This window comes from Haemaphysalis longicornis, unplaced genomic scaffold (assembly GCF_048455015.1).
Source record: "Haemaphysalis longicornis isolate Haplotype H1 unplaced genomic scaffold, Haemaphysalis longicornis Haplotype H1 scaffold_3, whole genome shotgun sequence".
In the NCBI taxonomy this organism is placed as follows: Eukaryota; Metazoa; Arthropoda; class Arachnida; order Ixodida; family Ixodidae; genus Haemaphysalis; species Haemaphysalis longicornis.
The window spans coordinates 145,175,583-145,243,069 of record NW_027526335.1 but is presented as its reverse complement, the minus strand read 5'-3'; the positions used below and the strand labels follow the sequence as shown (position 1 = coordinate 145,243,069).

The window sequence follows — 67,487 nt, the reverse complement described above, 5'->3', positions numbered from 1 at the left end:
TACTTATTGCGATAATCCACTGTTGCGCCTCACCGTGAGAACCTTTGGCTTTGAAAAGCTCCCACCACCTCTTTGGGAGTCGCCGCGCGTGCTAACCAGCGTGGGCTCGCTCGTCCGCGCGCGTGATGCAGAGGCTTTTGACACCTACGCGGTGGCGCCTAATTAACCGTTCGCCACATGACTAAGTCATGTCTTTCTGCGAGAATTCAGGCCGTCCCCTACACATATAGAGATGCTAGAGGGGCGTACCTCACAGAGACCGAACTTTGTACAATAAAAGACCCTTGTCAGAAAATTCCTGCTAGGGCGATCACGGCGAGACGTGCGTCTCAACCAATGAAGCTTTAGGTGCGGGATTTATGACCACCCTAAGTGGCAGACACAGGAAGGTTCGCGCAGGAAATTACGGGCACAGCTATGTACAGGGCAACAAAATGTACCTTGCAGCGCGAAAACAGTCAAGTCGTTGTCGCTCGAGCGGTTTATGTTCACTCGCGGCATAGGAGACAGGAGTGTTAGTCTCGGAATGCAAGGCGCTCAAGTAAATTGTACCCACTTGAGGCTAGAACCCAACAGCGATTTATGTTTTCTTTGATTTATCATGTATACAGTTTGCAGCGCAAATGTCTCTATATGGAGTTTTAGCTGCCCTTCACCGTATCAGAAATATATCAAATTCGTAAAATCGGCCACCACTTCCGAAAACTTCCACAGTATTATCCTGCTGCTACCCTTGCCAAACCGAGAGAGCGTTGATATTTTTGCAATAGCGCGAAATCTGCTCTTTTTTTTCGAGCAGATGACCCTACGTTTACGATGACCCTACTCAGTATCACAGGTTGCCCTTTCGGGTAGCCGTCCAGATGCTGGCGTCCCCTCCGGCTTAGTTGTCAGAGTGCTGCCTTGCGGAGGCTGCCGCATCCAGGCGCCTTCAACACTTCTTCGACGCCTTGATTTACAAATTTTGCGCACAGTCAGTTAGCAGGAAGCTGGGCCCTCATTCTCTGTCTGGATGTAGAAAACTTCAGCCCGGTGTCTGTGATTTCGGCACAACACACAGAAAGCTGTCTTTTGGCTTGCCGGACTGGGACACTCAGACTTTGCTCTACCGTGCACTAGGCAACGGCTTTGCTTGTTGCATGAAGAACCCTATAGCTTTGTCTCGTTATAATTATAACACGCACGAAGGCTGATCTGGTAACCGGCCTTTATTGACAGAGACGGGAACTTATATACGCGGCCTGGTCAGGGGCGTATGACAAGATACACGCAAGCGTGCATGACTGTGCATGGTTGCATCTCCCCTTTTTGAGTTCTTTTTATTCAAGGGGTTATAAATGCCTTCCCGGAAATCTTTTCGTAGGACGACGTTCTCGCTGGCTTTTTCGCAACGGTTGGGGCTGCGATTGTTGCGGAGACGCAGACGCAGGTAGGCGCGCATACTGGTGCGGAAGGCTGGTGCGCTGGCCTGAGGGGTTCCATCATCCACCCAATCAACAGGTTGGATGAGGTGGATGATGGCAGTCCTAGCTTCGTATACGACACTCTCAGCGCTGATCGAGCCTGCGAATGTTGTGGACACTCGCACAGTGCATGCGCGAGTGTCTCTATTGTGGGAAAGTGTGGGCAGGCGGTTGAATTGGCGATGCCAGGCCTGTGACTTCTTTCCGCGAAGCGGTGGCAGCCGATTCGCAGACGAACAAGGAGAGCAGTCAGCTCTGGTCAGTCTCCTCGCAGGATGCGCGTGCGTTGGCTTGCCGGATGCAACTCGGGAGTCAGGGTGCATGGCTTTCAGGTCCCTTCGAATAAGATACCGCGCGACGTCCTGGGGCCTGATTGTCTCACTCATCGAAGTGGATGGATGATACGCTTCTTTTTCCAGGAGATCAGCATCCTCATTTCCCTTGATGCCTACGTGAGCAGGTAGCCATTGCAGTTGAATGCTAAGGCCTCTTGCGCTGAGGCTGTGCAGTTTGCTGGCAAGACTTTGTACAGCGAGACAGGTGAGGTGGGCCTGGTCGAGCCTGAGGAGGGCAGCCTTGGAATCTGAGAGGATGGCTACTTTCCGGTTGATGAGGTACTGCTCACACTCCTTAATGATGTCAGCAGCCAGGCGAAGGCCCGCGATTTCTGCCATTGTGGAGCTGCTAGACACTGGTAGGCGGAATTGCTTGGCTGAAGCGAAGGCAGGCGCAATGGATGCTGCAGACGACGCCCCCTTGTCTGAAAGCACGGACCCATCGGTGAATATCAGCACGTGCCCGTCAAGGTTCTCCAAGCAGGCCAATGCTTCGTGACTTAATTCACACAGTAGAGTTATCCTTTTTGAGGTCACGTGCGGTAGAGGTGCACTTATGGTAATCTCGCTCCTCAAATTTGGGGGGAGGAGGTATGATGTTATCCGTCGGGGGCTGGCCGATCACTGGTACAAAGGTACAGACTATCATACCCATTCGAGAGTCAGGTCGTTCTCGTAGCCGTACGAGGAGGGCGCCTCCGTCTGGAGCCCTATGGAGCCGCTCGACGTGATTGGGAGGTCACTGTAGGGCGAGGGGTGCTAGGGGCTAGGCGCCGGCTTCAGCAAGAGTACCCGCGCAATGCGACGATCGAAGCAAGCCTAGAGCGGTCCGAAGTGCATTTCTATGGTTGGTCTCGAGTTTTCTCCCCCACGTTTGCTTGACAGTGACAAGGGGCATAGCGTATAGGGCTGCGAAGCACACCATAGCATCGTAAATTTGAAGTGCCCAAGTGTGTGAGCACCCACGCCCCTTGGAAGGGTTCAATTCAAATCAAATCAGTTTATTTTCCACAAGTGAATGGTTCCTCGGCTAAAAGCCACTTTTGCACCTTGACAAAGCCTGAGGAACCGGTACACCAGACAACGGTATGCAATCGGTTTGCATGTGACACGAAAACAAGACAAAATACATTCCATGATAAAAAAATCGCCACGTGTTCTATGTTTGCGAAAAATGACAATTACAACTAGTGCAATTTCTTCGTATTTTTGTTGGGTATTACATATAAAACAAATTTGCACACATAAGTACATATATTTGTAGGTACTTTTATAATATATTCATATATACTTATCCATATCGCAAGAAACCACACACATCGGATATGCACATACGGCAACAAGAAAGAGAGAAAAATAAGGAAGATATAAACAGCAAATAATGTGAGAGTACCAGATGAAAATAAAAATAAAAACCCATATAATATTTCTATCATAAGGGAACTGTGCGCAAGATAAGCATACGTTTGGCACGCGTAAGATAAGGATAGTAATTACTTCACATTATAATCACCTTTTGTTCATACTCTTGAAAAAAAAGAAAGATGTTAATCGCCACAAGTAATCATTCCTGTAACAGCAGAAAATGATTTCGCAGCTCCTTGCGAGTCATTCCGCCTGTGTTTTTGTGCTGATTCAGCAATGTTGGAATGTTATATAATAATGACTGTAGTTTAGCGTTTGTGCGAAATAAAGGCACAGCCAATAAACTTGGATTTCGTGTATTAACATTAGTGTAGTGACTTTGCAATCCAGCAAATCGTTTTTAGAAGTTTGCAATAGCAGGTGAAGCGTAATACATCTAATAGCCGGAATTTGTACATGTTATCCAATCGAACAATATTGTATTTAACAACCGCGTCTTTTGTTGTTTGCATTCGGTCGATGTTATCAATGATACGAATAATTTTCTTTTGAAGGATAGCAAGTTTATTTATGTTGGATGTGGTTGTATTCCCCTATACTAGGCAGCAGTTTTTTAAACGTAAATAAAATAAGGCATAATATATCTGTAGTTTTGCCTGCAGTGGGATTAAGGAACGACAACAAAATAAAAGTCCATTTACCTGAGCCAGCTTCTAGCATATATATTCAATGTGGGTGTCCCAGCTTAAATTTGATGAAAAGTGAACGCCTAGTATTTTATATTCATTGACTATTTCAACAATTGGGTTTCCAGATAAATGCTATTTTGTAGACTAACGTTTTTATTTCGTGCACAAAAAATGACAGCCTTGTCTTGCTAGGGTTTATTTTCATGTCGTTTTATTGGGCCTATCTTGGTAATTTTGAAAGAACTTCGTTGTAAGTAATTATTATATCATCCCATTTGGTGCCAGACAGAAGCAGAGTAATATCATCAGCATACATAACAAGGTGTGCTTTGGGATCCATATCAGCCACATCATTTATGAAAACATTCAATAAAAGTGCACCTAAAATACTTCCCTGAGGCACATCACAATTCAATGACAAGAAAGAGGATTTGTGGTCGTAAATACATACGCACTGGCTTTTGTTTCTTAGGTAACTGTCAAATAATGATAATGCTGAGACACTAATGCCTATATTCGAAAGCTTGTTAATGAGAATATTCTGATTGATGCAGTCAAAAAGCATTGCTCAGGTCAATGAATACACCTATAGTTTAAAGAATATTTTATATATTTTGTAGAACATTCTCATTTATGGCAAGTAACGCTGTTTCTGTACTTTTACCTTTCCTAAAGCGAAATTTAAAATCTGTCAAGGTATTATTTTTCTCCAAAAACGTAGTTACGCGGACGGAAATATACTTTTCGATTCCTTTGGAACAGACCAGAACTAGCGATATTGGCCGGTAGTTGCAGGCGACATTTTAACCCCACCTTTGTGGTTTACAGAAACCTTGGCTTTTTTCGTATTACTGAGGAATATTCCTGTTTGTAGAACTGAATAAAAGATGTGAGCCAGTACCCGGGAAATCGATGATAGCACATATTTAATTGGCTTTACTTGGAGGTGATCAATATCAGTAGCTGTACTATTTCGGATGTTCAGAAACGTACTATATATTTCAGTTTCATCAGTTGGAGTCAAGAAAATACTCTGAACCGGTCTGGATTGTTTATTTCTAATATGCAAGACATTTGCACTAGGCCTTACAATATTTGCAAAATAATCATTAAAGTGGTCTGCCAAGGATTTGCCCTTCAATTTGACAGAGTCGTAAGTTATTGCGCTGTGGTAAGGGCAAGTGTGATTTCGACCTAAAATTTTATTGATAACGTCCCAAGTAGAAACTGGGCGCTTTTGAATGGCGTCAGAAAACAAGTTTTGATAGTACGTTGCTTTGGCGAGCCTCATTGTTTTATTTATGTTATTTCGCAATTTTTTTTATTTGTTTTGTGTTACTTCTGATTGTGTTCGTTGAAAGGAACGATATGGACTGTTCTTATGTTTGAACATTTTGAAGTGTTCTAATGACACTCCAGGTTTTCTGACTTTTTTGAACGTCTTACAGTTTTAAGAGGGAAACATTTCTCATACAGACGCAAAAAATTTTCAAGAAACTATTGTATGCATCATCCGCGGTCGTTTTTTTGAAAACCGAAGATCAATCGTGCCTCTCAACTTCCAGTTTAAATAATGGGAAGCCTAGCTCTGTGATTAGCTGGAAAGTGAAGTCATCGCCTAACTCATTCGTTTTTTAATGTCTGTGTTGTATATACAAAAAATCGGACAATAGTCACTTATATCACAAGAGAGGTTTACGACTCTGAGAATCTTGGCTTCAACATTTGTAAGAAAAAGGTCAATTCAGATAAACTAGTGCTCGTTATTCTGGTCGGTGTCGTGATTAGATTTACGAAACCGTAGGAATGTAACTGTAAATTACGTTCACTGCTACTAGTACTTTGCTCTAAGACATTAATATTGACATCACCCGCACATACGAGTCAGAAATTGTTTTTTGCAACATACTATAGAAAACCTTCAAAGAAATATAAAAATTCAACAATATTTCCATTTGGCGGACGATACACAACAAAAAAATTTCGTTTTTGCTATGTAGAACCAGAAATTCATAATTCTCGCTATTTTTTACAAAATCTGTAACTAGGTTAAAATGTTAACTATACGCAACCAAAGCTGCCACACCACCACCTCGTTTGTTAACACGGTTAATATAAAAAAAGCTCATACCCTGGTAATGTAAGCATGTTGCAGCTGATGTGATACCACGTTTCTCAAAGCATTATATATCAAATTTAAAAGAGAAATCAGTCAAAAAATTAAAATTTCATCTTCCTTTTTGGATACTGAGTGCGCATATAAATGTATGACAGATTTGGATGATGCGCCTGCCTCTTCGATGGAACGCGGTGATGCTAGTTCCTGATAATCTGCCACTGTGTGCGTGATAAATGCTGAAGACACCACGTCGGCCATGCGCTGAGGGCATATTTTTGCAACATCGTTTTCATTTCTGATGGGCACTATAGGGGAGTCGTCAGTGCGCTTTGCGAAAATTCTACCCTTAAATGACCACGCAGACTTCCAGTTGTTCTCGTGCTTTTTTTATTGCCATAGCTAGAAGCTTCTTGAGAGCAGGGTAAAGGTGCTCTTTTACGTAGATCGGTTCGGAACTGTCGACCGCGATGTCATTGTTTGTCAGACGCATCCTTTTTGCCTTTTTGCGTACAGTGTCACGCTTAGCTCGTGACTTAAACTAGACAATGATGTTCGTTTTGTTTGCGTTTCGCGTAGGCACACGATGACATATATCGATGTCTGATTCAACAACCAGTTCACTAATAGCTTCACCAAGTTTGGATATGATGTCGACAACAGATGCGTTGCAACGGATGGCTTTCGGGACACGACTGGACTGGCCGGATAGGTGTTTGATTGATGGGCACCAGGTCAAGCAATGGTAACTAGTAAGTCCCAGATATCTTACCTGGGTCTTCCACTAGGGCTCTGAGCCGTGCACTTCCGAGGGGGTATTCGATACGGTGCTCTGGGGTTTGGGTGGAATATCATAGCTTCTGACTTGGTAGTGGAAAGCCGCAGTCCGAATGCCGTGATATACTCCGAAATCGCATCCAGCGCTCTATGTAGAGATTTCCTGATTTGGCTGCTCTGACGCTTTGGTCCCCGGGTCCACAGTGCAACATAGTCAGCATAAACGGAAATGCATACATTCTGTTCTAGGTCAGTTGCAACACGGTCAGGTAAGCCCGACAGCGCGAGGTTGAAGAGCAGCGGACTAAGCACTGAACCTTGGGGCACTCAGGCACAGATACCTCTTGGACTGTTGAGAACTTTGCCCAATCAAAATTTGAGCTGGCGACCCGATAAGAAAGCCCGGATGTAGTTCCGCAATGTCCCAATGACATGAATGTGATCCACCGCATCCTCAATGGTCGGGTGTTGGAGGCGGTCAAAAGCAGGCTCAATATCTAGTAAACCAGAAATGCCACTTCGTCCATGTGTTGGGCCTCTTCCAGTGCGGATGCAACACCTGCGATGCTGTCGGCAGTGCAGTGAAGCTGACAAAATCCGGTCTGTTGCTCGGCAATAGCTCCAAGGGCTCGGACGATCCACTCTAGGAGAGATAGAATGATCATCTCAAAGAGCTTCCCCGCAGCCGAAGTTAAGGACACAGGTCTGTATGAGCTGGCTGCAGTGGGTGGTTTTTCACGTTTCAGGAGTGGGACAACAAGGGCAAAGAGCCAGAAAATTGGCAGTACCCCCGAGTGCCAGACGATATCGAACGCGCGTAGAAGGCGTTCTTGCTCCCGGATGTCCAAGTTCCGCATCAGTTGGTAGGGGATGCCATCAGCGCCAGGACTGCTACGATGCTTAGTCCTCTTCAGGGCATTCCTAAGCTCGTCCATTGAATTTGAAAGGTCTTCGTGGTAGAGCGCTGAGATATGGAAACCATGCGGTCCTAATGACATTTCTCTCAGCGCGTGGGGTAGAGGCTGCTGCGAGGATGTAGGGGGTGGTGGAGCGAACAAGCAGTTCCACGAGTTCCTGTAGTATTACCCTCTCGAATGTCAACGGCATGCACTGGCTGTCGCGGAGTCGGCGGCTGTAGTAGTCCATGCAGCAATCTCCAGGCCTGTCTAGGTTGTCGTTGGGTTATAGTCCATGGAGCGATCTCCAGGCCTGTCTATGTTGTCGTTGAGTTTCTAACGACTGGTAGGTGGACTCCAAACTAGATCGTCGGGGTTGCTTGGAGTGACGACGGCAGGCAGCATCCGGTCTGTTGTACATTGTCTGATTTGTTTGTGCACATGGCTTGTCCCTGCGCAGGTGGACGGGCTGCCCGAAGGTTAAGAAGCTTCATATCCGGTACGGGCTGTGCAAAGTTCACCCGGTAAGGGACCGAAGCTGCGGTGGCACACTCGGCGGTTTCTCGGAGGAAATCTTCACTCTGATCCATGTTTTTGGTCAGTTTCCTGGTAACCTGACGATCATAACACTGTGAGCATTAGATACCATGGCCTCATCTGTAGTGAGCAAGATGGGGTAAGGATCGGTACGCATGTGTCAACTGCGGTAGATCATGAGTAATTGCAACACTCCTATACAAGAGAGAGGTCGAGACATGTCGGGCGGCGCATACGACGGACAAAGGTGGGTGCCCCGGTGTTCAGAAGCGGCAGCCCAGCTGTGTTGATGCCTTCCAGCAGTTCCTTGCCACGGCGTGTAGAAGATAGGCTACACCACGCATGGAGGTGTGCATTGAAGTCTCCCAAGATCACTCAGTCATGCCGCAACTTGGACCTCAAGGAAATGAGTGATGTAGCGTCCCGTGCCTTTCCTGGTCTGACATAAACACACGCAATAGAAGTGCCCCTATGCGCTTGAGGAACTGTGATTGCACCACACTCCACCCTCCAAACTGTAGGCCACTGAGATTTGCCAGAGAACATCTTTGCGATATAATTTATTGTAAGCCGACACCAAAATTGCTTGGAAAAATATAGAAAGCACAGTCACAGGATTTTTTGTTGTTCGGAAAAAAACAATCTCGCTTTCAACATTTTATTTCAAGTTTGGTCTTCTCCCAAGTTACTGCTGCAACTCAGTTCTGGTTTATTCTGAAGAAAGGAAAATACAAAATGCCCATGCGATGGAAAATTTCTGTGTTGAAGACAGCCGTAAATAATACAGTTGAAGCCCGCTTATATCGAGCACGGATATATCGAATCATTGCCTATGTCGAACCCTTGCATATAGGTGGTAAAAATTCCATGCATTTAAACTTTTTATATCCAACGCGATTTTCCTCACAATGAATATATCGAACTCTCCCGCGCGGGATTTTTCGCTCTCCTTAGGCTTGCGGCAGGATTTCCCGCAATACATCAGCGCGCAGTGGTGGCGCAGGTGTCGCTTGCGATTCCCCCCGTGCTAGGGCGCGTCAAAACCGGCCGTGGCAGAGTGGACCAGCTCCACGCATGCATGCCGTTGGAGTCGAAAGCGCCACATTAAGCGCTGCGGGCTGCGGTGTCAAGTCCGCGCCACTCAAGTCCGTGCCACTCGTCCGCGCCACCGAACTTCAAGTCTGCGCGCACTTGCTCGGTTCGCTGGGTTGACTATTATGTTCTTGTATCCATGCTTGTGTCCGCTCTGTCGAACACGCCGAGGAGTCGGTATCCTTTCCGAGCACGAGCGAAGCCTTCGCTGCCGTTCTACGGCCCTGCTACGGCGATACTACTGCTTTACCATTGAAAGCAGCGGTCTTGTGCTCGTCGACTGTTTAGATACTGTGGAGAAACCAGTCACCAGCAAAGCGTTGCGCCCCAAGAAGCAGGCTACACTCACGCACCATCGTCGTCGTGTGTGTCTTCTCTTCTGTCGTCCCGTTTCACGCGCTACTTAGGATGGATACACTCACGCAGTTCTTTCGCCCCAACAAATTATTCTTTTCTTTCATAGAAAATGTCGTATGAATAGTGAACTGCGGGGTGGTAAGAGCTATGCGTTAGCTCGTGATTCCGTCCGCAAGATTGCTCTCATATAATTTTTTTTATTCACTTCCTATATCGAAATTTTTGTTATATCGAACAATTTTACAATCCTGGCGCTGTTCGATATAAGAGGGCTTTACTGTAGATACCACCGTTGTCTTCTATTACAGCGGGCCTCACAGGGCGCATGTTTTGTTTTCGCATTAACCCTCTCGCTCCCACTGACGAGTATAGTCGTCATAAGATTTTGTACCAAAATGACTGATCACGATTATGGCCGTCATCGCTCACGACTATTCTCGTCATCGGTGATTTTGTAGCCCTGAGGGTGTTTTTTTTTTGCAAGACACTATGGCCGTGCGGTGGAGCCAACTTCGAGCAATCCTTTTTTATATTAAAAGATATAAAGGAATGTTATTTCATCGAAATATTGGCGCCTGGTAAAGCCATCTTGGGGCAATCTTTCTTACGCAGTTAATGAAATAAACGAACTTTATTTGACCGCAATAATAGTGTCATTTTATTCAGAACAGACGGCTCTACAAATTCAGAGAAAAACATTTTGTGTAAATTTGATACGTTTTTTTTTCTTTTTTCACGATACGGAAAGGGAACCTCAAACCGACACTGTTATCTTTAACGAGCACCTTCTATTTAAAAAATGTTCTAGCTTTGAATTAACCCCTTTTGCGGTGCTATGTTGAGTGATTGATTGATTGATTGATTGATTGATTGATTGATTGATTGATTTATTGATTGATTGATTGATTGATTGATTGATTGATTGATTGATTGATTGATTGATTGATTGATTGATTGATTGATTGATTGATTGATTGATTGATTGATTGATTGATTGATTGATTGATTGATTGATTGATTGATTGTGGGGCTTTACACGCCGACGCTAAGCAGGCGATGAGGCACGCCGTAGTGGAGGGCTCCGGATTAATTTTGATCACCTGGAGATCTTTACCTTGCGCCGAAATCGTGAACACGTTGGCGTTTGCGCTTTTCCTCTTCCTCAGAAAAGCGGCCGCCACGGCCGGAAATCGAACCCTTGTGCGCTATTATTTCGATGGTAAGGTAACAAAAAATAGTAATTTGATGATGCTTCGACACGCCCTTAAAAAAATTTAGTGCCCTTCCACGTTGTGAACAAGGATGACCAGCGGAGCTGCGGTGCGCAATTCTTGGCGGCTAATTGTCAAATTATTTATTTCCCCACAATCCCCGTAAAACTACTATTGACGCCACGAACTCGTGATGGGGCAAAAAAAAAAATAGGGATAAAAAATGTTAAGATCAAAAATATATGAAGAACCCTTAAAACTACGAGCAATAAAAAGGAAAATAAAGCCCCGAAAAGAAAGCCCCGAAACGCAATGCTAAGCTTTATCGTGTGGCCCTAAGTAAATATCCAAACCAAAGTTATCCAGAACCATGAAGACTGGGACGTTGTCCATTTCTGTTCGGGCACCCCCATAAGTATAGCTCTAATCGAAATAACTTTCGCGCTGCTACTGAGCAAGGCAAGGTGTTTTTAACAGCGGAGCTGTTCTAGGGTGGTTCTTTACGGCTGTCGGGTGTGTATTGCGTCACGCTCCTACCGCAGCCCGCTTTTCCAGAAAAAAAAACGTATCCCTGTGTGAACAAAATTCACAAAAATATAAAACCGGTCCTCTGGCCTTCATATATAACAGGTGACTGCTTATATTTCCCATAAAATAAAATGTCTTCTCACAATGCATTTGTGCTTTGAGGTGAACCGACTTTCAAAAGATCGGTGTAATTTTGGTTTTTGTAGGCTGGCGTTGTCACATTGCCCTTTGCGCCGTGAAGCATGGCCAGAGAGAAATAACTTTCCGAGCAAGTTGGCTGAGGAACACGAGGTGGCTGGAGGCCGAAGGCTGGAGGCGATACTGGCAGCTCGGTCAACCATTCGTAGCTGCACCACCGGTTTCGAGCTTCCCAGCGCGTCCTCCCACGGCTCGATGCTGCAGATTTGGGGGATGGGTTGAGAGGACAGGTGCACATGGCGTGAGTGAGTGTCAAGGGAGTCACAGAGGGACAGTAAGGGGAAGGGAACTGAGAGGGTTGGATTTTGTGGAAGAGGGAACGACTGACGCGGGAGTTGCTGTGTAGGGGTCCCCATAGGAGCTCCTAAGCGTTGGTAAAGGATGTGGTCAAGGGGGATAGCGGCGCAGTTCTCCGTGGCTTCTTGGTACAAGAGCAGTCGACCGCGGGCCGACCGAGCACAGTGGTAGGGCGCCTCAGGGGAGCATGATTACTGAAAACGGCGCCAAATGTGGTGTTATTCAGTTATCAGTGAAGTTGTAAACGATACAGAAATACTGTCTGCTGTCTATAAATGGCCATCTCTGCAGGGAGTTCGATTACAGAGAATGGCGGTTACTGTTGTTCTAGTGGAACTATCGGGAAATAAATTATTAACAATTAGGCGCTAAGACTATTCTAACCAGCCTCACCACAGCTCCGCTGGTAATCATTCTTTACAAAGTGGAAGGGCGCTGAATTTTTCTAAAGGCGCGTGTCGAACCATCAGCTATTTTCTTATACCATCGACATAACAGCGCCATAGGGTTTAAATCGGGTAAAATTTTCTCAACTAAGAGAAGGTGCTCGTTAAAGATAGCAGCGTCGGTATGAACCCTTTCCATATCGTGAAAAAGAAAGAAAAATGTATCAAATTAACCAAAAAATGTTTTTCTCCCAATTTCTAGAGCTATCTGTTCTGAATAAAATGACGCTATTATGGCGATCAAATAACATTCCCTTATTTTTCTAACTGTGCAAGAAAGATTGCCCTAATAATGCTTCGGACGGCACCAATATGTCGGTGAAATAACGTTCCTTTATATCATTTAGGATATAAAAAAGAAGATTGCGGGAAGGTGGCTTCACCGCAATGCCTCAATGTCTTGCAAAAAAACGCCGCCAGGGCTCCAAAATCACCGATGACGAGAATATTCATCGTGAGCGATGACGGCCATACTCATGATCGGTCATTTTGGGACCAAATCTTATGACGACGATACTCGTCAGCGGCAGCGGGAGGGTTAATGAGGAAACAAAACATGCGCCCTGTGAAGCCCGCTGTAATAGAAGACAACGATTGTATATATACTTCACGGCGTTCTTCAACACATAAATTTTCCATCCCGTGGGCATTTTGTATTTTGCTTTTTTCAGAAGAAACCAGCACTGAGTGGCAGCAGTAACTTGGGAGAAGACCAAACTTGAAAAACAAAACAACGCTGAAAGCGACATTGTTTTTTTCAAATTTGCTATGAATTTGCTTTCTATATTGTTCGAAGCAATTTTGGTGTCGGCTTACAATAAATTATGTCGCAAAGACGTTCTATGGCAAACCGCAGTGGCCTACAGTTTTATGCCACTCTTTACAGCGCGCAACAAGGCACGTTTCCGTGGGCGCGCAGCTTCGTCCTGCTCAACAGCGGCGGATTCGGCCGCCGCTGATGCCTGCGAGAGGCAAAAAAATCAGCGCGCCTCCATAACCCAGCGCTACCTTTGAAAACCGTCACGCCCAGCATGGCACGCCAGCAGAGCGGTGATTACAGATATCGGATAGGGCGGCGGGGGCAGTGCGAACACACTCTTAGACCGGCGCTCCTTGGTTCCCGTCGGCGCCCACACACGGTGCAGCGATGCAGTTCGGCCACCGCTCCCGTGTTCCGTTTACTTGTGCGCGGATTTGTACATTCCGCTGAAGAATGCGGGGACGCAATCGTCTATTGCCGTACCTAGCCATGATGTACTAACTGTGAATGACCCTCAAGCACCACTGGTGTATCAAGTACAGTTGGAATGTTGAAAAGAGCTTTCTAGGCTGCTAAGGCTTACACAGCAATATGATAAGCCGGCGCGTATGGCTGTAGAGGGTACGCAATGGCCTGCACAGCAGTCAGAACAGCCCGTATCGCTGCGTCGGCCTGTCGTTCACTTCAGTGGTTCGACGCAGGTCAGTTGATGACACGCCTTGGCCTGCATTAGTGGTGCACAACGTTGGCTGGGTGCCCTGCTTTTCGGCATTCATAGACTGCTGTTTAAGGATCATGCGTTGCTTGGCGGCATCAGCATAGCTTCTTATTTGCATGTTACTTGCTGGTGCAATCAAGGGCTGTTTTGCAGCTTCCTCTGCCCATATCTTTGCACGCACTGCCAGCCTAGACTACTCTTCTGTTGACTGCAGTAGTGCCATTGCCACTTGACGCTCCTGCTGCCAATGAGGGCACTGCGGGTTGTTAACAGCGTGTTTCACACCACAGTTATTGCAGTGGGGGGCAGCAGCTGAACAGCATGCCCGCTCGTGGCCACCACCGCCACACCGAGAGCACCTCGACGGGCCTCGGCAGCACGAAGTTACGTGGTCCAGGCGTCCACAACGGCAACATTGAACGGGGCGGGGCCGGCACGGTTTCAATTCTAGCCGGATCCTGAAGAGGTATATAGTAGGAGGCGTGGTCGGGCCCTGGAAGTGCAGCAGTATGGAGCGCTCTGCTCTCTTTTCTACTGAACCCACAGGTACGGAGGACGCCAGTCCTTCCAAGATCAGGGACACTTTTATTTCTGGCTCACCGCCGTACACGAACCCGCTGCTGACATTCGGGTCTGTAGGTGGCCGTGCTGTCACCGGTATACCACAGATATGTGCGGTAGCTAAAAGTATGGCCAAGCAATCGTCAGTGGCAGCGTCGGCCGCGACAATGTTTCGGCGGGTGTTAACACGGACCTCTACTACACCAGGTATGCTTCACAGTTCCCGAGCGATGGCCGTTCTTGAGAAGGCTGGGGAGCTCGTACCTCTGTGTATTGGTCAAAAGAGTGCAGTCCCAACTATGTTAGGAGCCCTCTGAAAAGTTGCAGGCCGGGCGCGTTGCTGACGGTTGCGTGGGTAGTTGTGTTTTTCTCTGCCATTGGTCACTGGCCCAGCAGCTTTAGATACTTCCATAGCGGCCGCAGTGCTGGGCAACGCAGAAGTGGCAGTGGGATAGACGCTACCAGACGGCGAGCTTTGAACGTTTCCGCCTGCAGCGCCACACGAAGCGGGGGCCTGGAGTAGAGCCGCAGCAGATGACTCGAATGGGATGCGCTGTTTAGGCGCGCCGCTGCTGTCAGTGGTGGCTGGGAAAGGCACGCTCTTCGTAAGCTTGCGCTGGCTCGTGCCCGCAACAGGTTAAACTGGAAGGAGAGGAGGAAACATTCCCTGTGAGGCGAGTCTCATGCGGGGTTACCACAGTTGACCCGGGCGCCGTGGCCTGGCTTGTCTGCTACTTGCGCGTGCGCTTGGAACGTGGTTTGATGCGTGGAGGGGAGGGAGGCGGTGCTCGCCTGTTAGAAATGTCCATGTCACTGACGTCGTCACCCGTCGCACTTATGTCATCCCCTGCCTTGCCGCTGGTATCCCTCGCGTGCTTCTGTAGCTGAGTCAGATTCATTTATTCTGCAGAATCCTCTTCCTGGGTATGGTGAGGGCTCGGAATGAACGCGTTAGTAGTTGAGGCAGCCAGGGACGCAGTCGCACCTCCGAGGGTATGCTGAATGGCCGGCGTCTATTGGGGCGGCGAGGCAAGTGCGTGGCAGGTAGCGGGTGTCTGAAAGCCCGCCACCTGTAGGGATCCTACACGGTGATAGGCCCGCAACAAGCCCGCTACACGTTCCCGTTCTGTGAGATTGCGGTCACACGACTGGACGAGAAGCTGGAGGCTGCGTGAGCAGGTGCAGCTCCTTGAGCGCCGATTTCCGATTCCGGCTGGTAGCTCTATGCTGGGTAGAATCCAGCGACTGGAGACCTCAAAAGGGCTGCCGCACTCGCAGTATGGTTGTGGCTGGGTGCGCGACTCAGGCAGGTTGAATAAAGCTTCGGGAAAGCAGGAAAGAGAGCTGAGCCGCGGGAGACACGTCTGAACACTTCGCCGTCACAAGCCGAAGCGGAAAACTGAAACTGGTTACAAGGAAGGGGGAGCACCGGCCCGTGCCTCGTGGTGGCGGCCGCGGGTGATTGACACGTTCCTCCCGGAGGTGCGCAAAGATGCAGGGGGGGCCGGTGCCGGTTGTTTTATATCGAGAGCATCCAAAGCATCTGCCCCTGTCAAATGAGGTTAGCCTAGCCGGGGATTTTTCAATAATGCCGTTATTGGAGGCGCGTCTAGCAGTTTGCCGCGAAACATTGGCGCTCAACGTCGTTCCTTTCAAGCAGGTGGCCCTTAGTTTGCGTAACTCACAACACAGTACCCAGCAGTTGCGAGTGGCTGATGCCGCTGACTGGTGCATGTTCGGATCCGCTCATTAGCTGCGTTTATCACCGTGGAGAGCGAAAAGGAGCGGTTCGTGAAGGACCAACCTCTACGGCTGAGGAAGGAACTGGTTGGTCCGATGGATGATCTGAGCTGTTCGAAGTACCAACTCTGCGTTGCTCTCTTTTAAAGCGAAGGATTTCAATTCTACCCCCCAAGGGTTCGGTCGGGACTATTGGTGTTAAGAGAAAACGCCCGCGAAAAATTAAAAGAAGTTACAGGCGCCGCTAGGTATCAAACCTGGAACTAATAGAGGAACGGAGGGAGGACCGGTTCTCTTATCGATTGAGCTACGAGCCCACGCGGAGATAGAAAGACAGACGGTGGAATTACCGAGCACATCTCTGGGTTTACCACCACCGTTCTTCCTGAACGCCATGTCATAGGTGCACACGATCTCTTGCGCTACTCTGCGCTCCGCCCATGGCCCGTGAAGCGGCCATGTGCGCACCTTGCCCATGCACTACTAGTTCATAAAAACTGAAGAAAATTCCCGCCAAGGCATGATATCTCACTTGTGCGTCTCTGCCGCCGATATCGTTCCCTGTATCCGCGGCCGCAGAGACGGAGAAGTGAGGTCGTCTGACATTGGGTTTGAGCTTCCTTTATTGTAGAAAAAAAAAGTTTCCACTCATGTTCTTTCCTTTACAGCTCATTCAACCATCATTCACTAATTTTACCTTAGCAAAGAATATCTCTTTGAATTGTAAAGGGTGTGGTTAAGCGTATTTCACTTGACTCTCGTGTCACGCTTTGTAGAACCACGTGCGTGAATTCAAGTGACGTCGCATGGGTAACCATTGTGGCTGCCGTTTGCAGCTTCGCTTTTCAGCCACCTAAAGAAGGTGCATTGGTGCGCATTTTTTCAGCCTTTTTAGAGTGCATAAGTGTGAAGAGACATGCACACAGAGAAAAATACTCGTGTGTGTGTGTGTGTGTGTGTGTGTGTGTGTGTGTGTGTGTGTGTGTGTGTGTGTGTGTGTGTGTGTGTGTGTGTGTGTGTGTGTGTGTGTGTGTGTGTGTGTGTGTGTGTGCGCGCGTATGTTTGTGTGTGTGTGGTGTCTGTGTATGTGTGTTTGTGTGCGTGTGGTGCGTGCGTACGTGTTTTTGTAAAAATTAAAAACCTGATTCGAACAAAATTACCAAATTTAGGTAAAGTGAAATAAATAGCTTGACTCCAAGTAGTGTTACCTGTTCAGCTATTTAGAAAAAAGAAATATGAATTAGTTTAAACGCGGCTCCAGAACGAAGTAATCAAATATTTAAGGTAAATTCAGCTTGCGACGAAGTGTGTAAAACACTTCCAGTGGTCATCCTACACATGCTCGTCAATAGACAAACGTCAACATAAATTCAGTAGACTTTCTAATACAACCGTCAACAGACAAATGTGAACATAAATAGGACAAGTGCAATAGGACAAATAGGATAAACGGACAACTGCCAATAGGATGTAAAAGTACGTAGGAAAACACAAAGTTGGTCGACTGTCAGCAGATTGTGAACAGAATGCAAAGAATCATTTTTGTAGTGGAGGGAAAGAGAAACATTTCATACCGTCCTCCATCAGCAGTTTTAGTGGTTTAAAACAGCTTCGCTGGATATCCACTTTCGAAGGGCGGGATGGCGACCATTTTTTGCACCGCAAGCTACACTACGCTACATGGGGCAGCCTTAGCGGGGTGACCAGCTTTGCCCTTGAGCGCTAGAGGTCAAACCACACTCGCTTCCACAAGCGCACGGCACGGAGCAGCGTCCTGATAACGGGGAGAGATAAGCGCTCCACGAAGGAAGGCCGCCTGTGGCGTAGAACAATGAGCGGTAGAGGAAGACTAACCTCAAGTTGGGGTACTTCGTACAGCGGTGAGCCTTAAACAACGCCGAGAGGTGTAAAAACGAAAAAAAATGCTACTGTTGCGTAGAGCTGCGCTACCTTCAAGTCTTACGCAGTAGTGTGAGCTTCCTGCATTTTTAATGTGTTTTCTGCTTGATCTATCTGGCAACCCTCGAACGCATATGTCACCTACGATTAAGAATTCATCCAGAATCTTGCTGCAAGCTTCATCTGGGCCATCTACTCGTGTAAAACCTGCATCTCAGAACTACAACGAACGCTCGACCATCCAGTTCTGGAATATCGTATCTTCTCGCGTCTCTGCATGCTTCACTCATTCTGCTATCACCCGATAGCAAGATACCCACCAAGATAGCAGTCCCATCACGCACATCTATTGCCGCACGTCTGCCATGAAAGATTCTTTTTGACTAATGCATTAACTCTGCAGAGCAGCCTCCCCGACATTGTTGTTTCGACCGCGTACCACAAGACTTTCCGCGAGAAACTAACTATTCATTTGAAAGAAGATTTTGTTAAAACATAAACTTGCTGTTTGAGTCCTGTTAGGAATACTTTTTATTTATGTATACTGTTTGCTTGCTTGTTTAGGTGGGATTTTGATCATGGCACTGCCGGTTTCTTTCTCAGCGTTGCTTTCTTTCTTTTTTCGTGCACCCCTTTCCTATTTTCTCCTTTTTTGTGAAAAATAGCGTCCCAAATATTACTTACTCACGCCTTATATACTACCTTCTGAGCTTTAAGGCTTCAATCATTAAAACGCAATGTATGGCATCCAAAAACACTTATGTTCTACTTAACCTTTCGGCGCGGCATAGTGCTTTTAAAAGTATAATTTGTTGCTCAATAATTCGAGCATGGCAACAATGAATCAAATACTGTAAAAGACTATGCAAGGTAACTGGCTCAATAACTGTCAATAATACGATATACAAATGCTAAAGCTAAAGCATTCATAACTGTGGCGGCTTTCAGAACGCGTACATCTTCAACTGCGTTGGTAAGCTTCCAAACGAACAACAGTGTACATACCCCGACAACACCAGCTGCTGGGTAAGTTAATAAAAGCCGTTATTTCTGCCCCCGTTTAATGTGTGCAAAGTTATTGACCTGAAGTCAATATTCACATGAACGGAAGTCATGCCGCACCCTCGATAATCTATTGGGCCGGATTCGAGATTTGATAATGTTAAGAATACATCTAAACGTAGTTTCAGTACAAATTGACTGCAGCAATGAATGTCTATAACGTAGCGAAAAACTTTTATTGTATGTACGCCTTTATAATAGTGCCATCATATACATACTGACCAGCTGTATTCTAAGCACCCCTCAAGAATTTAGGAGCAAAGTAAGACGCATGAGTTCGAAATTAAATATTCCATATCAGCAGATACACTGGTTTAGCATAGCCCTGCCAGGTACACTGTCTATGCCAGGTCACCAATTTCGGTGCTATGAAAGCTCAGGTCACCCGAACTCCGGTACCACACATGGATATACCGGAGAAAATAAGATTGTTGTGAATTTGTTAGCCTTATGTTTTTGTAACATGATGCTTCAGCGCACGCAGAATTTTTGTCTGTGGTTTGGGGGCGGCGGGCGGGGGATTGGAAATTTTGAAATAATATATAAAATAGAGTATATTATGTGTATATATATATATATATATATATATATATATATCAAAAAATCTCAATTCAAATAAATAGGACAAATAAATAGCAATAAATAAATTAAAAATTAAAGATATAAAGTATATAAAAGAGTATAAGTCGAGTATTTTCCCCTTTAACACAGAAAATAGGCGCAAAAGCACCCGCCATGACGTATAACATATGCCTGGAGCAGAAATGTGATAATTGCCACACCTTTACATAACAAAAAAAACAGACACGGGTAGCCTTTTTTCCATTCCCTGGAGCCTCTCAATCGAATTTGGAAGTTTAAGGGGAACGAAGGCATGATGGAATTTTAAGGCGGGAAGGAAATACACCTGAAGCCTTCCTGAAGGCCTTCTTCTCTGGAGAAGTGAAGCAAAGCATAAATAACGCGCAGTCTCCTCGTGATCCTTATCTTTTTTAAAATGCGGAAAGAAAAAAGAACTTCGCAGTAAAATTTGCTATTACTCGCTGCTTTACGAGCTTCAAAAAATTCTCTCGCACTTCCCCGAGGGGGAGAATGTGTAAGTGCGAATGCACGGTTGTTGATTGCGCGATTGCGGTGGATATCGTGATCTTGGAGTGGAGAGGAGGCGCCCAACACCCGCAGTCACTGAGCGGAGAGAGGAGGAGAGTAGCGCCCGCCGTTACGCCGAGGGCTACACGAGCGCCCTCACGCGTCGGAATGCGGAGCGCCCGCTACGCGAGCGAGAGCTCTCCCGCCCGAAGTGGAGAGGAGGCGCCCAACACCCGCAGTCGCTGAGCGGAGAGAGGAGGAGGAGAGTAGCGCGCGCCCATCTCCCCCCGTTGCTAGGGAAGACGAGGAGGAAGACGAGGAGCGCGCGCACCCGCAGCTGTTGCTATGCGGACGACGGCGGCGGACGATTCAGGCTCGCTTAAGGAGTGCATTCGCACATAAAAAAGAATGGTCCCCACTATAACAACTCTAAAATATGGTTTGCATGGCGAAGGAGCCGACGGCGGTTGTAGTGCAGTTACATGTGAAAAATATAAAGCCTAAACATGGACTACGTCTGGCAGCGAAAGTTAACTCAAATTCGATCTAGCTGCAAGCGAACGCAATCCGTTAGCACACATTGGCAAAACGCGCGCTGAATTGTCCAATTAAGCCATATTTCAGGAAGGGTTTTCAGCACGACATCCTTCTTACCCGCCGCGGTGGCTCAGTGGCTAAGGCGTTGGGCTGCTGAGAACGAGGTCGCGTGTTCGAAACCCGGCCGTGGCGACCGCCTTTCTTATGAAGGCGAAAAGCGAAAACGCCAGTGTGTACGAGATTTCGACGCATGTTAAAGATCCCCAGGTGGTCAAAATTAATCCGGCACCCTCCACTACGGCACGCCTCATCGCCTGAGTTGCGTGAGCGCGTTTAACCTCATAATCAATCAATCACCGACATAATTGTTATCTGCATTCACTAACTTTACTAACTGCACACGAAACGATACCCCGTTATTCGGGAGGATATTATAACCTCAGGCGATATATATGAAGGAAAACCGAACGTTTTTTTTTATTTCATGGGAGAGGGAGTGTTGTGTCTGCTCGTACAGGCTTAATATTGAAACAATTCTGCAAAAATTCAGAGAATTATGTACTAATATGTAGCATTCTTATGCGGCTCGTTTTGGGTGAAAGTATTTTCGGGCCAAATGTTTTGGTTTTTCAAAATTCTGCCCGAACAATAATCTCCATTTTTGCTATTATTATGAATAGAAGTGAAACTTTCGCGAAATCTGCATTATTGCGGAAATGCAGGGCGTTACACGGTTCGTCATTTTTTATACTTTTTATATTTTTTATTTTTGTACTGTTTCAAAACTTCTTTCTACCAATTATCTCATTTACACCAATGTAACGGTTATAGGTGGAACTTCTGCGAAATCTGCATTATTGTGGAAATGCAGGTTGCTATACGATTTACCAATTTCCGTATTTTCTAAATAATTTTTATTTATTATTTTGCCAAAATTTCCTGCGACCAAATATTTTTGTCTCCGGTAATACAAAAAGTACAGCGGAACTTTTCCGAAATCTGCATTATTGCGTAAATGCCGGGCGTTACAAGGTTCGCCATTTGGCGTATTTGTTTCAGATTTTTCTTTTTTTTTTAGTTTTTCGAAATTTTGTTCGACCAATTATCTCTATTTACGCTAATATATGATTACAGGGGAAAATTTCGCGAAATACGCACTATTGTGGTAATGCTATGCGTTGTTCGTTTTGCCATTTTTGCGTATTTTTAAGATATTTTTCTTATTTTTTATTTTTGTCAAAATTTCATCCGACCAATTATTTCCATTTACGTTTTTCCAACGATTACATTTGAAACTTTCCCGAAATCTCCAATATTGTGAAATGAAGGGCGTTACACGTTTTGCCAGTATCCGTAATTATTTTATATGTTTCTTATTTCTTTAAATTCAAAAATTTATTCTACGAATTGTCTCCATTTACGCTATTACAGTCAAACTCCGCTACAACTAAATTCACGGGGATCGCGAAAAATTTCGTTGTACCGAGAATTTCGTTGTCGCGGAAAAATCAGTAAATAAAGAAAACAGGGCAGGCGTCTAACTGGCGTCGTGAAATCTCCCACATACCTTTTCGCCCCAATGTTGCCAACTTGCTTGGAGCTCGCTCCGCCAAAAATAGCACCCTTTTTTAGCACGGAGTTTATATCGTAATTTGCGGTCACAACGCGTCTCGCGGCGCTTAGACCAGCGTTGTAATATGCGCGTCGTACTCGTGGACATCCGCGCAAAAGCAGGCGTCGTGAAATCACAGCGCGGAGTTTATATTTTACTTTGCGGTCACGGATATGCGGTCACAGTCTGCGAGGAGCTGCATGGCGACATCATCGTCATGGGCGCCAAGGAGCGCGAGAAAGGGCGAGAAGCGGTTTCCTCCTCCACCGCCGCCGCCGCCGCCGCTTTTGAGCGCCGTCGGCGCCGGTAATCCGGACATCGAGAAGCGGCAGCTTCTCGATGTCCGGATGTTCGGGGGAAATGTTGCTACTATATAATTTACGTTGTTAGAACTTATCAAAATTAGTTAGAGTGGTTCAGTCCGTTGCAGATCGAGTTACTTGTGTCCCGGGAAAATTTCGTTGAACCGGGAGAACAATAAAAAAAGTGGTTCGTTGTGGAGGGAGTTTTACATTGGGGCCTATGGGATGCGGGTGGGGAATCGAAAAACCTTCGTTGAAGCTGGAATTTCGTTGTAGCGGAGTTCGTTGTACCGGAGTTTGACTGTATAACGACTTCAGGTGGCACATTCGCGAAGTCCGCATTGTTGTGGAAATGCAGGGAATTACACGTTTTGGCACTTTCCGCATCTTTTATATTTTTTTGTATTTTTCAAATTTTCAAAAATTTCGTGCGACCAGTTCTCTCCCTTTTCGCCATGACAGCGATTACAGGTGGAACTTCCGCAATATCTGCATTATTGAAGAAATGCATGGGGTTATACGGTCCTGGCTGTGTGGGTACACGGCAAAGAATGCTACGCATTAAAAACAACAGTTGTTTTGGCTTTGCAATAAAGTAAAATATATTCGATCTGATCTTGTTAGATTTCAATTGACGTGAGAAGGCAAGCCCGACAATACTGAGTGCAAACATAGGGAAAGTTTCAGCGTTCTTTTTTCTTAAAGTTGATGAAGGATTAAAATCTCGTGACTTCTTTTTGTGTGCCTAGCTCAACTTCGCATCAGACTGCAATAAAAGCTCTTGTGAAGCATCGTGAATTTTTCGTTGTGTATTTTAAGGGCTTTTATATATGACTCGTGTGCCCATACATTTTTTTTGCAGCATTTCCCTTTTTGTAGCAGGAATGAAATAACTAATTTACAGTTTAAGATAGCCCTGGAAAGTAACCTTACAATAGTTATTTTGACGACACTTTCAAATTCAAACAATTTTAGTGTGTAGAAAAATTGCCCGTGTTAACACGTTTACTTAAAGTAATACAGACATTGTAATTGCAGAAAGTGGACACTTGGTACAATAAAGAGCATACCCACAAGGGTGGAAGATGTCATAATGGAACGTGCGTCTTGCCAAATATAACGTTTGGTTGTGAAAGCTCACAGCCACCCGAACAGGTAAGATAATTACGAAAAATGAACGCTTTGAAGTGTCGTGAATTTTAAAATAAGTACGATGATTGAGTACTGTCAAAGGCCAGCGCTTGTCTTTGGGTGATTTGTTTGATACGTTGGCCAGCAACATAGTTCTCAAACTGCTAACCTTCCTCGATGTGTTTACCTGAAAAGTAAAAAGAAATAGCATTTAAGGAAAAAGTAGACTGCCACCCTGTGAATTTGTAAAGCTGTCGCTGTGGTGGGATTTGCTACGTTTGACTTTAGGTATATAAGGATTCTCAAATTAGGATTACAAGAAAATTCGCGACTTTACGTCGCAGACTAAGTACACACACGAATGGTGGCTTACCCGAATCATGGCGATAACCCTCCGCGGTGGCTCAGTGGCTAAGGCGTTGCGCTGCTTAGCACGAGGTTACGGGTTAGATTCCCGGCCGCGACAGCCGCTTTTCTGATGAAGACGAAAAGCAAAAACGCCCGTGTGTACGAGATTTCCGCGCAAGTTAAAGATCCCCAGGTGGTCAAAATTAATCCGGAGCCCTTCGCTATAGCGCGCCTCATCGCCTGCGTTGCGTCGGAGCGTTAAACCCTACAACCAATCAACCGAATAATGGCGAAACCTCTACTCCGAACAGGTAGCCGCTGAAGAGAAAGCCGCATTGCGCAGTTTTAGCGTGAGAGAGACGCCGGGAGTGGCAATTTTTATACCTAACTCGGACAGTATGGCGACCGCGGCAGAGAGAAGTATAAACTGGGGCTGTAACCATACTTCTTTGTAGATTTACAAGCCTCACTCACCAACGCACAACGTGGGAAAGCCAGCTTACAAGACCAAGCTTGCACTCATTCTCTTACAGTGGGCTTCACCTCAAACTGCAGTTACATTACTGGAAAGATATTGTTGCAATTGCCATACAGGCCGTCCTTTACTAAAATATGGAAGCCTTTGGACCTTGAAATCTCTACGGGCTACTTTGGGAGCCTTATTGGAGGTACCAAGGTCCCCAGTAAAGCATCGACGCCCGTGCGAGAACGTGAGAGCTTAGTCATATACACCTTCATTACGCCATTCCACTCTCTGCAGGTGGTTGAGGAGCGAAGGTGTATTGGCGATACGACGTTACGAAATTACGACCAAACTTGCATCACATGTTTGGCTGCAGCCCCGTCACCGTCTCGACTACGTGTCTTGCGCTCAGCATCTTGGGCCTGCTCTTTGCCCCGCGCCGACGGATCGGCACGACGTTGGCGCTTGCGCTCAAAGTCACGTGCGCTTCTTCTTCGCAGGCTCCCGGTTCGATCGGGCGGTGATTAGAGAGTTTTAGCTGACCGTTTATGACCGTCCGCTCTGCTCCGATAGCAAGCGGGAGGGCCATTGCGCATGTGTGGCACGCTAGCGGGCTACCGGCGATACCGGAGCGGGGCCGGGCTCCGCTAACCGGGGCCTCTTAGCGGACCATCGCAGTAGCTTACGCTACCTGGCGGAATTCCAACATGGCTGCCCCCGCAATGCGAGTGCGCTCCGGCGAACTTCGTTTCTTCAGTTGAACCACGACCGACGAAGCCGCGAAAGCGCTTCCGAATAGGCAATGGTGCCACACACCTCAAAGATCTTTAGAACGGAAGCGAAAAACGTCGACCGAAGCGCAGGGCTGCTTCTATGAAGCGCCGAGAAAGACAGACTTGGCTTGGCTATTCCAAAGTTTATCGCCTTGTTTATTGTGATTTAGAAAAATTATACCATGTCAGCGACTACATTACACAAAAAAGGGTAAATGAGGCCAAGAAACACTGTATTTTGCTTTGTTTAGGCGACCAAATACAAATTCTTATGTTTCCATTAGGTTGAAGTTTTGGTTTACAAGCGCACGCGAAACGACCAGTCACGGGAATCATTCCCCGTCGGGGGAGATACGGTTATCGCTTAGCTAAAAGCCCTTCGGCTGCTGACGCTTCGGTTGTGCTGAGCGGGACGTCGGGAGCATAGCGGGGCGTCAAAAAAAATTACACCATCTTCCCATGGGGAACCCTGATGAGGATGCAAAACATCGTGGCGGTTCCGTGTGGTTCCATTGTGTTGCCGTTATGTTGAGTGATCTGGTTTTTACTAGTGCCAGAGGGAATTCCGCGTCCGGGTCCACACCGGTGGCAAAGGCACGCAAGTGCTGTTGTGTTACGGTGAGTAGGGGGTGGTTCTCGGGGCGCCGAAACTCGTCCATCATGTTCTTGTCGATGTTGTCTCTGTGGTAGAGTCGGTAGTCTCCGTAAGCTTTGGTGAGGTAAAGGTTTTGACATTGGTGCACCGGCTGAGAGCAATGTACACGCCCTCCTCTTCGCAGCTTTATCTTCTCGTTCTTCTTCTTCTTCGGCGGCTCCCCTACGGGAAGATGACGACGGTGGTTAAACGCGAACCTATCTCGTGATGGATTCTTTGGTTGGCCAATCCCTAGGGGCATCCTGCCACAATCAGCATCAGAGGCGCTGAGGACTGGGCTGGTTGAGCTGCAAGGCGCGTGGCGCTTCCCGCCACAGCTTTCCCACGGGAAATTCAGCATCCCCCTCTAAAGTTTTCAGTTCGTCGTTTCCGTTGACGTTCAGCTTCGCGTTCCTTCGTTGTATCAGTAGCTTTTTGACGTAGTTTGAATGAGTCAAGGACATAAGGCGCGTTCGTAGCACTTGCTCCTGTCGTGGATTTGTTGCGTAGTGGGAAGAGCACCGCGTACCTCCCGTTGCGGCCAGAGAGTCGTGGGATCGAAACCGCGCGCCGCTAACTATTTCTTTTTTTATAGTGTAGTATCGCGGAGCTGTGGGTGTAAGGAGGGGAGTTGCGCATGCGCAGTGAGCGTGTGAACGGCGCCGCCATCAACGACGGAGGACCAGGCGAGCCTAAGAAATGCTCCACATTTAAAACAGTGAGCTAAAACTCTCTATTGTTGCAGTAGTGGGCCCGCATGGGCTGCCGCTCTCCCACAACCAACTACGTCTGTGATTCTGCATCGACCATCTCTTTCCCGCGTGTGCTCGCGAGCCTCTCCGTTGTACTAACGACCGATGTGTTCCGACGGCCTTCGGTTTGTCTTCGCGAAATACATATTTTGAAGGAGAGACACAGACGTTCTCATTCCTTCGTGTATTTGCGCCCCTCGCACTCGCACCGCGATAATACAATTATTCCTGTAATGAAGGTGAAAGTAATGAATAATGGGCTGCATCGATCGCTAAGAAGAATATCATGCAACCTACGCGTGCCGCGGGTGAGAAAATATCTGGCGGAAAGTAGGTGCCTTACTAAGCAATTGTGAAAACAAACATAGGTAGGCTGAACTACACCTGCAGCGAAGAATAATAGGAACAACGCTTAGAGCGAGAAAACGACTGCTCTGAATTATAGAACAAACTCGACTGAAAGGTAGCGTAATCCAAATACAAAAATGAAACATAATTGGGCTGGTTGTGCACATATATCGCAACAGATGTGATGCACCTACCAGAAGCCATGCTGCCCATTACGGCGCGATGTACTGGTATTCACAAAGCTCATTTGAACAAAAGTGGGCTTCCAAAGCAACCGTTATCAAGAATAAAAGCCAAGTCAGCACTCAGACTTACACGCGCAGTCCATACTCGGTAAGTAGTCTGCGGCTATTTATTTTCAAGCGCACGCTGTTTCATGCTCGCTGTGGATGGTCTCCGGGTAGGGGATTTTAGCGACGGGCCTCAGCTGTATCACGCCGCCTGGCTGACTTTCGAGGCTCTGGTTACCCTACCGTTATTGACCGCCACGCTGAGGGTCTTCGTCGGCCGCCGCACAGGAAGCGCCAGGCTAATCGAAGAATTCAAACTGGCCTTAGCGGCTACAGGCGCCGGTGCGCCAAGTATGGCTTTGCCTCCGTCTTCGTTCTAGAAGTAAATACGTTGCTCCACTTCTATGTGCACGATACGCATCCGCCCCATGGAACCTCTCAAGAACACCCCATATTATCGCCAGGCGACATACTGACGTCTCTCCATAGAGGAACACGCATCGAATGGTACATGCCTGTGCGTTTATTGCGACATTTACGCGGGCACAGTTGCCATTCCGCCGCCTCTCTCCGCTACCAGCGGCATATTCATCGTTATAAACTTTATTGAGACAGAGCGAGGAATGAATAAAGGCATAAAATAAAGATAAGCCCTCTTTCAAAAGCAACTATAGAACTTTCACCGGTCCAAGCCCTGTCGATAAGCTAGCGCTGGTCCTCCAGGTACCAGTTCGCCAGGGTGCCTACAATGTGAGCGCCGCGGCGACAACAATGGTAGGTTAGTCATTAACTTGACACTCGGGTGGCGTGCGCGATGCTATTCATGAAAGCTATCGGCAATTACGGCAATAAGCTTACAAGACTAGGCTCTCTGTTGGACGCAACGCAGTGCACGTGAAGAGGCAGAAAATTTGCCGGTGTAGCCACATACCACTTTCAGTAAAACGCCTCTGAGGATCTGGAAGTTCCCTCACAGCAGATGAACTGCCATGTTATCATACATGGCCATGTCATCATCTTCGTCATCATACACGAGCTTCCAACATGCTGCGCGGTGTACATTCCTGAATTCTTGCTTAAGGGCCTGATTATTCCTTATTGCTTTCTCGCGCAGCTTTTAATATATGGCAACTACCCCTTTTTAAGGTTATTTTACCGCTTCCGCTTTTTCTTCACGGAAGAAAAACACACCATATCTCACGACAGACCCAAACCAGTCGCCTACTGAACGCTTCTGAAACTTCTCTCGGGCGTGCTTTGCATGCATATTCACGCCGACCACACAGATTAGACGGCACGCTCTCGTACGTCACTTTCGTCAATACTTTCTCCCGCCAAGGCGCGCGTCGTGGCTTCTCTTTTTAAAACAAAGCTTTGTTCGCCTTTTTTCAGTAGTTCAGCCAACTAAGCTAACACCGTGGGCCTGAAAATTATTATGCAGAAAACTAAAGTAATGATCAATAACCTCGGGACAGCACAGCGGTTTGAGATAGGTGGCGAGGCAGTGGAAGTGGTAAGGGAATATACCTACTTAGGCCAAGTTGGGACCCCAGATCCCAACCATGAGACAGAAATAATTGTAAGGACAAGAATGGGGTGGACTGCAATCGGCAGGCATTCTCAGATAATGAATGGCAGCCTAGCATTGTCCCTGAAGAAGAAAGTGTACGAAAGCTGCAACTTACCTGTACTCACGTACGGCGCAGATTCTTGGAGGCTCAGTAATAGGTTCAACTTAAAGTGAGGACGACTCAGAGGCCAGTGGAGTGGAATATGATCGGTGTAACATTAAGGGACAAGAAGAGAGCAGAGTGGGTAAGGGAAAAAACGCGGGATAAGGCCATATTATTAGAAATTAAGAAGAAGAAATGGACGTGGGCAGGGCATGTAATTAGAAGCAAGATAACCGTTGGTCATTAAGGGTAACAGAGCGGATCCCTAGAGAAGGCAAGCGTGTCAGAGGGTGGAAGAAAGACAGATGGGCAGATGAGATCAAGATTGGTTGCAGTTAGCACATGACTGGGATAATTGGAGATAAGGTGAAGAAACCTCTGCCCTGCAGTGGACGTAGATAGGCTGGTGGTAAAGTACCGAGCATACCTTTCTCTCAAGTTATCTCTAAAAACATTTTTGTTAGACGACGCTTTAGCCCTCTGTAACAGTTTTACGATAATGAACAGGTACCCCACTTTAGTTCATTTTGAAAGCCCAGATAAAAAGAGTAAATGGCTTCCACACCGGCCTCATTTGCTTTCACATTGACGTCACACGTTTTGACTAACAGTGGTGTTCGCTCTCCCTCTTCATGTATATTTTTTACAATTTGGCTTTTTTCATCACCATGGGTACCCTATTTAGGTCCACTACAAGCTGATGGCGTTACGCATATATCTTAAACTACTCATTTCATGCTTTGAATGATTCTATCCTTTATCCCTACGTTTTTGGGCCTTCATTTACTTCACAGTCTTTACCTACCACTTCCGTTTCTTGTTTCACATTGTGTTACCGTGGTGGACAACCGGTTGTACGTTATTCCGTCGCATCAAAGTTCATTTGTGCCGTAATTGTAACTGCATATAGTCAACCCAGTTTGTTGAAGATGCCGGAAGTTTTATCGATCCCTCGAAGTACTATTTTCTGGTTGTATGGCTTTTGGGACGCACATAAGTCTTCTCTGCCTTCCATTGGGCTTAGATAGTCTGATGATGATTATGATGATGATGATGATGATGCCGATGATGGTAGTGGTGGTGGTGTGTCCGCTGTCAGGCAGGGCCACGAAGAAGACAAAGACGAAAAGCTCCTCCGCGTGGCACGTGTAGGAGAGTCGGATCTCCCACTCACGTGCGGGAGATCCGGCTAGTTTGGCTGCCCTGTCACTCTGGGTAACCCTCAATGAAACCGCTGACATTTTAGCTTAAACTGCTTTGGCTTTACCGATCATCGAGGTTCTCCCCCCGTTTTCTTGCGTGTTGTTGGCACGTTATCACCAATACCTGCTCAATCAAAATGCCTCCGATCATGGTCTGAACACTTCTGAACTGGAACACCTCAGGTACCGCTGGAAGAGAAGTTTAGGCCAAACTCGCTTGTGCGAAGTATTGCTGACTTCTTTTCGTTGTGGTGTGCCGCCACTTAATCGGTATTTATATAGGGCAAATCTGATAACCTCCTCCTTGTGCCACTTTTGCCTAGAAATTGAATCCGAAGATCATTTCTTTGTTTTTTGCCGCCGATTTTCTAACAATCGGAGAAGGCTACTGGAGATTCCCCAGCTACATCTTGGACTGCCTTTGACTGTACCCGTGCTTTTGTCGCTTGGGGGGACTAGGCTGGGTCCATGCCATAAGGACGTGTGCAACGCGATCCACTCCTTCATTTTGGAGACAGCTCGTCTGCAGTGTTAAAACATTCCGATTAGGCTGACTTTTACTATAGTTTTCCAAATCTTCTCTCTGTTGTTTTCATTTTTTTGTGTTTTTCTCTCACACCCATTAACCTAGACCAAATTCTCTCTTCTGCTTCATTATTTTGCCTCGCATAATTGATTGCAACATAACTCTTCTTTGCCAATCCCCCTAAGTGGGTATGCGCCAGTTTTCGGGCCACCACCACCACCTCAAGGAACGGCTTGTGCTCATCAACACTGTTTTGGCTGAGCGGCGCTTCGCATGAGACCACGTCTTTATGTGGCTCTCTGTAGTGTCCCGTCGGCGACGGCCCCGAAGGGCGAAGCAGGAGACAAACGCCCGTTGAAAGAGTCAAGCCAAAAGAGAGCAATTTATTCAGTGACGTCATATATATAGCCTGGGGTTAGCCCCCTGGTGGTATAACTACCGAAACGCTGAAATGTGAAAACCCCGGATACTACAAACTCCTTCCCTTAAAATTTTTTTTTGTACTTCATCTTTCCCCCTTATAAAGAAAAAAAATAAAAACGAGCAAATGACGTTCCATACTCTACACAAACAACTGACAGTCCACACAGCAAAGGAAATATCATCCACATGTCCAAAACTGTCACTTCACTTAAATGTACTTCACTGTATTTGCACTGTGCTTCACCTCACACACTGCACTGTTTTCTTTCCCTTTTTTTCGTTTTTCTTCTTTTTTTTTTCTTGGCGGACTCGTCGTCATACTCGACGTCCTCGATCTTGGGCTTATCCTCTTCGTTGGCCTTCTTGGCCTCTCCCTCGGGCTTGTCGGCTTCGTCGGCCTTTTTGGAGTCTTCCTCGGGCTTGTCAGCTTCTTCCTTTTGAAGCTCCGGCACCTGAACCTCTTGAGATTCACTTGTGCTCTCTTCTAGTTCAAACGAGTTCGCTCGAAATTTCTCTCGGAGATCTGTTAGTTGAGACTTGAGCAGCCGCATTTCTTCAGCAAATTTCGCTTCTCTCCTTCTGCTTTGTGCTAGTTCAAGGCGGAGTTGTTCAACCACTTCGGCCAGTTGGTCAACTCCAGACTGGTTCTCTGTAGTAGTTTGCCAGCATCGGAGGTGATCTTCGGTGAGAGTTAATTGGAGAGCAGAAATAGCATTTATTCCAAGGAGAGATCTGCCCTTTGGCACCACATAAAATGAGAGGGGTTCCTGAATATTTTTAAACTGAACAGTCGCTGTGAAACATCCTGACACAGGTATGGTACGTCCCGAGTAATCTTTAAGAATTCGGGGTGGAGCTTCAAGTGCTATGTGCGTAGCAAAGTGACGTTGAAACATTTCTTCGGATAGAATTGAGATAGTTGATCCTGTGTCTACCAGAAGGGAGAGTAAAGTGCCATTCACCTTGACATCGGCGTAGAATCCTTGCCGTGGTGAAGTTTCGTGTTGGCCCAGCTGGTTGATGACTATTTCCTTGTCGTCTTCGGGTGGGGTCTCGATGTTTCGCAACGGTGGCCGGGTGTATCGTTTCACACGAGGTGACGACGGATGCGTGGTTGCAGAACGCGGTGTACGGCAGGCATTCTTGAAGTGGCCGATTTTACCACACTGGAAACACGCTTTGCCCTGAGCGGGGCACTGTTGAAGCGGACGCGGCGTACGGCAGGCATTCCTGAAGTGGCCGATTTTACCACACTGGAAACACGTTTTCCCCAGAGCGGGGCACTGTTGAAACGGGTGCCACAACCTACCACAGCGGCCGCACGCTGGAGAACGCAGAGCACTGGTCCGGGCTAACCTGAGCCCAGGACGTGACGGTGGTGCACTTCTGTTTGTTGAGATTGTGGGGCGAAACTCGCGACGTGGAAATCGGGTGGGGCGCCGTTGAAATCGAAGCGGTCGAGCTCGTTGAGTCCCGTCGATCGCTTGAACTATTTCTTCTCTGGCTGCTCGATATCGTTGCAGCAGATCCTGGACTTCAGTTACGTTTTGGATGACTTGGATGGCCTTGTCAAACGTGAGTGCCGGACCTTCTGTCAGCAGGCGTTACCTGGTGCGATCGGACGCAAGTCCCACGATGAGTTGATCCACGAGTGACGCGGCTTCGTCGGAGCCAAAGTTGCATTGTCGACCCACGTATTGCACACGGCGCGCGAAGTCGATCGCCGATTCCGTTTCTGCTTGACATAAACTTCGGAACTGTATGCGGTCCGCCCGCTGCGATGTCGAAACGTCAAAGTGAGCCGCGAGGCCCTGAACGAGATATTCATAGTCGTTGCCGGTGCTTGCGTCCGCCGGTCTGGCTGACTCGATTATATGCACAATTCGATTCGCTTCTGCTCCCAAAAAGGTCTTCAAGAGGGCTGCCTTGCGCCGTGGAGCGAATTTTTCACAGCCTGCTGCGAGAAGATATGTTTCGAACGGGCGATGCCACTCGCGCCATCCGATGGCCGGCCTCCCCGGGCCCGGCAAAAATGGTTGCGGCTTCGCGGCTATGTCAGCCATCTTGACCCGATAATGAACGAAGTGGTGCCGCTTTACTTTCTTTTATGAAGTTTATATAATCCTGGCGCGAAAAATACTTCGTGCCAGTTGACGATATCTTGCAGTATTACCTGAAGGTTACATGTCGCTGGACGTATTTGCTGCGTATCGCTCGATGCACGTCGATTTCGGCACTATGCTGCTGGCCGCCCTTTCCTCGCCGGTGCGGTCGTCCGCGTAGGCCTAACTCTCTATCGCTCTCGGCTGACTGTTTCAGCCCTCACTACTTGAAAATAAGACTTGCGGCCTGTTCGGCGGCTTACACGTTACTGAAGGAACGTCGAGCGCTTACATTTCTGACGGTTCTTGAGTCGACTGCGCCATTGTAGTGTCGCGTCGGCGACGGCCCCGAAGGGCGAAGCAGGAGACATACGCCCGTTGAAAGAGTCAAGCCAAAAGAGAGCAATTTATTCAGTGACGTCATATATATAGCCTGGGGTTAGCCCCCTGGTGGTATAACTACCGAAACGCTGAAATGTGAAAACCCCAGATACTACACTCTCCTTGTAGTATCAGAGCCACAAGTTTGCCCCCAACCTCGGCCGTTGTAGAGCTCGCCACGTGACAATATACTTACGCTTACCTTATAAGAAGGAATTATTCACGCTAGAAATATATGCAATTACACTTAGTCATGGGATACAGGGCGTTCCCATGTGTCAATTAGCTGCTTCAAACAACAAATATTTTTGAACAGTAAAACGTATTCTGTGTTTCGTATAACTAACGTGTTCTCTTTTCCTTCCTTCTTCTAGCCACACACGCCGATAGGGTGTGCATTTGTGTGCTACAACGAAACCACTAAACAGCGGGAGTTTGGCTATTACGCTGTAAACACTACATGTTGGGTAGGTAATTCCTGTGGCTTTTCGACAAGGGCGTTACAAGTGTTCCGCATGATAGCGGTAATTAAATATAATATTTTCACGCCAGGTGAGTAGCATAAGAGTGGTGACTGCAGAAATGAATAATCTGGCTTCGCGTACATAGCCATAAAACGGCTGGATAACCACCATTCGAAGGGCTCTGAGGTGCTGACTGTTTTAGAACGCCATGACGTTTATAAACGAGAATATATGCGGTGGAATTCTAAAGGAATTACTAAACGGACAAATAACGTAAAGCCAACAAATGTAGTGGAGGAAGTCAATATCACACCCAGTCAGGAAAAAAATGATTACCCCTTGTTAAATCCCCCGTTGGTATGCGCCATTCATCGTAATCATCATGAGTGCGCCCCTGTCAGTAAAATTATCGTCCCTGTAACGGGCAGCTATGGCTTCGGTCTCGCTTCGGTCGTTCTTCCGTTAACATTTCTGGTGCCGAAACCCGGGAGGATGACCGCACGCGACGAAGGAGACCACCGACGTTCCCCTCCGGCTTGAGGTTCACAGAACCCCGCACGTTTGACTGTTTCCGCTGATCAGCCCCGCCCTCAGCCGGAGGTCGGCATGGCTGGCCGAGACCATCCAGTGACGACCGACAATAAGTGTCGAATAGATAAGCAGCGCCGGCAGCAGCGCATACTTCGTGTCGCTACTTCGAGACTGCTCAAGGCAGCGAATGAAAGCCCCCTCTCCATTTTCGCATGATTTGCAAGCGGCCATTGACCTCCTTAAAAGTAAAGATTCCGCACTGTACCAGATTGAAGGGAGAATCGTAGAACTGCTTGACCGTGACAAACTGGATCAGGACTACTTCGACGCGTTGACATGCCGAGGAGAGATATGCCGCACCCTGATGTGGCTCCGCGATGCTTTGAAGGTCGCAAAATCGCCAGGCATGACAGCCACTGCCAACGGCACATCATGAACGCCTATTTGCCTTTGCCCATTGAGTTTTTTGTTCAACGGCATTCGGCCGGCGACCGTGACAAACCGGATCAGGACTACTTCGACGCGTTGACATGCCGAGGAGAGATATGCCGCACCCTGATGTGGCTCCGCGATGATTTGAAGGTCGCAAAATCGCCAGGCATGACAGCCACTCCCAACGGCACATCATGCACGCCTATTTGCCTTTGCCCATTGAGTTTTTTGTTCAACGGCATTCGGCCGGCAACGCATCGAAGCGACCCCTCTGAGGTGCGCTCACTTACATCGACCTCGAAGGGTACCTTGCAAACGTTTCAGGTCCCCACAGTTACGGTTGAGCAGCGAGAACTACAGAGGCTTGGGAGCATTTTCGAGAGGACTACGTGCGAGCACAGGTCCGAGGTGGAGCTGGCAGATACGCGGTCGTCCACGTCTATCACGCCAAGAAAGGGAAGGGAGAGTGCACACCGCGTTATGCACATGACGACGTGTGGAACATCGACTCGGGATAGCGTGACGCCAGCAGGCCCGTCAGAGTACAACTGCTCCAGGATGGTCATGCATGGACACGTTTCGTTTAACGCGACGCGCAACGCTAGGACGCGCTTCTTACCCACACCAGACAAAGAGAAGACGATGGAAACCAATTTTCCGCCAAACGTCTCCGAATTTTTCGCAAAGAAACAAATTGTCGCTGCAGCTCAGGCTTCAACATGCAAGGCTGAAGACGAGGCTGAACGAAAGGAGCTGAAAGTGGGTGCCTGCTACGAGAGAGCACCGAACATCCCAACGAGAGAAGGGGGTGCAGTCCCCGAGGCTACGCCTTCCGCACACAAGGACAACTCAGAAGCCGCAGTCCAAACAGACAACAAAAACTCTGAAGATTTCAAGGATGAGAGAGAGAAGGCAGAGCCACCACCGTGCGAGATCAAGTGTATCTTCCTTTCAGACAAAGTGAAGAGCAAACGCTTACTGGAAGTAATGAAAAATTCCCCGCATTTCCCCGAGGGGAAGAATGTGAAAGTGCGAATGCAGGAGTTGAATTTGCGCGGTTCGGTAATGTTCGCGAAAGAGAGATCACACACACACACACAACTACAAAGAAAGAAAGATGCATTTATTCACAGACACCTATTTGTGTTGTCGTTGTACTTGATTGCTAGAGCGGATCTCAGCTTTGAAATTTCGTGTCAGTACTCCTTTAAGCGGGTGCATTAGCCCTTCTCACGCCCGATTCCTGGCCAATCCCCCACGTGGGTATGTGCCATGCACAGACACCTATTTGTGTTGTCGTTGTACTTGATTGCTAGAGCGGATCTCAGCTTTGAAATTTCGTGTCAGTACTCCTTTAAGCGGGTGCATTAGCCCTTCTCACACCCGATTCCTGGCCAATCCCCCACGTGGGTATGTGCCATGTCAGCGGCCAGGCAGCGCGCGCCCATCTCCCCCCGTTGCCAAGGAAGACGAGGAGATTCCTGGCCAATCCCCCACGTGGGTATGTGCCATGTCAGCGGCCAGGCAGCGCGCGCCCATCTCCCCCCGTTGGCAAGGAAGACGAGGAGCGCGCGCACCCGCAGCTGTTGCTATGTGGACGGACGGCGGTCACCGGCATTCAGGTTGCCCTAATTTTCTTTATATTTATTTATTTTCTCTGCGCATATTCTTTGCGATTTACTGAGATTTGAAGGGCGAAGCAAGAAAGCAAGACAGGCACAGCTTTGACTAAACAAAAAACACTGTCGTTAGATTATTACTTCAATAGAGCACTACCAGCCAAGTTGAATGTGTTTGTGTATTGTCGGTTTTGTACATTGAGACACGATGCTTTTCTCTTTTCAGCATTACCCAAATGACACCACGGCTATTCTAACGAGTTGCAAAAGATTTCACAACGAAACACTTTGCCGAGTAGATGGGCCCGCCAACAATTCCCACGGCTGTTAAGGCGTGTGCTTGTGGTGGGAAACAGCCAATTCACAGCCCTAGTTTCTGTACTTTCAGACGATATAAACCAGCCTTACTAAAATGGGAGATACTCAATTACAAACTTCGCCTTCATATTTTGCTCGCCCCAAGCATAAAACAATAAATGCCACTGATGACTAAAGTTGCAGACATTCTCACTTTATTTTATTTAAATGACATATCTCTGAATCAAATACCCCACACATGTGCAATGCGTGCTGTGCGCGGTCATGAGCAGATAAATAATTTGTCTGAATGATATTAGGATTAAAATATTACTGCAAGTGCACTATGACTCTCATAAGCAACTTTGTAGCCTAACATTTCAAGAATAAATATATTTCGGATAGTGGCTGACTTTGAAGCAGTCATGTTCTATATTGTGACCACACTATAATTCATGTTACTTGGATAGCCTACAATGAGTGTCACGATCGCAGTAGTACAGCCTTTCTGGATCTCTTGGGGTTATTCACTGCACGTCGAACCTCGGCAAAACGGGAATGATTGTTCTTAAAGTCGAAGAAAGGTGAGACTCGGTCGCTTTCATTCGAGTATATTTTAGTGGCTAGTTTCATTTGAGTTCTTTTAATCATGAACAGTTGCCAGAGCCAATCCTCGAAAGGAACATAAAAGAATGTGGGACACCATTCACATGAAGGGGAGATGACAGACACGCGGAACAAGATACAATTTGGTGGTCGATTGCTGTGAACGACGCTGCGAAATAGTAATGACATAACCACCTCCGATGAAAGAACTTGTAGCAAATCCTTATGTGAAGACACCTAACAAAATCGCGAACATGAAATAAGGTTGTTCAATGAATCAAGGCTTGTTCGAATGCATTTTACATAATTCATTCAAGCTACTATTGATGCACGGGCAAGCTAGACTGACTGGGTCGGACAAATGCTAAAGCAAGGTGCCAAAAAGTAAAGGGTGCTTCAACAATAAATCTTGTTGAATAAAGGGTCAGTGTATACTAAAACGTTTTTCTCCGATCATGCTCAGAACATGTTTTTCTACGTATTTGCAGTCTTCCTCGACAACAAATATTTTTGTTTATTGTAAATGTTTTCCCGGGGGGCTGGAACTCATTGATGGTTTAATTTTCTTTGGGTTATTGGTGCGCCATCTAAATTTTGCATGAGTAACAAGACCAGTCTAATCTTTAAAAGCTGGTGGGTGTCATCATAGGGTATGTGACTAATGTAATCACTAGACATCACATCGAGAAAAAATATGTCCTGTGAATTACAAACGCACTAAGAATGCGCGGGTCCGACGCAAAATGCAATAGTTATCTTCAGGAAGCACTAATACAGGCAAAGTATATGTTACCACCTAGAGCTGTTTTATAAGCTTCGAATTCCGATACTTGTGTGCACGTATCAAATAATCACATTAAACAGGCCAAGCAAACAAAACACATGCTTGGTTCATTCGGTCGATTGCCTCGTTAGAATTAGAATGACACCACTTTTAGCGCTCACTTCGCTGAACTAAGCTATATAGTTATGAAAAAAGGGAAACGCCATGCAAACCACTACCTAATATCCCTCAGCAGGACCTATGATGCTATACGCCTCGAGCGCGGCCTGTAGGGGCGCCACTGAAATCCCCTAGCGGCCCGTTTCGAAAGCACGCGCGGGAGTCCCCGGCCCGCTCCCCCCTGTCGCCGTTGCTTTTGGGGCTCGTTCAAGACAGCGATTTACCGTTTGTCCACGTTCTAAATACCGAATAACGTGGAGCAGGCACTCTGTTAGCAAGCGTCGTGTGTTCACGAGAGTATAAACGTTTATGACGCGATCTTAGTGAGATGTATATGAGCGCCGGGCGTGTCACAGGCCGGCGTCCCGAAGCCAGCATTTGCATGCAGCTGATTGCAATTCCGCTGCCCTGAAATTTAGTGGCAGTGTCTCCGTAAGCAGTGTTTCCTCCGATGGTCATGTAGCGGCCATACACACTATGATGTAAATCGACTTTGTGCACTTAGAAAATCCAGCGGAGCACTCATACCTGACAGCACGCAAGTTACGCCTTCAAGTATCACATATCAGATATTGATCAGTACCACGAACAAGCCAATGCGGCATAAATTTCACAAACATTGTACCAAAGAAGTATGATGGATAATGCAAAATTAACACGACGACAAATTTCATGCTGTGTCGTCTTGTCCCGAGGTGAGCGCTCGCAAAGATTCATCTGATACATTTATCCTCCACAGAAGCGCAAAGCTGGGCTTATAGAGTAATCCGCGTCCGTGACCAAACTCTTCTTCGAAACATCGTCATATGACACAGGGAGACTGCAGAATCTAGCATAAACCAAAATCAGATACTCTTATCAGATACGACCATCTTCCAAAGATCCCGTGTGTACGAGATTTCGGCGCACGTTAAAGGGACACTGAAGTGATATGTAAACATTGCGGGATTACTAGCGCAAATTGTAGTCCGGAGTCCCCAGGCCATGTTTCGACCACTCTAGGCGCGTTTACGCGATTTTATTTAGTAGAAAAACTAATTCGAAAACGCTGTCCTCCTCTCTTTACGCTCGCCCATTTTCTGTGGCGTTTTCGTGTGACGTCAGGAGGGGATGAGCTGGCAATTGGCTGCGCCACGGCTGCGCTACTGCACGGCTCCCCGGCCGACAGAGTCAGTCGGCCCAGCGTTTCGTCCGCCGGCCGCCGGCGGGTCGTCGCAATCAAGGAGGTTAAAAAAAAATTGCTTGGTCGCAATTCGTTCGCTTAGTTGAAACGAAGCCAGGACACGTTTGTGAATGGAAGAATGTGCCTTTCTTTACTTGGTTTGTTTGTACACTGTATCTAGCTCCAAGTCAAGGTCGCTTCACACAAGCGCTGCACATGCGACGCTTCGCTGACTGGTACGCCAGTAGGAAAATATAAGGCCTCTTGAAGGCGGGAGAAGAGTCAGCGAAGTCAATATAGGTACTAAGCAAATAAAATCAACTGATATTTTTACCGTACAGCGTAAAACTAGGGCGCGGGAAGCACTTTTTTGCGCTGGGCGAACAAGCACAGCGGTCAGCAGCACGACTACGCATCTGCGAACGCTTTTCCGTCTACGAAATGCAATTGCTAGACGTGAGCTACTGTGGAAACTCGGGCGACGCTTACTGCACCATCGCAGTACAACAAATAGTCACCTAAGCGGCTTGAAATGCCAAAACTAAATAAAAGTGTAAACCGGTTGTACAATATATACCCTATATTAGCAAGGCTTTCGCGTACCGCTCCGTAGCCTAACAGTCTGGGGCGCAAGGAATTCACCGTAAATGTTTTGCGAGTCACGAGTTCGAATCCCCGCGGGTACGTGCTTTTTTTTTTTTTTTTGTAAGTTAACTTTTTTGTTTTCCGCCGATGTTTTCTATATTGAGTTCACCTTTTTTGGGGCCGCAACGTTCATGGCTACACGAACTAGTTCACAAAACGCGCGCAGGCTGGCACTGGCGCGCTAGCGAGTTCTCGTTGGCGTGCTGTTGCCATAAGCACTGACTGCTTGCAGGCAGTGGGCACAGGCCAGAATGAACAGACCCTTGGCCTGGTGCGAGCACGCTTTTTACGATACAGGCATGAGGGAGGCAAGCTCCAAATATGGGGGAAAAGCGCATGACATTTGGGCGTCTGCGGGTACGCGGAGGGCGTTCATGCACTGCGTAGGTCTCGGCTAGTGAATGCTACGACTACAAGCCGTCCTGGGAGGCTTATCTTGTGCATTTTACAGCCGAAAACATGGCAGAAGCGCGGTACGATGATTACTGAGAGATTGAGAATGCCCATCCAACAAAGCCATTGGTTATGTTTTACAGAACCGAAACCGAAACTTGTGTGATTGCTAACCTTGGGCATCGTCCAATCACGGCGCCCCTCCTCTCAACGTCACAGCCTTAGTTGGTGCGGCCGCCGCAAACCGCGCATGGTAGTTTTTCTTCTTTCGCGCTTTGTAAAATAATTACCGATTTGTCAACCGGATAAACGATGAAAAGTGTGCTAATTTGAGCCAGTCTACGCAGTGCAAGCAAAAACGGGAGCTTGACAAATTCACTTCAGTGTCCCTTTAAGGATCTCCAGGTGGTCAAAATTAATCCGGAGCCCTCCACTACGGTGTGCCTCATCGTCTCCGTTTCGTCGGCGCGTTAAACCCTGCAATCAATCAATCACCTCTTCCAACGACATTTCGTATCGCTTGTGAACTGCCTACCCTGTATACTTCAAAAAATGCGTCCGTCGAGTGATCAGCCGTTCGTTGAAGGCGAAAAACAACCGAAAAGTGAACACGGAGCTTGTGTGTGTGATTACTAAAACGTCCATTCGTTGATTTCGCTCCGCATTTGTAAACAACGATAGTTGAGCGTCCTCCTCCTATCCCCCCCCCCCCTTGTCTAGCGAAATAGTGCATTTCGGATCTAGTTGGTCTGCTGAATACTACCTTGCTCAAACAAACGTCTTTAGCATTTCAGAGGCTGCACTCGGTTTTTTTTTTTATTCTCGTACGACTATTTTATTTATTCCTGACTTGCAGACCATTCATTTTCCCGTGGTTTCATTAACATACACCTTGGTTCTTACTATAAGGCATGAGTGGGCACATATCTGACAATGCACAGCCTTTGAGTGTACTTAACATTTTCGCGTGGCTTATACTTCCATAAAAGGCACAGGTTTTTGTCAGCTATTGGGTTATCACATCCCCGAAACATATTTTTCTACGACGTACATATTCGAAGCAAAGCCGCATTTGTTGTCTGCGCTGCAAAACGAACCAACCTCTTACAGTGCCAATATCAGGTCTAAACGAGGCGACAATAAATATAATTTACTTGTGCTGACGTGTTCGAGGGTGACAGCGGTGATATGCTGCTGCCGTCGCCGACGCCCGCAAGAGCTGCCAAGAAGCGCGCAGAACCGCCTCCCCGGGCAGCTCTTGTTGGCGTTAGAGCGCTCTACCAAGACGCAGCGGTTTTTTTTTAAGTGCCTTAAACGTGCAGTTAGCTTACAGACGTCACCAACAAGTTGTTTAGTGCGCGGAAAGGCAAAGAGAAGCGAAAGAGAACCAAAACACTGCATGACCACCTATCAGCCACGCAGCGCTAATCCCGCAAACGCCGCGGAGAAGCGGCGGCAGGCCGCGCAGCGATCGCGAATCTCGAGGCGTATATGCCCTGATGTGTGATTGGCTGATGCCGACAAAAGCGAACGCAAATTACGCGCGGCTTGTAAGATTGCCGAATGAGCTATTTGAGCAAAACTGTAATGCATACACAATTTACAGCAGTAAGAATGTGGCGGTAAGCAATGAAAATTACGAACATAAATGTAGGAATAGCAGTATCAATGCGCACTGCTGTTCGTACTGGGTGCACCATGCTTTCTTCAGTTGCGTAGCTGTCCGATGCTTCGGAGTTGTCTTGTACGACACTGGTCGATTGGCGCAAGCGACGTTGTTTTACGTGACCCTGTTTGTCGAACATACGCCATGTTTCACGAAACGATTACTTCCTACAGTAACAGATACAAGCCAGGTGCGTTAAATACAATCAAAAACAAAGCAACGGCGGACAACGGTCACTGTATGAGTATAGTAGCGCCATATCGGAGGACTGACGGCAAGCAAGGCTGCATAGCGAAATGACGCAATGGAAGTTCCTTTGAATACGGGCATCTATGACTTAATTGCTGACGTCCAGAAACTTGCGATTTGGCGGGAGAATCAAAATGTCACCAGTTATTGATTAAATTCTTAGTAATTATATCATTTTTCCGACGGACAAGCGCTGGGGGAACTTTGAAACATGAAATATTTCAAATAAAACGAACTTGCACTTTTTCTCCATGGTCCCTTTGAGGTTCCCCCTCGGTAAATGCTCCATTCGAATTAGACCATATTTGTCGTGATTAGCTAATGTTTAAAACGCGGATGCACTTTATACATTGAGATCTCTTCAGCCTGCTCCAACGAGTAACTTGCTCTCAACTTTAGTTCGTCGTTGCGGAATGAGCTCGGTTAATGGTGCAGTCATTTTGGAGCAATTCAAGAAGAATGGTCCAAAAGAAAAACTGCAAGACTACCCTTCTGTTAGCTTATTGAAAAGCTAAATTAACAGGGCCCGTGAGCAGTCGTCTTGATGTGAATGATGAGTCTGGAGCTTTCGAGCAGTCGTTCGTGGAGATGGGAAACCGTTATCATCTTCCCTTCTAGACCCTTACGTTTCATTTCTGTTTATTTAGAAGGTTTTCCAATTATATTTTAGAAAATACATTTACATTTTTTGACGATTGGTTTAATAAATGCGGCCAATGCAAGCCTTACATCTCCTGTTTGCCCCACCAGCCATATTTCTACTGCTTGGCTTTCGTCTCCTCTGCGTCTTATAGTTCAGCTGTTGTGGCCTTGCAAATAATAATGATCCTTTAGGTGGCCTGCATTATTGATCCTCCAGCTTTAAAGCAGTGCTGATTTGTTCAGCGTGAGCTTGTAAAATATTATCGGTTTTACTTACAATCCGTTACACAAGCGTGAAAGAAGCGTGTGACGGATAAACCCCTACTTTACCCATGACGTAACGAATAAAGAAAGCCATGTCCAAATTCTACGCAATGCGCATCGTGCCTTGTATTGGTGGGGCAGGGAATCCCAAATATGTAGCTCGGACATTTCTCATAATCATTGCAACTAGATCGGCTGTGAATTACTTTTCACTCTACGAGAGTTTTAGAAATGCTAAATTCCGTTTCACTCGCTTTAAAAAACGTATGTTTTCGCACGATTCTCGCCACTCCTCAATTGTGGTATAGAGAGATGCGACACGATGTTCACAATAATTAAAACAGTACATTTACAAGAAAGCATAAAACTATTCCTCTTTTTCTGCGCTTAGACAGAACCAATGCAAATGGCACTTGGGCACCTATATTAGGACATGAACAATCAATCTCGTCTTCCTGTTTCTCACGGTTTTGTATACCTTGCAGTGGTTATCACACCCTTAAAAGGACCTTGAAACGGCTCTGCCGATACATGGGTGATCACATTTTCAAATATATCAATGTTCTAGTAATCACCTCCATCTGGAATTTTGTTAAAGCGATGAGAAATAGGAGAGTTATTGCGAATAAAAAGAGCGTATTTCCCCCCCCCCCCCCCCCCGGGGCGTTTACTGCTGGTTTCGCTTTCTCCTCGAATGGCGCGAACACTCCGCTCAGATAGCGCCCATTATTCCTTGCTTCTCGATCACGTCTGCAACATCCGTTTCCACGTGACTGCTAAGATATAGTACTGCGTCGCGCGCATCGCTTTTGGGGCGGGGCCGTCGGCATTTCTAAGTTCCGCTTGCGCCGTCTTAATTGCATAGCAATAGAGGTGTTTAGGTCGACATACATCCGTCCAGGGTATACAGAAAACCCCGAAGCCTCAAGAAAAAACTGTGGTTAGAGAGGTTCCTGGAATCAATCCCGAAGACTTTACAGCATAAAAACGGCAACCAAACCACTGGGTAACTCCCAACGCCCGAGCGGTACATGTTAGCAGCGGTGGCGAACAATAACATGTGCAGCCATTTCCATAAAAAAAGTTCATACTTCACAAAAAAGCTTTATAAGACCAGGAACCGAGGTTCAATTGCGGTGTGAGCAGTTCTTTTTCTTTCGCTTCACCCCCGGTCATTCCTTATCATCGCCAGAGCAAGTTGGCTTTTCTGCAGGGTGTAATGGCATAATGCAGCATAAGTGACGACACTGAATCTTTGCTTGCAAAGGCCTGTTGCAAACCGTGTTGTGTTGTACGGGTGAAACTGCGAACGTCTTATGTCTATCACATTCATAACATCGAATTCACCCGTATTGCATATGCTTCGGCCGTCCCCGTATGACGACCTCATCTTCTCTCTTCTTTCTTCATGGTGGACCTCCCTTTTGTCGGAATGAGTGCGTTTCTAGTTTCCAGGAATTGCTAGTAGCCGTGCTTCCCCGCTTGCAACTGGTAATCTATTTTTAGTGCTGTGGCGATATTTCTGCTCATTGCCCCGGTTTCAGATGGTGTTCACTGCGTCCCTGTGCTTACAGACATTTCAATAAACTCTTGTCCACGTACCTTCTACTCCACTCGGTAGCTGAACGCAATCACTTCGAGAAACTGGCACAAAACGTGTGGAGCCTTTTAGATACGCTCTGGTAATGAGATGTCTAGCACTTGTGTCATATTGGTTGTGAGTGATTCTATTGCTTTATCACGGCAAGGGCAAGATGTAACAAATGAAATACATGGTGGGTCTTTAAAAGCAGTTGAAAGGCTTCAGCGGTAAATATTGTCTTTTATCGCTTGGTCGGCGATAAAATATGTTGATTGAGATCATTTTGGATATCGGCGCGAGAAGGCAGTTACACGCCTATTTTCACGTACACGCCGGAGTCTCTATGATCACGTACGTAGACTTCAGCCCAAGAGGTTTCTAGACCAGAGGACCGGCCGTACACTGTCAATTTTTTTACATTAAAGCTGTTGTAGGTCTTTCGTCACGCAGGGAGAGGAGCAGGTTCTCAGAACCACCGACAGCAGGCGCACAGTTCTAGCAGGGGCGGAGAGGGAAAAGGGAGGCAGCCTCTCGCCGCTGACGTTTACCTGTAGATTTCTTTGGGCGAGTGCAGAATTTGCGCGCCGACGGCGCTGTCGTTCTCGGGCAAGCTTCTGTTGATGTCCTGGCTGACAGCCATGAACAAGAGCTCCGCTATTTTCGGCAGATTTCGACCTAGGTGGATCTGGGTTTAATATTTTTTGTGGCCATTCAGAAATAACATTAGGGAGGAAATGTTTCAAATATTATTCTTATGGCCCATACTGTCACTACGGCTTGGTGAGAGATCGCGGGGCAGTGAGTGCCAGCCAGCCTGCAGAGTACCTCCCTGTACTCTGCAGGAGGAATGCCTTCGGGAAAAGTGCTCGAGCGTGCTGCTGCTGCTCGGTACCTGGTTGTCTTGAAAGGACTATTTTATTCCTTGATCAGACAGGCATAATGGGCGCTGTACAAAGACAAAAAGCCTTTGGGATCGAGGAATCGCGAAGTTTCCGCGGCTCCTGTGTGACACTCTCACGGAACACTCTAGTAGCCTGTTTCTCCTGTGGTACATGGCACCAAATATTCTAGAACAGCACCCGTGTCCATCATAGAACGCCCCTGAATTTAACCTCGTCTATTTAACCGCGTCTATCGAGATAAAGCCAGAGTGGCACGCACCACTGTGCTTTCGCTCATCATATAATGACTTCTTCAGACGCAGCAGCTATGCGCCGTGACCGAGAAGAATGCAGTTTCCGCTGAGCAGAAATTGCCCCTTAGGGAGTATAGTAATCGTCAGCCGCCTCTTTTAAAACCAAGAACTTTTTTTTCTTCCAAAACTCATACCGTAATGAAGTGGTACGATTCAGTTTTCAACTGTCCTTGCTTACCATCTCACTTCTGGGGCTTCGCGGCACCTGTGAAACTGTTTTGAAGGCAAGACCCTAGCAAGAAACGTAGCTTACAATGACCAATTTATAATAGTTCGCGGTACCCGTGCCTTTGGTTCGGACCTACCTTGATTGTGACTGGCCGTGCAGTTGAATGCCGCAGACCGCTGCGGTTTTGTCGATTCATTAGCGTATCCTCAAGATCACGAATAGACGCCCTTTTTGTTAATGTAAATTAAGATCGCATGTTAATTATTCGGGCTATTGCTAGCTGGCTGCCGCCTGATCAATATTTTGAGAAAATAGCACGTACAGGTGCAGTCAAAAGTAATTGGAGCACGGGATCGGTGTCCGCACGCTGCCGTAGCGCCATGTAGCAGCGCCGGGTGGAACGAAAGGGATTTGACAGCGCATGCGCGGGTGAAGAACCGATTGCCCCACAACAGCTCGGAGTGTCTTTGTTTGCTTCTGCCGCGAGCATATTCTTCTGCAGCTGAGCGAGCGCGCCGGCAGTGGTGATGTTGCTGATAGAAGACTCGCATGGGTCGATGTCGCGCTAGCGAGCTGCCGATGAAGTGGCCGTATCAGCGCTATCTTAAGCAGGGCATTTTGGAGCACTGTATTTTTTAATCAGTGGGTACGGGTGATGCTGATGCGGCCTTTGTGTTGATAGCTTTCTGTATACTATACAAATGTGAGGATAATGCGAACACATCATGGATAGAAGAGGACTCCCAATAAATTACATTTGAGGATGGAGGGCACTTTATAACATCGGAGCTGTTGTAGTCCCGGGCCTGACGACAGTCTCGGCTGGTATCCTGTCACGTGGAGCAAGTTTCTGGACCCGCGTCCAACGGCTCAGCAGCACAACTCCTTACATATTTTATGTTTTGTAGTAGGCAAAGGAGCACACCATCTGGCTTCACCAAATTATATTTATTGATGGTCATGTATATACAGGCAATCCTTTTTTCTGAGCTTTTTCCGACATATTAACGGTTTTAATTAGTGTGGCTCGACGAAATAAAGATATGGAGCTTCTGACTACACGGGAAAATGAATTCATCCAACAATTGGCTTTGTGGCTTTTTTCATGGTGCCAAGTGCCTGCCTAGTACCTAGTGAAGGCTCCCTGCACGTTTACTGCTTCAGCCATGCGTTGTGGCAAAGACTCGTACAGGGATCCTAGGAAGCCGTTTGCCTCGTGGAGCTTGTTCCACTCAGCTTCCACAGCCTCCCACAGGTCGTCCGAGGTTGCGGTACGGAGGTCAAGACTTGACATGCGATGCTTTATTGTCCCCCAAACATTTTCAATAATGTTGAAGTCCGCTCCTCTTGGCGGCCAGTCCAGCACTCGCACAGCGCGCTCTTACAAGAACGTTTTCACCTTCCTTGCAGTGTGTATAGGGCTCAGGTCCTGCTGGAATCAAAAAACTCCGTCCGGGAATGAGCCTCCGCAGATGTAAGGTAGAAGATGCTCGTCTAGCAGGTCACGGTAGGCAGCTGCATTGAACGCCTGGGGCAGCCTCACTAGCGGACCCAGGCCTTGAGCGCTGACAGCTCCCCAAATGTTGACGGAGCATCAGCGACTCACCAGGACGTCGCGCACGAAGCTGGGCAAGTATCTGACAAATAAAATAACGGGATAAATGTAGCCAGCACACGCATAATTGCTTACTAGCATAAAATGTGCAACCTTCGAATAGGGCTGTAGGCAAACGCATGCAGTAACAAAATTTCTTCCAATAAATGGAGAATCAGGCAAAAATCTTCTATCGAGAGTTCAACACACCGAGTGATCTGCGGCAGATTTTTCGAAAAGTGACAATGAAAGTTTAGTGCAACTTTTTTTAAGAGTTAGGAGTTAAGTCCATGCACGGGCGAAGGGCTTATATACAGCTAATGTAGCTGTGTGCGTGCGTGCACACAGCTTCGTCGTTATTGCTTGCGTCCATAGGAGTCTGCTGTACTGCACGCTTCTTCATCTTCTCGTGAAAATATGCTTTAGGCTGCCCATCGTGAATGGACGTAAGTCCGCAAGGATAGGGTGATGTTACCTGCAGTTTTAGGGCCGCCAGACGTTCCGCTGTTGGTCCCACTTTGAGGAAAACGTGCTTTCGTCGGTGAAGACCACCTCACCCCAGTCGGTCACGCTCCATTGGCTCGTGCGCACGAGCGAACTCTAAGCGTTGGCGCTTTCTTCGATCAGTGAGATACGGCTTTTGGGCAGCAATACTTGAATTGAGCCCAGCCTCAGTAGTCGCCTCCTGATGGTGCTCTCACTGATATCAAGCTGAAACATGTCCCTGATCTCTCGGGAGCTCAAAAAAGGGTCATCAATGGCAGCGGCAACAATAAGCCGGTCCACGTCTTGCGTACTTGACCGGGGCCGTCCTGCCCTGTAATCGTCATCGATGCGCCCACCATCATCTCTGTAAGCCTGAATGACGCGGTTCACAGCAATAAATGACCGTCTTCTTAAGCCACATATCTCACGCTGAGATCGGCCTTCTAATGCAAGTCTAATAATGTTCTGCCGCTTAGCGCGTGGCACACTTCAAGGCATGTCGGCAGAGACTAAGCAGAAAACTTCTGCGCCGATAGTATGGCGTTTTAAATCGACACTTTGTGTCCGCGAAACAGAAGTGAATACTCGCTGCTTTTAACTTTCGTCGAAAAATACCACCCCCTCAGCATGTGGTTCTCATGCGTTTGCATGCCTTATCTGATGAGCAGTAAATCTAAGGCGACTGTTTTCATGGTTTGTTCTTTTATTGATGCGCTAGGACCCATACGACTGTGCGTTGTTCACGACACAACACCTACATCAGTATTGCCCTTGCTCATTGATTAAAAAAAACAACGCTCAAAAATACGCGGCTTCAGGTAGCGCTGATACCCTGATACCGCCGCTTCTTTGGCAGTGCACAAGCGTGAGTTACAGACCCATCGCGGTCTTCCATCAGCGCCATGACTGCGGCCAGCGTGCTCGATGAAGTTCATCGGAAAATTATCGGACCAGAGGTAAAGAAAGACACTCCCAACTGTTGTAGGGTCATCTGTACGTCACGCGCGCATGCGCTGTCGGGTCCTTTTCGTTACGCCCATTGCTGCTACATGGCGCTTGGGTAGTGCGCGGACACCGCTCCCGTGCTCCAATTACTTTTGACGGCACCTGTACGTCTAACGATTGAGTCGTCTGCCAGCACTGTGGTGTGGCGAGTTCTCCGGGACGCGCTCCAATCGTCTTTGTGTCTTCCCCGGTGATAATTCTTTGCTCTTTGCGGATTTATTATTTGGTCCAACATAACCACATGTCCGCGACAGTTATTTTTACCGAGATTTGCACAGGAGGTACGATGGAAACGCCTGTTGCTTTGGTACGAAACCACGGTGGTTTTTTACTTGAAGTAAAACGGGTGTTTAGAGGGACGCCTTATTGCTCCCAGAAAAGCAACAAGGTAGCTACTTGAGATGAAAACACAATTGGGTAAATATTACCGCTCTGTGGGACTCAAACCACGTTATTGCGGAATGAAAACGGAGGAGCTAAATCATGAACCAAAACACCTGGATGTTTGTAGCTAACTAAAGGTAGACCTGTTCAATGGGCTGTGGCCTTGGAATTAGGAATGTTAGGGAAAGAATTGTACTGCAGCCTGCAGGACCATATTCAGCGAGCTAATTTCAGAAGCACTTAGGCGGTTGCTAAATCCTGTTTCCACCGTTAGTGCTTACATGGGCGAATGACCAAGCCTTTCAGCCACCGAAAAAGGGGTGGGAAAAGACGCAAAGGAAGGGGAGATGGCATTAGGAGTATGCGGTCGCACGACTGCCCATTAGGCGCCCAAGCTGATATATACGAATTCGTTCCTGCAGGCACAAGCGCATGAGTGTACATGAAACGAATGCGCTACATTTCACACGACGCGTGTTCATCGAAGTTTACTGTTTTGGTGTATACGGAAATTGACGTTCAAGCGTCTCCAAAACAGCAGCTTTGAAACGAGGTCACCATCGGTTGCGCGCCGTGAAAGAGGAGCAGAAGCAGTGGAACGCGGCAAAGAGAGCCAAACCAGAAGTGAACCAAACGATAAGAAGGTAAGAACGGAGAACCAGGCACCACCAATACATGCATGCGGAGAGCAACGGGAAAGGCGGGAAGGGAGGTTCGGGCAGGAGGTGTAACATTACAGGACCTGGAGCTACTGCGATTAACCGGGAGCCGGCTACCCTGCCGGAAACTTTAAAGGAACCGCGATCGCACGGACGGCCCTAGAAGAAGGTGCACGTGCGTAACTTCCACAAGGCGAATGGGACACCCCACGACGGTATCCACAATGCAACAATGCCTCGCATAAAATAGCGGCGTATTCGTTCGTCAAATGAACTATGTTGTTTTCGCACTTACTACTTCACCTAGAGTGCTTCTTTTTCACAGGATGTTCTGACAAATTTTGCTCTGTCACTGACTGTTGCTTTCCGTAAGCACACATTTTCGAACAGAATCCCTGTACGCAGTACACCGGCGCTCACTACACGTTTTCTTGTTTTCGGCCGCAAGTCCACCTTTTATTATTGTTTTCGGCCGCAAGCCCACACCATTTTATATTACATAAATATGTTGATGTCCGCTGTGCGTACGACGCTCTAGGTGAAATCAACGTTGCCCGTGAACCTGCTCGAGCCAGGTTCTTTGTATCACAGATATGGCAGAAGTTTTACTACGAGAAGCACCACCACACCGAGGTCATTTAACCAAGACCCTCAGTCCTGGCCTGAGTTCCTTCTACTTGCGTTGGTTTGACCGAAGAGCTGTTGTCTGCTCGCATCGGCGCTTACTGCATAGCCTATTGGTTATCCCTGGTAGCATTTCTCGAGTTTGTTGCGCCACCTCTTTTGTACCACCGCCCACTCCGACCGTGCATATTTCAGTCACATCAAGCCGCACTATTCACATGTCCCCCTTCAAGTGCTCAGCCTGTTGCTACAATATCAGCACCAGGACAAACCTCACCATGGTGAAGGTCAAAGTACATGCGGGTACTGTGAAGCTGTGCCTTTCAAAGACGCGGGTGCTTGTCTTACAACTACATCGAATATCTTATCGCGTAACGCGAGGAGAACAATTTCTGTTCCACGCAAGAAACAAACGCCAAAGAGCCCCACTGCTCTCTCGGACGGACTATAAATTACAAGTGTAAAAAGTTCTTGTAAACAGAGTAACAATGTCAGATGCAAAATACACGATAGAATCCGAGGTAACAGAAGTATTGGCAAGTGCGCCAAGAAAAACGACACGTAACGAGAACCATTGAAAGCCTCAATCGCTCTAGGGAATGCAAATTTAATCGCACCACTAGTTCTTAACGTAAGCAGGGATTATAGTGGAAGGTCACACAGCTAGGAAGCCGCACCACGTGGACACCTTCAATTAGGACCGGCTATCGCGGGTTGTCAAGTTACTGATATTACGAATAAATTGTCTGTCGAAAACTGATGTGGTGGTCCCGTTATAACTGTTGGGACCACGAACAAAAGCGCCTAGGGCAACAAAATCAGCTTGCGTTTTCCTTGCTTCGGTACTGCTGAAAGGGTTGTCAAAACAATGCCATGTTTTGACAGTTTTCTCGCGCAAGAGAAGCGTCGCGAACACGCTTTTAGAGATAGCAAACTAGGGTTCTGTTTCGGCTGCAATAGAAACTTAAGAACCGACTTCGAGATACGTGGCCGTCTTTTTAGACTATGCCACTGCGGAGACGAGGGTCTCTGTAGAATGCGGCCCACAGTTGGTGAGGTGTAAGAGAGTGACATCGGAGAAGGACGACAGCAGGAGCAATGCCATCACCGCGGAAGTCTGGATAAGACGCAAAGAAAGAATGGCGTTATTGTTTGTTGACGCTTTATTACCGGCGCTTGTTAGGTTAGGTTAGAATTAGGTTGTACTAGAAGTGGTGCCACAATGTGTTTCTTCTGGCACCCTAGAGATATATATATATATATATATATATATATATATATATGTATATATATATATATATATATATATATATATATATATATATATATATATATATATATATATATATATATATATATATATATATATATATATATATATATATACATACATATATATATATATATATATATATATATATATATATATATATATATATATATATATATACCTTTATTGATACCACTGGCCTAAGAGGCCGCCATGGCTGCCCGAAGGGTCGCCACCATGGCTTGTGCTCGAGTGACCAGTGGGCGCTGCGAGTCTTCGTCCGAGCGGCCCAGGGCCTCCGTCCATTGATCAGGGAAAGTTATGGTGGGGTGGGGGTCAGAGGGTCGGACCCAAATGACGTGTTGCACTGTGGAGTTACGCCAAAAGGCGGGAAGAGCGGAGAGGGGTAGGCGGATAGGTAAATGTGATGAAGGAGGGCTCGGTTGGGGAGCGATTCCGTTTGGAGGAAGTGCCACAGCCGTTCCTCCGAAGCCTGACTACCTCGCTTGACATGGAGCAAGTTAAATCTTTCGTCACTGAAATAGGCTGTTTTTGTTTGACCGACAATGTTATCAACGTTAATGGAAGTTTCTTGAAGAGACGGTGATCGTAGAAAACAACCCACGACCAAATGACGCACTAGTCGCTATTCCGAAGCTCAGCGTGCACGTAACTTTGATGACTAGTTCTAACAGTTCTAAGACGAGGACGATATTTGTAGGCATTGCAGTGCCCAAGTTTGCCTGAAACTTGTCTTTGCTAAACGATGTTTTGCAGAAGCGCGCACGCACATTTCGTTGACGGTTATATCCTACCTACTTACGTTGGCGGTTATATCCTTGCCTACTTAAAACGCACTCTCAAAATTCTACTCCACCTTGTAAAATGACTGCTTACAAAACCCTTATCCGTCCAGTACTTGAGTACGCTTCAGTTGTATGGTCGCCTTACTTAAAATGTGATATTGGTAAGATTGAATCTGTTCAAAAGAAGGCAATCATGTTTATACTCCGTCGCTACGATCGCAACTTTTCCCCTACATTTCACGCTGAGCAACTGTCAGTTCGGCCCTTATCTCACCGGCGTGATTGTGACAGGATTGCTTTGATGCACAAGATTGTAGATGGTTCCACTTGTTTAGCCGCACCAATTTTCTTCGTAGATTGCTCGCGGCGCGCAACAAGACGCACTTATCCTTTGAACATTGTCCCCTTTAGAGCGCACTTGGATTCTTTTAAGTATCCTTTTTTTCCGCAAACAATTGAACGGTGGAACAATCTTGAGCCATCCCTCCGACGTTTGCCCGCTGAACTGTTCTTGAAAGACTTGCCTGAACATGTTCCATGATACTATGAATTTTAGGTGGTTTTTCATGTGCATATGTGTGATGTAACATTTTTTTTAAACGTGTACATTTTACAGTCTTTATTACTTGTACCTGTCGTGTATGTGTATTTAATGTAACTTTTCCACTCCTGCTATGTCTCTCGTTGAGACAGCAGTATTTGTAAATAAAAATAAATAAAAACATCGCGTTCGTATTTTTTTGTAGTTATTTTGTGTCACAGGTTCGCGGCAAAAGCTACTTTGCTATACCGCCCTCCGTAGTCATTGCCAAATTGGCCGTACGTAACATGCACTCCGCTGTATTTATTTCGGAAAGCCTGGATAAAAATTTCTATCGAGTTTTATCGTGGCTTAATTGTACCCATCTTTACGTTGCATGTTTTGCCCGTAGTGCATTATGCTGCTGTTTCACGTAATTCGGCATTTGTCGTTACCATCGTCAGGGTATTTGTGACTACTCATATACCTGTCACCGCTCTTTTTTTTTGCTACAACCGCTCGATTCCTTACTTCTTTAATTCGTCCCTGCATTGATCCATTGGTCCCCCGCTACTTTTCTTTCCTCTGAGTAGGTACATTGCTACACCGGTGGTTTCCTGTTAAAATTTATTAGCATTAAACCTCCGGCCCAGTTTTCCTACCCGTGATCTCAACTGCAATGTGTTCAACAACTGTTCGTTCTCTCATTCAGCATGACCTTGCTAGTCGCTACAGAAACTCCTATCGTGCTTGGTTCTAAGGCCTTTTAGACCACATCCTCTTTCCATGTGCACGGCTCACGTATATTGAGTGGGCGTGCTGAAGTAAGGCACCCTATTCCAGGATAATACTGTGCCTTTTTATTTCTTTGGCTGGGATCAGCAGCAACGGCCTGTGCAAGTTTTTAGATGCAAAGCATCTCATGCTCGGGACTGTGTCCTTCCCTTCTTTGTCGTTGTTGTCCGCCGTGCGCACACCCACTGCGCATGCCTGGCCAGGCACTGCTGATGATGATCGTGGCAGGTTGCCCCTAGGGATTGGCCAAACAAAGAATGTTCAACCACCGTCGTCATCTTCCCGTAGGGGAACCCTGAGTACCACACCCCCACTGCGCATGCCTGGCCAGGCACCGCTGATGATGATTCTGGCAGGGTGCCCCTAGAGATTGGGTTAGATGCGAAGCGTCTCATGCTCGGGGCTGTGTCCCTCCCTCCCTTGTCGTTGTCGTTGTCCACCGTTTGCACATCCACTGCGCATGCCTGGCCAGGCACCACTGATGATGATTGTGGCAGGATGCCCCTCGGGATTGGCCAACCAAAGAATCCATCTCGAGATAGCTTCGCGTTCAACCACCGTCGTCATCTTCCCCTAGGGGAACTCCCAGTACCACACCCCCACTGCGCATGCCTGGCCAGGCACCGCTGATGATGATCGTGGCTGGATGCCCCTAGGGATTGGTCAACCGATAATGCGAAGCAGCTTAGGGTTAGAGATGCGACGGTAGCCGCTGCATACTCCGCTGGGGGCGCCACTGTAGCTCCTCGGTAAAAATGACGCGCGCACGCGCTCCGCTCCCCTCATTCTCCTTCGCAACGCCGTGATCGAACTGAAAACTAATGGGAAATTGAGTCGACCGGAGGGCTGCTTCGCATACTACTTGGGGTTCCCTTCGGGAAGATGGAGAAATTTTTTATATGGGACCCAATGTTCAAACACTTTATAACGTTCTCTGTGGAGGGTTTCTCCTGCTTGTCAGTTTGACGGTAGACAGGATCATTCATATTGATCACTACCCTCACGAAAAAGCTTCCTGAGCGCACGCCAGGATGCATGGTTTTGTGGTGATCGTGAGTAGAGATCGGAAATTTAGGAAAAATGCCTAATTTTTTCTTGTGTCATTATCAAGCCTATTTGACATATAAGCATGCTCTACGGAAAATGGAGCACTTGAAGAAATTTATTGTGCCTACAAGTGCCTGTTTTGTGGTTCCTGCCAACATAGCCTTCTTTGTGCCTAAGAATGCCTTTTTGGCTTATATGCCTCTTTCGTGACTTTCTTCACGTCCACGTTCCGCTAAAACAATTCTCGCTTCAAAATCTCGCTGGTTGGCGTTTGTCTCACGCCGTTTTCGAGGATAATTCATGCGCTGTGTCAAACAAACCGAGAAGCGGAAACCCGTGCCACAGCCGCCGCCCCCTTTCAGGAAGTTACCCCTAGCCACAAAACTACACCGCTAGCGGCCCCAACGCACCGACAGCGGAACCCACGTCACCGCTGGGTATAATCGTAAGCTCTTTGTTCTATGGTATTCTGTCACGCTGTGCGGGGGAAACAAATGCTAAAGCTCTAGTAGAGATGCCCTGACCGTTACTAACGCAATAATGAAAACCAAAGAAGGCAATGAAGGCGACACAACCTTTCAGGTGATACTGAAGGTCAGAGATGCCAACCAAAAACCACTACGTAAACATCCATCACACGATGTTTCAAGAGGACGCCATTAACACGTGCACAACCAGAAGCCGTCCACGATAACATCGCCAGCCGTCTATACGCAGCACGTATATCACAAAGGAGGTAATAGAGAAAGGGGTTATGGAACGAGCATGTTACCACTTCTTCATTCTGGTCGCAACAACCACCATCTGCCATGTCGCGCATTTTTCAAGGTCGTTTAAAATATCGCCTGAAGGGTTTGTTGAAAATAAGCTGATGAAAATAAGTTATCAATAAGGTGAAAAAAGTTAAAATAAGTTAAGGTAAATAAGTTAAAATAAACCGCACCGTTTTTGACTTCTAGCACTGCTGATGATCTCATGTTAAAACTAAACCGCCGTTAAAACTATGGCTACAAGAAAAGCGTAACAGACAAAGCAGTTTTTTGAGAATGCGAGCTTTTGCCCCACAGTGAAGAAATACCTGTGCATGCGCGCGTACACGGGTAGGCATTGAATGTTACCAAAAATCACGGCGGCCTGGAAGGCTCTTCAACCATAGGGGTTCCCTGCACTCCAAAGAGGTTGCCTGCTTGACAGCAGAAGCTTTCGGTGGGGATGCGGGATTTGAATACGAGGGGCAGTCCGTCAATAGCCACCCAGTGGGGGGTAGTTGGCAAAGCCGCACTATGGTGGCACTCGATGCTAGAAACAAACTATGGCCGACGGAATGGTCATCTGCTTAGTGGACTGAACGGGCAATGGGCAGCCTGCAGAGAGGCTGTCCATTGCCAGAAAATTCAGGGGAGGCCGCGACAATGAAAAAGCGAAAGGGGGGCGGGGGTCGTCGGCGGCCCCGCGGCGCTGCTTCCTGGCCAGAAGTCTGCATGCCTGCCTGCGAGAAGACTGCGGCGAGGGTGATAATTTGGAGACGACGTGTGGGCCGTGACTTGTCGGTGAGGGAAGTGCATCACAAGGCGACACCTTGGCGAATAGATAGTCGTGCTTTAGAGCGCGGCTCTTAGGCGCCTGCTCCAGTGGTTTGGCGTAGCCCCTCAGCATCGGGCTTGATGTAACTGGGAAAACGAAGAGGCCATCGAAGTTGTATCGATCAGGAAAGCCCAGGACGAAACTGTGGAGAAATTGTGAGAGGGAGGGTTTTATGACGAAGGCCGTGCGAGGCATGGTCTCCGGCTGCAAGGGTCTTCAACATATTGCGAGAAAATAGCGCACCACCACTCGTTCACTTATGACACCATGACATCCTGAGAAGCAGCAGCTATGCGCAGCAGCAGAGAAGGCTACAGTTCTCGCTGCACTCTAATTTCGTATAAAGGAGTATAGGGCCGTTAGCCATTTTTTTGTTTCTTCAATGAAACAACTGCGATTTATGAAACTACAGTTTTATGATACAGAAGAAAATAAATTAAAATATGCAAATTAACTAAACTAAATTATTATAAAGTAAACTTGTGGAATCAAAGAGTAATGCTTAACACACGTACTAAAGAGCAACAAACATTAGCAGCCTTGTGTGTCCCGGCGAACCTTTTCTTTCGGTTCAGTTATTGCTGTAATCGTTGACTTCACGTGGAAAGCATTCACGTTTGCCAAGTCGAAACATTTGCGCAAAGAAACCTGCATTAAGAATTTTTTTTTTATGGTGACGTGACAGTGGAACCAAAAGGCAGCACGAAAAAATTTAAATAGAAAAAAAAAACTTCTGTTTTTTTGCTCCGAACCCGTTAGAACCCGTTTGAACCGGTTCGAACCGGTTCGAACTGGAATGATTAATGCTCCTGAACCTAGTTCGGAACTGAACCAGACAGGCTTGAACCCGAACCCGAAAAAATTCCGGTTCGACACGCTGATATAAGCAATCTTATATTAAAATATAAAGGCCATTGTACTTATTTTTTTTAATTTATGAGTTTTCCTAAGCGCTGAAGATGTGGTGGGTAGGTGTAGGATCTCCAGGATTTTAGTGGCCGCCGCTACATGCGCTACGCTCATGAACGATTCTTGCCTACATAGCTCCGTTGCCGGTGGCGATCTCATCGATCCTATGCATAGACGGCTCTGCTGTAATAGGGTGGGATAATTCGCCACTGTGCCTCACATGCGCTTTGGGACAACCGAGCACTTGCGTATCTGACCGCGATTTGTAGTTGCGTGAGAAACAGCGGCTAGCTGCGTATTGGCGGTGAGCACGACCACGGGCGGCGCTGCGAAGCGCGCCTCCGTGACGTCGGCTTAGGGATTCCACATTTGTCGTCTGCTTTACTCGGGCTCGATCTCCCTCTTGTTTCTTTGCGCTCGGTTGACGTCTGATGCTTGTACGCACCACATTTTGCGTGTGCGTAACTTTTTATCATAAGAATAGATTTAAACTCGCCTACAGTTCCTCAAGGCGTAATTTAACATATACTTTTCTATACCGCTAAGGAAGAAACGTTGCTGTCGTCGCCACATTCTTCGCGAAGCCGGTCGTGTGCGCATCGTAAAGAGTCGGAGCTAGGCGTCGGCTTCTGTTGTAAGCAATATTTCGAACAAAGGAAACAGCCAGCTGCTAGTAGCCGACAACAGCGAAAATACAATACCAAAACAAATTTTAGGCCTTTGCGGCTATCGTCTTTGGCAGGAGGCATCACGATTCCCGGTAATCGCATGTAAGGTAAACCAGTTTTGCAACACTGACGAACGCTCGAAAGTATAGTACCACATCACTTTACGTTGTCGTGGCATGAAAGTGCGCCGACATGCACTATGGACCACAAAAACTGTAGGCTGAGTTCCAAATATCCCACTGTGTGTATAGGTGCGTACTGGGTTTATACAGGCTTCTAATCAGTGCGGAGGTTTATTGAGCTAAACGAGCCACGTCTACGGTAAAAATACAGTAATACTATGTTTGTTCAGAGCTGGAGGGATATTTCAGTACATTTCCCACAGCCACGCCCTCCCCATATTCAGATATGCGTTATAGGAAAACTTCACTCACGAGGAGGACGAGGTGGAGGAGGAGGATGAGTAGGAGGAGAAAACTTTATTTAACCCGGAAATAGAGATGATTAGTGGGCCGGGTCCTCAGTCCAGGACAAAAGAGCAAGATTAATTTTGTTCTTTACGCCTGGAAATAAGAGATGGAAAACAATAAAGAGCTACTTGGAAATATTATTCTGTTTTGTTTCTGGTTACGTATGCACGTATATAATTATTTGCGTCCGTTAGCGACTATATCATGCCTTCAACACCGTAATCATGTCGTAACTGCTCAGATTGAGAGTCAGTTCGTTATGATAACGACGGTTACGATAGAAATCTGGAGCACAAAAGCCGCCTTCAAGTACTCTGGACAAAGTTGTCTGAGCGCGATGGCGGTGGCGTAGCACAAACCGTCTGTTTCTATTTGGATGTGAATAAACAACTCACGCTGCAAATATACACCTTCTTGCACGCAGCCATAACGAAAGCCACTTTGTGAAGAAGGGAATGTATGCCATAAAGCCTGAAGAAAATATCCACACGATCTTTGTGAGCCTCCCAAACAACCCCAAACCCACAAATAAGACGTTCTTTACGGCGCAAAGAAATTTAATGCGTTGGGCACAGAAAAAAAAACATTAGTCTGATACAAGTCAACGAAAGGAATAGAAGACAGCCGCTTGATTTGCTGTTGTGCGATGCGCGGGTAGGGGCTCTCTGCTTGGCACGTAGCATTAGACTGTTGAGCCTTTATAAGAGCATCCCAAAAATAGTGTATGGAAGCCTACGCATCTTGAATATTTATCGAGGACCTCATGGCGCTGAATCTCGCGTATAAGCTAGAAAGGAGAAGTTACAAACAATCTTCTGACCGTTGCTCCGAAGGAAGTTATTCTCTCTCTCATGGTGTGTTGCAAACTTGTGGGGAATACAGCTTGAAATTATTCATGTGTCAGAGGCTGGTTAAAATACCTGAATTAATACAAATACACTTTTCAATGCACTAAAGCATCAAAGCGTGAAATTTATAGCACAGGCACTGCTGCCTCCCACAAGCGGAGTGTAGCAGACGACAGCGGCACGAGTCCCTAAGCCGACGTCAAATCCAGGGGGCGCCACTCAAACATCTCACCACCAATATATCTCGTGTACGACGTGCAGGAAGTGCCCAGTTTTGTCATTTTCGTGGACCCTGCGCCAACAATAACGATTCATATGTAAGAATGAAGATTTTGTTGTGTTTTTGAAGGTACTTTGGAGTAAAAAAACATTTCAGATTCTGAAACTATGGAATTAACTGCAGCTGTACATGTTTGCGTCGTCATGTGCACAATTATATTTCCATTTTGTTTTCTTGGCGCACTCTGCTTCCTCAGTACCATTTTCTCTACGTTTTTATTCAACTTTATTTAGAATTTTATTTATTGTCCTCAATGGCGTGTCTCTTTTATATCTAGTTTTGTTTGGCCTCTCATTGTTGTCTGCTCAAACTTCCACATCCACCTCACTGATTTGTAATCATCGCCTACTCCAGCAAACAATGAAGAGCTTTCTCTGTCTTTCTGTCCATCTGTCTTTCTCTCTCTCTCTCTTTCTTGAAGCAGACAACACTGAGGAGTGGTTCTCCTCCCCTTTGAAAAAATAATTCGATTTTGGAGGCAAAGGCTGAGTGCAAATGCATGCCAGTTGAAGACATGTTTTGTAGCTGTAAAAAGTTTATTACACCTGGCACTATCTCGGTTTGGGCCAATCGCCAACTCCCCTTTGGTTTGGAGGCATTACCATGTATCCGTCGCTGCAACAGTGCATATCCCCACAAGTACATGTATCACACTCTTTCGCCGTTTGCGGGCTCCGGGGACAGAACCCAGGCCTCTCTCAAAATGAGTTACTTGAGGTCTCTGCTGACCGCAACTAACAGATGAGAGTTCAGTATTCATGTCTTGTGGCCCGTTGTAATTACCAGGAGACAGTAAAAGAAGCTATCATCGATCGTAGAGTTTGGGACGAATAGAAAGCAGTCCACTAAAATGCACGGCGTTTATTCTCCACCGATATTACACTAAGGTTTTACGAGAAATATAATGCCCTTATTATACTCGTATAGGCAGGCGAATTGTAGAGTTTTGGCACGAGTGCGGCAACCATTTTTCATTCGGCGCTGGCAAGAAGAAGAGCGGTTCTCAACGAACTCGGTTCCTGGTAGTCTGACCTCAACGTGCCGCTCGCAGCCGCGTTGTATGTGCTCACTTGGGAGATGTGGGGGCGCTGGAGGTGCGTTGTCGACCAAGAGAGTTCTGCCGGTTATCGGTGTGTGTGAACTGAAGAGGAACGTCCAGTTTTCGGGCGCGTTCGTCTTGATTTTTTTGAGTCACAACGCAAAAAAGGGCCTATATGCGGACGCGAAATCGACATCGTCTGCAGCAATGATTTAGTCGTTTACAACTTTTAAATGGTTAAGGTGGCCATAAATAAAGGTACCTAAACACATATTCGCAAATTCCGCGAAAATTTTGCTAACCAAACTTTTTTTGTGTGTTAAGTTTTGCTTGCGAAAAATACATACACGATTCTCTATTTCATGTGTTGGGGTTTTGGATATTTGTATTTTTTACTTTTGAAAGCAGTAAGTAAACATTGCAAGCAAGGTGTGGTTTGGAAGAACATACACATTGCTCTTTTATTACAAATTTTTTTACGTAGATATTATAGTAAAACAGCTAACAGACATACTGACCAAAATATTTTTATAAAACCATTTGATTGCAGGATCTAACCAGCCGGCTCAAGGCAGGAGATCAGGCGCCCCTTAGTGGAGGGCTCTTGGTCAAGTTTGACCACCTAGGGATCTTTAACGTGCTCCTAAATCTTGTACACAGGAGCGTTTTTGCTTGTCGCCTCCATCATAAACATGGCCACCGCGGCCGGGAAGACAAACCACGTCCTCGTGCTCAGCAGCACGACTTAGCCACTGAGCCACCGCGGCAGCTGTCTCATTTGCTTTGCTCCCACGTGACAATATAAGTTCTTTACCGTCACAATTCCTGGTTTTAAATGCAGAGCATTACTTTACCTCACATGTAGCGTCCGCCGTCCGTCCGTAACAGCTTAGCGCGCAGGTGCGCCCTCTCCCCCACTCCTCCTCTCCCGCATCACGCTACCCTCCTCGCTCTCAACAACAGGTCCTCACCCCTCCCCCTACACTATATAAAAAAAAATAATAGTTATCGGCGTCTGGTTTCGATCCCGCGACCCTGTGGGCGGAACGCGAGGTACATGGTGCTCTTCTCACTGCGCCACAAAACCGAGACAGTATCAAAGGGTACGAACGCGCCTTATATCCTTGACTCATTCAAACTACGTCAAGAAGCTGCTGATACACGGCAGCAGTTGCATCGATCTCGTCTTCACCAGTTGCTGCAACGCACGACCACTGCTTAAAGGCCCCTTAACAGTACACTTTAGCGACCACGAAGCCGTCGTTCTCAGCGTCCAATACAACGACAACAGCAACAAATAAATAAATAACGACTTACAACAACCTACTCCTTGCCTTCAGTTCTTGTGTCACAAAAAAAAAGAAAAACCCATCTCTCCACGATGGGGGACTCGAGTCGCAAAATCACGAAAGTAATAATTATTATATGAAAGAAATAATAATAATTAATAGTAATAAGCAATATTAGTTAACACATTCACTACCACCCCACCACCACCCCCCAAACACTAACGTTAACGCAATACACCCACCCCCTACGCGACGCATTTACTCGAGTCCCCCGTGGGGAGATGGGCCCAACTTTTTTCTTACTTCTGTCCGACCCATTATATCCATTTGCGCGAATATAAAAATTACAGCTCTTGCGTCTGCCCAATCTACAACTTTGTTTGCGGGAAGGGTGTTACATGAATTGCCATCTTTGGTGTTTCTGTCTATATTTTTGTTTTTTGTTTTTCAAAATTCTGTCCAACCAACTATCTCTTTCACGCTGTGATAACCAATAAATGTGTTACTCCTACCTAATTGCATTTTTGTCCAAATGAAGGGCGTTACACGGTTTGCCAATTCCGCTATTTGTTTTCTTTTTTTTTCACAATGCTGTCCGATCAATTATCTCCAATTACGCTATTATAACGATTAAATGTGCCACTTCAGCCAATTCTGCATTTTCGTGGAAATGCAGAGCGTTACACGGCTGGCTATTTTCCCAATGGTTTTCCATTTTCCTCATTTTTGGGTTTTTAAAACCCTATTCGACCATTTATCACCCCGATTAAAGGGTTCACTTCCACCTAATCTCATTTATGCGGAAATGCTCGGCGTTACACGGTCTCGCTGTGGGCGTAGTCGGCAAAGACTACTACGCGTTAAATGTAATTTGGCCACAAAGAATGCATAGGGGATATTGCGTTTTTACGACATGGTCCAATAAACCTAATACAAAGAATACAGCAATGACAGCATGTTGTCCAAATAATTCATTTCCGCCATATGTGAAACCTCAACCTCCCCTGACCGCCGAGAAGCCTTTATCAACGTGCAAACCATAATAGGAGAGGGAATACAAGGGGTAATTTATCTATACGGCTGCCGTCCATCCGCCTAGTTGGCAGCCCCTTCAGCACAATCTTTGTGTACAGAGCACAAAGCACAATGTACTGAATGGGTCAAGTACATAGCCGGCTGAGATAGGACAGCCGTGTTGACGAAAGCTGCGTCTCGGTTTTGTCCTACTCTGCCTCACCATATTTCTGTGGGTAGATTACTCCCGACCTCGGCGGCGTAGTACAGCGAAAGCAACCGCTTTCCAGGTACCCCTTGTTGCAGGTCAGTACCCTAAGGAACCAGTTTTTACTGCCTTTTACTAATCTTTCATTTTTCGAAAACGGTGTGTTTAGCATTCTTACCCATCAGTCTAATGAAACTGGAAATCTTGTGAAGCAGTGCAAAGGGACAACTTGGTGTAAATTAATGGTCCTGAAGTGAATAAATAGAGCAGTGACGAGATGTGCTGAAGTCCTTGGTGAATTCTGCATTGCATTAGGGTGACCTTGAACTGTGAGCATATCCCGATCATTTAGGTACGATGCGATGCACTAAACCTGTATCTTGGAGAGTGCCCCAATCAGAAACGTAAGTTACTGGGGCTTCAGCCTCATCCTTAAGCACGAAATGCATCCTTTTAAACTCCTAGTAGCGCTATGATACTTCTTTATTGCGTTTACATAAAAAATGTTTTCATTAAAAGAGCGAGCGCCGGTAAAACCAAATACCTTAAGAGGAATACGCGTACCAGGGCCTCAACTGTTCTTGAAATTGGAATGAAGTGTGGCTATATGTAAAAGAGCCTCACTATACTTAATACTAGGGACGCAGCTCCATTCCTTCAGAAATATTATTTCGGGTCAATATCTGGCGTGAAACCTTCTTTCCTCTTTTGGGAGAGTTCATTACACTTTCATATGTGGGTGAGGCCGTTAGGTGCGGGTGAAGCGCTACGTGCACCTTTCATTGTAGAGAATTGATAAACCTTTTTTCTGCAGGGCAACGAAATCAAGTTGAAGTGGAAGATGAAGGCTCGCATCGAAGACCGAGTGGTGTACTCTCCCTATCCAGATATCGATATCCCCATCCGCTCATTCTACTCGCTTGTTGCTGAAAGGCTGCAAATCAAACCTGAAAAACTCGCTCTGGTAAGCAGTACGTTCAACTGTTTAACACCGCTTCATAATTGCGTAGTTTTGGTGGTGTGGCAAACTACGCTCCCACATGTAATAATAAGTGACGCTTCAACATTTTGCTACTAGGTACTTTTGTTCGCCGTACAATTTCAGCTATCTTTTGAGGAAATCCTTAAAAAACGCTAAGGATGTTTCTGAAATTTTCACCCTCTTGTGGTACATACTATTTAAGTGTAATCAAATGGATGCCCAGTGATGATTCGGTCCACGCTATATTGAGCGTATTCATTTCGCTGACTCAAGAGAAGTGGAATTTAAACAGAGTGGTAACTTGTCTTCAAAACGGAACCGAAGCCCGGAGAAGCCCGAGGAAACTGGACGCGCAGGCGCTCCGAACAATATAAGTGAGACCATGTTGCAAACACAGACGTTGCTGTCGCAGTTCGCACAACGAAAACCTTTAACAAACTTTACTCTCTACCTGAGACTGGTGATTTGAAAAATCCTGCCTGCCGATACCTATCTGCTCAGATCGCATGTTGAAGTTTTGAGACATTTTCCTGAGATATCAGCTTGAGGTGCCACTTTTTTTTTGCAATGGTGCCTACTAATCACTAGTCTACTCAAGATGCAATTCAAAACATCAGACGAATCGATTTGCCGTGTTAATGTATGTTCCGAATGGCGCGCTACTTTCATTCTAATCGCGTGTTAATAGCGCACACACCAGAGCAGCCTCGCGCTCTAGAACGCCTCACTGTAGAGGCATGTGACTTCGTCGCAGCGTAAAAATACACTTATAAGCTTCGCTCAAAGAAAAATAGCTGTGCGTGTTACTCGTGGCGGGCTCAGCTGGACTGAAGCTCATCGGTCACCTCATTATTTTGGAACTAACGTCCTATTTTGCCACCATCCATGGTGCCCTGGATCCGGATACTCACCGTGCCTGCAGTTCATCCTCAAGGCGCCTTGAAAAATTAAACAGACAAAGGCCACTTGTTCAGAGGTGGTGTTTAATTCTAACGTACGTCTGTTTCATGTATGCACGGAGAATAGGTCTTGAGCACTCTACCTGTTTCATTTACCGTATTTATCGAATATAAGGCGAGGTTTTTTTCCAAAAACCGCAGCCTCAAAGTCTGCCCCCGCCTTATATTCGAGGGCGGGCTCCGAGATCAGCAACGGCGCGTCGCGAGAAGTCATAAAAAGTCAAAAACAGCCAGCAACAATCCAGTATGTTTCAATTTAGAAGCCGAGTCCGAAACCGCAGCCATATTTCTTTCTCTATGCCGCAGCCAGTTTTCCACGTGCGCTTCACCGCTTGCATGTGCTTGTCTTTTGTGTTCCCTAGCTGGTGTGCGCTTGTGTTCCCTCGCTTGTATTCCCTCTACAACGAATGGATGGCCTCTGACGAAACGGCCTTGACACCGTCAGGCCGTTTGAAGCGTGCATCTCCGTCGGTAGTGGCTCGCTGGATAGCCGGCGCTTGTGCAGCTATACCCGACGATATGGTGGCAGCTTCTTTCAAGAAGTGCTGCATTTCCGACTCGCTGGATGGCACTGACGACAGCGAAGTTTGGGAGTGCACCAGTGACAAGGACAACAGTGATGCTTCAGATGATGATAGCTCGTGATTATGTGGTATCGCGGCTGAATTTCGCGAAATTCAAAGGTAGGAATTTGAATAAAGTTTCTTGCGGGATCTCTCGCCTTATATTAGTGTGCAAACTTTTTTTCCTTTTCTTCGGTCCTTCAACTCCCCCCTCGCCTTATAATTGTGACCGCCTTATATTTGAACAAATACGGTATTTGGGAGACCTTGAGTAAGAAAAGCCACTGATTGCTTTACGTGAAAACGCAGAGCATTTTAGACACACTTTTGGTAAAACCTGCATTTCGTCTACGGAAAACAATTAGGAACTGCGAAAACATGGTGCCCATAAAAATTAAGCAGTTGGGCTACATCGAACTTGTGACACAAACATGTGGCAGTTCTTGTTAAAGTAGGTTTTATTTTATGATACGCAAGACCCCGCACTCCACTGGGTCTAGCCACTTGCTGTATCCCTACGTCCTCTCCGTAGTCTTCTTTGCCTGTAGCTATTAAATTGACCCAGAAAAGTTTTGTGTAGGTGACAATGAAATACATCCAGGTGGTAGAACACATAACGGGGGATGTTTGAGCCAAGTGGGAGCCCCATACGTAGTACGGATAATTTGTAAACAATTTTTGAAGACAGTATTTCTCAACCGATGAGCGCGAAGCCGCCGAGAGCCGATCGCGGCTCACACAACCGCGGTCGCGGCTGACGTAACGGCGATCGCGGCCGACGCAACGGCGAGGCGCCCCCTGATTCGTCCGATCGTCGGCCGCCGGCACGTCACTGCCATTGGCTTCTGGCTGCTGTTCCTCCTTTTTGCGCGATCGCGAGGCATAGGCGGGTCCGCAGCGATTTACGCATGCCTAGGCGCAGGAATGTAGCTAGCGCAGAACGGAAGTCGATCGTCGCGATGTCACATGGCTATTCTCAGTGTTCCCAGCTGCTTTGAAAGAAGCAGACAGGGAGGAGGATGCAATGGGCAAGGGGGGAGAGGTGCGTTTAT

At 46.9% G+C, this 67,487-nt stretch overlaps 1 long non-coding RNA gene across 1 annotated transcript; it reads left to right on the top strand.

Annotated features, from left to right (window-relative positions):
- The first annotated feature begins 18,926 nt into the window (after positions 1 to 18,926).
- On the top strand, positions 18,927 to 37,093 carry LOC144173446 (uncharacterized). Its single transcript, XR_013323276.1, has 4 exons — positions 18,927 to 19,011; positions 23,626 to 23,742; positions 33,948 to 34,040; positions 36,846 to 37,093. It is a non-coding gene; the product is annotated as an uncharacterized LOC144173446 (long non-coding RNA).
- The last annotated feature ends 30,394 nt before the right edge of the window (positions 37,094 to 67,487 follow it).